Source organism: Mus musculus, chromosome 7 (genome assembly GCF_000001635.26).
Source record: "Mus musculus strain C57BL/6J chromosome 7, GRCm38.p6 C57BL/6J".
Taxonomy (NCBI): domain Eukaryota; kingdom Metazoa; phylum Chordata; class Mammalia; order Rodentia; family Muridae; genus Mus; species Mus musculus.
Genome location: NC_000073.6, coordinates 137362439 through 137433910, shown reverse-complemented (window position 1 = coordinate 137433910; position 71472 = coordinate 137362439). Strand labels below are relative to the sequence as shown.

General features: G+C 45.2%; 1 protein-coding gene and 1 pseudogene across 6 annotated transcripts; one reads left to right on the top strand and one right to left on the bottom strand.

The window, feature by feature from the left end:
- Nucleotides 1-21668: 21668 nt before the first annotated feature.
- On the top strand, nt 21669-58342 carry 9430038I01Rik (RIKEN cDNA 9430038I01 gene). Of its 6 annotated transcripts, none has more exons than XM_006508329.4 (6): nt 21669-23271; nt 44933-44992; nt 46210-46371; nt 46478-46540; nt 56794-56956; nt 57560-58342. In XM_006508329.4, exons 1-6 carry the CDS (start codon nt 23203-23205, stop codon nt 57568-57570), a joined length of 528 nt encoding a protein of 175 aa, XP_006508392.1. In that variant the 5' UTR covers nt 21669-23202; the 3' UTR covers nt 57571-58342. The 6 variants fall into 6 exon arrangements, with proteins under 6 accessions (XP_006508392.1, XP_011240250.1, XP_030098954.1 ...); XM_011241948.3 differs by having other exon boundaries at nt 56794-56978; XM_030243094.1 differs by lacking the exon at nt 44933-44992.
- Gm17841 (predicted gene, 17841) lies at nt 60687-61654 on the bottom strand (annotated as a pseudogene).

Here is a 71472-nt window from a genome sequence, read left to right as displayed (position 1 = left end):
AAATAAATCTTAAAAAAAAAAAAGAAAGAAAGAAAGAAAGCTAATGTGGCCAGGCAGTGGTGGTGGCACACACCTTTAATCCTAGCACTTGAGAGGCAGAGGCAGGCAAATTTCTGAGTTCAAGGCCAGCCTGGTCTACAGAGTGAGTTCCAGGACAGCCGGGGCTATACAGAGAAACCCTGTCTCGAAAAATTAAAAAAAAAAAAGTTCCCATAAAATCAGGCTCTGAGCGAGCCTGTAGAGCATTTTCTTAGTGATTAATGGGGGAGAGTTCAGCCCATTGTGGGTGGTACCATCCCTATGCTGGTGGTCCTGGGTTCTATAAGAAAGCACATTGAAGCTGGGCGTGGTGGCACATGCCTTTAATTCCAGCACTCTGGAGGCAGAGGCAGGAGGATTTCTGAGTTCGAGGCCAGCCTGGTCTACAAAGTGAGCTCCAGGACAGCCAGGGCTATACAGAGAAACTGTGTCTCGAAAAACAAACAAACAAAAAGAAAGCACATTGAGCAAGCCATGTTGAACAAGCCAATAAGCAGCACCCCTCCATGGTCTCTGCATCAGATCCTGCCTCCAGGATCCTGTCTTGTTTGAGTTCCTGTCCTGACTTCCTTCAGGGATGAACAGTGATATAGAACTGAGTTAAACAAACCCTTTCTTCTCCAACTTTGCTTTGGTCATGGTGTTTTATCACAGCAACAGTAACCCCAACTAGAGGTTACTTTTGTAAAGGACACTCGGCTTTTCTCTGTGCAGGTGGAAAAATCAACATAGGAAAGCAAGAGATTGGAGCTGATCTGGGCCTATGTCCCTGGAGAGTTATTCTGGGTACAACACTCACTTTTGCCTGATGCCTTTTTAGGAGCTGGGATTCCTACCTGAGAGAATGTGACACCTGAACCTCCAACCCCCTCTGGTAAGATGCTATCCTGTGCTGTGGGATTTGCCTGGCTAGAAACAGCCCTCCCAGCAAAGCAGCTGCTTCTAACCTGCAGATTAAGACAATGAAGCTGCCCCCAGGAGCACTGTGGCACTGTGAGGTATTTCTGGAGCATAGAAACAAGCAGGACCTGGGATTCCGGCTAGAGAGCTAGAGTCCTTGCCCAGGAGTGAGGAGGCAGCCAGAGAACTCCATCTTGTGTTTGCAATCAACTGTGGTACATATGCATGCGCGCGCGCGCGCGCGTGTGTGTGTGTGTGTGTGTGTGTGTGTGTGTGTGTGTGTGTGTGTGTTTCTGACACAAAGCCTCACTGACCTGGAAATCTCCAAGTGTGCTAGGCTGACTTGAGAGTGAGCCCCAAGGATCTAGATGTATGTCTCCCCATCTCTATCCCCACCACCGGGATTACAAACCGGCCACCACAGCCATCTTTTTTTTTCAAGTGGGTTCTAGGCATCTAGAATTTATGCCCTCAAGCTTACAAGGCAACCTCTGAGCACCTTACCCACTGAGCTGTCACTCAGCCTTCAACTGTGTTGGGGCGGGGGTGGGGTGGGGGTTGGCTGGGCTGGACAGTGACAGCTGGTAATTACTGCTCCTAAACAGCCAGGCTCTTTTTAGTTACTCTTGTTAGTACAGTATTTTAACCACCAGCTTTTAATGATTTGTCATGCATTCCTATGGCCAGATCTTACTCAGCACGCACATGACTGTGAGGCCACAAACAAACCATTCTGCCAAGGACCATACCTGGTCGGCTGAAATGAAGTCTCAAAGTCCAGCTCCCTTCCGTGGATAGAAATCTGTAAACCCTACCTAGAGAATCGAGAATCATAAAGGGATATGGGGGAGTCGGGGGAGGGGAAAGTGTGGCACTGAAAAGGGCTGCCACTCAAGTAAAATGGCCAAGGTTTCCCTTCTTTTAAGAGAGACTCTTAAATTCCAATTACTCCGCCCCCAAAGACCAGTTGAGAATAACCCCAACTGGAGGGAATTAATTTCCTTAGGAATTTCACTGGTGCGAGATTAATGGAGCCCCCCGCTGAGCAGCGGTAAAGCTGTTAGTACAGGATTTGCACCTGAAGGATACATATTTTAATTTCAGTTCTCAAGCTGCGATAACATCTTGTGAGCTACCATAAAAGCATAAATGAGCCCCAATGAGCCCTGCAAGTCTACTGGGGACTTGTGCAACACACAGCTCCCCAGGAGAAGCATGGAGCCCACTTGGCCCAGCAAGGTTTTGTCTCACCACCAACCCCCAGGCCCCAACCCCCATACTGCCCACCAATTTGGGCACACTGAGAGGCAGCCTGAGCTCTTAGGTGGGAAAGACCTGAACAAATCTTCCCCCTTCCAGAGTCCTGGAAAGGTTAGGATCAGGTTGACCCAGCCATGGGCAGAATCCCAAGGTAGGAGTCTCCTAGAGAGGCTATTCTTGTTCCATGCACAGGTATAGCTGTCCATCCCATATGTAACATCTAGCCTGAACTAACGAGGGTGGCCAAAGGCTGAGGGCCTCACATGGCCCCTCCAGAGTCCTATGGGGAATTTTACTCCACAATGGACCTAGGGAGACAGGTTTTACCAAACCATGTAGATACACTGTACATTGACCCGACCCGGAGCCCAGACTCCTTCTCCTTAGCCCACGGCCATTTTGGCAGCCGGACTGCCTGCCTGCCAGCCACCCCATAGACATTTCTGTAGCACAGAAGTAGAAAGTAGCTAAAAGCAGTCTCTGGATCCTCAGGAGAAGGAGCTCTGTCTGGGGACAAGACAGCCAATTTTGTAGCTCCCTTCTTAGCATAGGTACTTTTATTGGAGCGCTCGATGTATGGGTTTGCTATAAAGGTTGTTTATGCTGTCATAGCTAGATGTTTATTGGTTATATTTCTGCTGCACTTGCTTGAAAAATAATTATTTCCAAAGAAAAGAAGAATTACATATCCAGTAAACTAAATAAGACTCAGTGTTTATTAGGGACCTCTGACAGCTCCTCAAACGTGGAAAAAAAAAAAAAAAAGAAGAAGAAGAAGAAAGAAAAAAAAGCAGGTTTCCAAGCCGAGAATGGACAATTTATGTGCAAGTTTATTTGTAAAACAGATTTCAAGCCATTCTTCATCTTGGCTGTGCCAATAAAGTGTGTTCCACTTCCTTTCAGGAGCAGGTGCTGTCTGATGGCTCCACATAATCTGGTTTCCCAGAAGAGGGGAAGCCGGGCTGAATCAGCGGGCGCATCCTCCACCAGGAGCTTGTGTCGCACACTGGGGCTGTTATGGACAGGGGTGAAGATCAGATCCCAAAAGGCCAACTCAGAAGAGTCCATCAGTGAAAATGCGGCTCAGCAAACTTAACCCAGCTGCTCAGTCGCCCCTCCCCCAAAGTCTTCAGTTAAAACCATGTAATGAGCCGGGCGTGGTGGCATACGCCTTTAATCCCTGCACTCAGGAGGCAGAGGCAGGTGGATTTCTGAGTTCGAGGCCAGCCTGGCATACAGAGTGAGTTCCAGGACAGCCAGGGCTATACAGAGAAACCCTGTCTCGAAAAACAAAAACAAAAAACCATGTAACCCCCACCCCCTCGGGTATTTATCATAACAGCAGAGCATGAACTAACACAGCCTGTGGAGCTAGAAGTGATTCCTTACAAAGCTAAGAAGCTCTAGCCAGACAGACTCAGGCTACACAGAGAAACCCTGTCTTGAAAAAAACCAAAAAACCAAAAATCAAGAAACAAAAAAAACAGAAAACAAAAACCAACCATTTAATGGGCCTACAAGTTTTCCATCCCCAGCCTGAATCCCCCTCTCTACCCTGGTCCAGAAGGAGCTGTGTGTGGTGTAGAACCTAAGCTGCTGCCTCCACCCCAGACTGGAGAGCGTCTTTGTTGAATGGATTCCCTAGTCAACCTAGAAGGCCCAGGAAGATTTAACACAAACAGCTCCAAGGCTCTGTTAATGTTTGAGATACCTCCTGCTTTTTCTTGACCTATGAGGTTTTAATACCTTCCCCACCCCTTCTCATCTAGATCGGCTAAGTACTTGAGATCTTACAAATGCCACCGCATCTGGACTGTATATTTGAAAGCATCATCAGCACATCGATGCTCCGGAGAGATGCGAAAAGGAAGAACTCCTGCACAATCACTACACACATTTCTACACGCAGAGCTACTTTCCAGGGGCCCATGCCCAAGGGACCACCCCAGACATAACACTGCATTGGCCTGAGCATGCAAATATGTACCCTGTCTTTTCTGAGCCAAAATGTTTTACATATAACCGGTGCACACAGATGTATTTATTCTCCTAGTCCATTGAGAGTTAGTGTTCTGTTCTTATTTGTAAGTAAATCTTGTTTCTTTCTTTCTTTTTGTAGATAGGATCTCACTATCTAACCCTGACTATCTTGGAACTCACTACATAGATTGGGCTGGCCTCAAATTCACAGAGATCTGCTTGCTTCTGCCTGCCTCTTACTCCGAAGTTCTGGAACTAACAGTGTGTGGCAGCTGTAGTTTTTGCTCCTTAGCTAAGAAGCAAGGACACAGGTGAACCCGCCCTTGTCACAGGCAATATAGCATGTGTAGTGGCTTGAATGAGAAGTTTCCCTCAAGCTCCACTGTTGGAGACTTGTTTGCCTGTTGATGGTCTTTGAAATTTGGCTGGAGTAACCCTTTCATGGAAAGGCAGGGCCCAGAAGTGAGTGTTCAATGGGGATGTGCCCTGAAAAGACATCCCCTATTCCTGGTCCTTCTTTGCCTAGCTCTGCTTCCTGGCTGCCATGACCCCCCCTCCCCCGCACCCCCATGATGCACTCAGCCTCACCAAAGGCCTCACAGCAGCAGCGATGGCCCCAGTGGACCACAAGCTCCAACCTCTGGAACCAAGAGAAAACAACAAATCTTCCCTGCTTGGACTTCCCCCCACCCCCTCGGGTATTTATCATAACAGCAGAGCATGAACTAACACAGCCTGTGGAGCTAGAAGTGATTCCTTACAAAGCTAAGAAGCTCTAGCCAGACAGACTCAGGCTAGTGGCTCAAAGAGGTCACATTTCTGCCAGAACCTTCCAGACATAGGGTCCTGGTCAGCTACTTGAGTACACAGGTGTGATGGTTTGTATGGGCTCCGCCCAGGGAGTGGCACTATCAGAAGGTGTGGCTTGTTAGAGTAGGTGTGTCACTGTGGGTGAGGGCATTAAGACCCTCATCCTAGCTGCCTGGAAGCCAGTGTTCTGCTAGCAGTCTTCAGTTGAAGATGTAGAGCTCTCAGCCCCTCTTGCACCATGCCTGCCTGGATCCTGCCTTGATGATAATGGACTAAACTTCTAAACCTGTAAGGCAGCCCCAGTTAAATGTTGTCCTTTCTAAGACTTGCCTTGGTCATGGTGTCTGTTCACAGCAGTAAAACCCTAACTAAGACAGCAGGCTCCCTGTCCCAAACTCTCACTTGCTGTGTGTGCTTAGAGATGCCATCTCCCCCAATAGATCTCTGGAACAGGCAGAGAAGACTCAACTCCTGCCCCTTCCTGCTAGCAGAAGGATTCAAAGTAGATATTTATGAGGATCACACACAGACACACACACATGCACAGACAGACAGACAGACACACACAGACAGACACACACACAGACAGACAGACAGACACACACACACACACACACACACACACCCCTTTACAATATGGGTACCGTGTAGACAGAGGCCAGTCAATCAGTGATTGACTGATTCTTTATGTAGCAGACACCATCCTAGTATGGAAATCAGATCACTGAGAGTGAACCGAACCCGTGACCTCAGTTATCATTGCTGTATTCCTCAAACATGCACTTACAGTCAAAAGAGCTTCCTCCCTAATAAACAAGAGAGATTTCTCTTGGGTGCAAGAAAAAAAAGACAATGACTTTTTGTTTGGGATTTTTTGTTTGTTTGTTTTGTTTTGTTTTCCCAATCCTAGGGCTGGAATCTAGGGCTTCAGCATCCTAGGCAAACACTCCATGACTAGCTAAAATCCCGCCATTTTACCCTGTGACATAGGCCTTCCCAAATAGCCCAGGGTGGCACTGAACCCTCAATCCTCCTGCCTCTGCCTCTGCCTCCTAGGTACCTGGCATTTTAGGTTTGTGCCACCAGGCCCAAAGAATACTGATTGTTTGCTACTATTAATTACTGTCATCTGAATTTCTATCCATCCTGAGCATCCTAAGAGTAGTGGGCAGAGTGGACAGGAATGTGTGGCCCTTAGCCCTCCTCGTGCAACTCCGTGGCCTCTGCAGCAGGGCAGCATAGACTGAAGGAAGTTTGGAAGCTCAGGGAGCCAGTGTCATCAGATGACCTGGGCAAGCAGGTGTTTGGACCTGCTTCCTTCACAAAACATCCCCATGGGAAGTTCTCCGGACTGGGGCCCCACCCTGGACTTAAACGGCCAGGATGTTTTCTGTGGTTTTGTTCTATAAAACCACACAGAGTTCCTTCTTAGAGGACACACACACAAAAAAAAAAACAAGCGTCAGGCAAGATAGCCCAGGTCTGTGACCACAACCGTCAGGTGGAGACGTGAGGATCAGCAGTTTGAGACCAGGGTGGGTAGCAGGAGGCCTTTCCTCAAAAAACAAAACAAAACAACAACAAAAGAAAACCCAAAACAACAACCATACAGGCTAAGGGCTGGAGAGATAAGGGTGGTTAAGACCTCCTGCTGCTCTTTTAGAGGGTCTGCCTTCATTTCCTGGCTTCATGTGGCAGCTTACAACTGTAAAGTAACTCCAGTTCCAGGATACCTGGTACCTTTTCACCTCCTGGTGTGCCAGGCTCCCACATACCACCCATGCATACATCCAAGCTTGCAAAACACTCACACACACAAAAATACAAATCATTCTTTTTTCTTTTTAATGAGAAGAAAAAGTTGTTTGTGGTATCAAACCCTTATAATCCCACTCATGAGGAAGAGGCAGGAATATCAGGAGTTCAAAGCCAACCTCCATGACTTAGTGAATTTGAAGCCAGCCTAGACTGCAAAAAATGGGGGAAACTCACAGAGTCCAGCAAGAGAGGAAGTAAGGAGATTGGTATTTTAAGAATGCAGAGTTCGGCAGGGGGTGGGGGGTGGCGCACGTCTTTAATTCCAGCACTTGGGAGGCAGAGGATGGTGGATTTCTGAGTTCAAGGCCAGCCTGGTCTACAGAGTGAGTTCTAGGACAGCCAGGGCTACACAGAGAAATCCTGTCTCGAAAAAAGAAAAAAAGAAGAAGAAGAAGAATGCAGAGTTCCTAGAGAGATGGATCAGCAGTTAAAGAGCACTGGCTGCTCTTCCAGAGAACCTCGGTTCAGTTCTCAGCACCCACATCAGGAGACTTAGAACAGCCTGTAACCCCAGCTCCAGGGGGATTGAGCACATCTGGGCGGGGAGGGGCGGGAGAGGGGGTTCAGGAGCCTGCTACTCAGCTCCTCTCTTCCACACCAGAGCCATATCTGGCTTCATCTTCTAAGCTAGTTTTTGTTTTGTTTCATCCTTTAATATAATGCTGGGGATTGAACCCCGGGCCTTGTGTGTGCAAAAGCCAGCACTCCACCACCAAGCGCAGGATACCCTCAATCTTGCAAGTTTGTATCTAGTTTTGAATAGTAAGTTGTTTGGGGGGGGTAATTTTATTTTGTATATGGGTATTTTTCTTGCATGTACTGCCTGTGCTCCATATGTCTGCCTGGTGCCCTCGGAAGACAGAGTCAGATTATCTGGGATTGGAGTTACAGAGGATGGTGAGCCTCTATATGGATGCTGGGAATCAAAACTAGGTCCCCTGGAAGAGTAGCCAGTGCTCTTAATCACTGAGCCAACTCTCCAGCTCATTTTTTTTTTAATTATGTGTATGTGTGTGGGTATGTGCACATGTGTGTGGGTATGTGCACATGTGTGTGGGTATGTGCACATGTGTGTGGGTATGTGCACATGTGTGTGGGTATGTGCCAGAGGCATCAGATTTCCCTGGAGCTGGAATTATAGTCGTCACCCACTTGAAGTAGATACTAGGGACTGAACTTAGGTCCTCTGCAAGAGCAGTATAGGTTCTTAGCAATGAGCCAGCTCTCCAGTCCCCAGTTTTATTCCTATTGTCCCAAATTCTCTGACCATCTTCTTAGACAAGTGGAGATCAAAAGAAACCTTTTCACCAATTTGATGGAAATCTTTATTTTCTGATTTCTCCACACTGTAAATCACTGTACAAGTGACATTACAAATGACCTGAACCCCTCTTGGGGTAGTGAGTCACAGATGTGTCCCTTGTCACCTAGTTTGCTCTCCTTGAGAATTGGGTTATTATACCATCATTCCTTATCCAGAGCCATTATTATTGGGCATAACTGTATTTACCCTACAGAAATATGTTCTTTTACGATGGGATATAAATATTAACTAACAATGTCTGGCATACCTGGTCAACAGCACAGCTGGAAGAGGTGGGAGTCCCAGACAGTCTTGAGGCCCAGCCTTCTACTTAAACGAATGCTCTGTTTTGAAAGATGCTTGTAATCTTTAACATTATTTAACAATCTCTCCAGAAAAGGTTGGTCTCTTAGTTACCAGAGATGTAGAATGTGGCCTTGCATGTCTTTGATTTTGTTTTATAATTTTAAACAGTCAGGAAATACTGCATTCTCCAGCAATCAATTTATTTTGATTGATAAAAAGGGGTTAATAAAAACTCCCTTAGAAATAAAAGGAAGGTGAATAGCAATATATCTTTCATGGTGCCTTCTCTCAGCTGTGCATAAAGAGAGCAAGCTCTTTACTTCTCCTCAATAAGTCTTCTCCCCTTATTTTCTATACCTAGTGAGTCATTTATAATCCTTATTATTTCCAACCCACATACAAACACAGCATCAGTCATATTTTCACATGCTGGAGATTTTCCTTATGTTGAGAGAGCCGAAAGGCAAAAATACCCCATAATTTATATGAAAATGCATGCCCAAAATGGATTATCTGACATAACTAATGTGACTGCATATCCTTGCAAGTGAAAAAAATTTAGGACAAAATATAAAACCTTGTGCTAAAGTTCCCATCTATTCCTGAAACAAAGTATAACCCAGAAAGTGCAGGGGCATGCGGCATTTGACAAATGTCACTCAGTGATTAAAGGCAAGGCTAGGTCAAAATGGAATATAATTAATGTGTTCCACTCAAATATGAAGCCATTGATTTTGGAAGGCACATCTGTGGCTGATTAATACTGTTATATATTGACAGCACCTGTGAAGGTGACAGGCTGCGGAAGGCTTGCCTTCTGTGTGTAGTCAGTGTCTTCTGTGATGTTGTGGAATGGATACAGGAACACTCCTAACACACGTCATACACTTTTATACAGCTCCAGTTTGCACGGGTCATCTATTTTCTCAGATGTTAAATCTGATCTGTTTGGGGGTCACTTTGCCAAGCATATTTACAAAGACAGAAAATATTTTAGGAAGTAGCTAAACTCACAAAGGTCTTCAGGAAAGCAGAAACACCATGGGCTGTTTGGTATCCTGAGGCTGGCCATTGTGAAGTGTCCCTGGTCATAAGGAGTGTGTTTAGAAAGTGTGTGAAGTCTCACCAATAGTGAAAGCAGTTTAAAGACTGTGATGGCTGGCACGGTTTTTGTTAGCTTGACACAAGCTAGAGTCATCTGGGTAGAGGAAACCTTAGCTAAGGAATTTCCTCCATCAGATTGCTAGGCAAATGTATGGGGCGTTTTCTTCATTAAAAGTTGATATGGGAGCACCCAACCCACTGTGAGCAGTGCCACTACTGGTCAGGTGGCCCTATGTTGTCTAACAAAATGGGCTGAGGGAGCCATGGAGAACAAGCCAGGAAGCAATAGTCCACCATAGTCTCTGCTTCTGTTCCTGCGTCTTGTTTCTCTCCTGAGAACCTGCCCCGGCTTCCTAGGGAGTTGTAAGATGAAATGAACTCTTTCCTCCCCAAGTTGTTTTTGCTTATGGTGTTTTATTACAACAGGAAGGCAAACTAGAACAAAAGCCAAGACGGAAGGCTCACAGCTAGAGGTTTAACACTTGAGAGGCTGAGGCAGGAGGATTACCATAAACTGTAGTATGAGACACTATCTTTGAACTAAAATAAACAACAACAACAACAAAAACAAAAACAGTAGCATGACCAAGCCCGCTCAGTCAGTCAACAGGTTTTCCAGAGCGGGAGTGAGGACTAAAAGGAAAAGAGACAGTTAGACAACATTGTAGCATGACCCCTGTCAATTCTGAGACTGAAGGCAAAATTAATTCTCCCAATCTGCTTTTTATACCATTTTAATTACATGCCAGCATTAAGGGCAAACAGGACAATAAGGAAATAACAAGGCAGTAAGCAAAACCCGGGGATTACTGCCATGACAGCTGTTTAAAAGGACTTGTCATAATGACCAAAATATTTGAGCCCACTGCCCAGTCCAAGCCCAAAATCTTGCCTGAAGCCTACTTCTTTTGTTGAACCCTAAGATTAAAATTCCTGCCTTACCCTCCTTCCCTATTATAGCCTAAAGTTAGACTCTTGCTGAAACTTACTTCCTTATCATGCCCTAATGTTAGATTCCTGCCTGAACTTACATCCCAGTCAGGGCCAATGTCAGATTCCTGCCTGAAGCCCATTTCCTTGTCCTTGGCCAATGTCAGACTCCTGCCAAGCGGCACCCCAAAAGTCCCTCCATAGTGGCATAGGAAGAAAGCTGTGCCCTTCCTCAGCACAAGCTTAGAAAGAAGGGCAGTTTCAGATCTAACACTCTTGGATGGCCAGGCGTGGTGACAAACGCCTTTGATCCCAGCACTTGGGAGGCAGAGGCAGGTGGATCTCTGAGTTCGAGACCAGCCTGGTCTACAAAGTGAGTTCCAGGACAGCCAAGGCTACACAGAGAAACCCTGTCTCAAAAACCAAAAAAACCAAAAACAAAACAAACAAACAAACAAAAAACCCCACTCTTGGATGGATTGGCTGTCCTGTCTAAGGGGAGAGAACAAAGCCCAAGAGTAGGCTAGAGGTGAGCACAAAGTATGAGATCACCAGTGTGCATCCCAACCATTAAGATGCGGTGATGAGGCCAGCTCAGGCATGCCAGGTTCTTCTCATGTAATACTCCAGCAGTATCTGAGCCACGTGGATGCTTATGACACAAAGAGCAGGCCACATTGATAGGACCAATGGAGTTAAGTGGAGCCTGACACGAAAAGGGCTCCTGGTCACTGAAGCACTGGCTAGCTCCAGGCTTGTGGGCAAGGGACAGGGAGCAGGGCAGCAAAGACCCACCAGAGTCAGAGATGAAAGCTCTCAGTAGCCACTCCTACCCTGGGATCCTGGCTGGGCTCCAGGGACAAAGGAGGAAAGTGACATTGTTTTAAGTTTTCTCCAATCCACTTGTTTTCAGAAGACCTGCAGCTCAGTCGAGGGACTTCACATCAGACCAGAAGTCCACAGAAAAGCAGAAATGACAAAGGATATAGTTTACAATCAAATGTGTTCCTTGATCCTTTTGCAGGCTTGGGCACCTCTGAGCCTCAACTTCTTTTTTCCTCCGTACTCCTTCTTCCTTTCGTTTAAAGTCTCCTGAATCCCAACAGGCTGGCCTCAGACTCAGGGTGACCTTGGATTGCTGACCCCACCCCCAACCTCCACTTCTGGGAATTACATGCATGGTCACCATGGCTGGTTTTGTTTGTTTGTTTTGTCTTGTTGTTTTGATCTAAACATGAGGATGGTCCTGAAATGTCTTGTGCGAATATAGTGAAGTCAAAGATGGCAAAGTGAGTAACGGAGTGTGCAGTTGGGACAGTCCATTCCTGAGTGCCCACTATATACCTGTCCCTGGCCAATGGGAAACAATCAGTTTGTGAAGTGGTGGGGGATTAAGGACATAGGACCTCAAACAAGTAACAGTGTCAGACTACTGCACAGTAACCAGTGTCAGAGAGGTGACATGGGGTCACACACAGGACCAGGGCTTTAGATCAGGTAGTCAGAGCTCCTCTGAGGAAGGGACCTTCAGTTAAGGACTGGAAAATAAAAGAACCAGGTGCAGTGTAAAGAAGGGAGGTATCCTGAGAGGAGATAATGTCGACACGATATCTTGAACAACTATGAGCTTCAAAGGTAGAGCAGGCTCAGACTGGCATCCGAAGAGCTGAGACCAGGAGGGCAAGAACATTATTAAATACCCACTACAAGCCAGACTCCATGCTGGCAGGTACTGCTGGTGCTATCTGTCATCTCTCGGAGGGAAGGGCTGAAGCCGAAGCTCTTTGTCCAAAAGTCACGGGAACCTGAAGGGTTCCAATAGCTGGGACTATAAGTATGCACCACACACACACACACACACACACACACACACACACACACACACACACAAATCAGCAGGACAGCTCAGTGTTAAAAGTAGTTGCTGTCCAAGTCTGAAACATGAATTGACATGAATGCAATCTCCAGAACCCATGGTTGAAATAGAGAACTGACTAGTGAAAGCTGTCCCTCCCTTGACCTTCACACATGTGTGGAGAAACTTCTTCATTTGCATTCACGCTCACATCACACACATGCACGCACGCGCACACACACACACACACACACTAATAAGTACATAAATAAAAATAAATAGACATCCAAACATAAGATTTACATTACAAACAAAGACCTTGGTATGCTGGCTAATTTTATGTCTACCTGACACAGCTAAAGTCATCTGAGAAGAGGAGTCTCAGAGAATGCATCCTTAAGATCAGGCTAGTCAGGCAGTGGTGGTGCACGACTTTAATCCCAGCACTTGGGGGGGAGGCAGAGGCAGGTGGATTTCTGAGTTCGAGGCCAGTCTGGTCTACAGAGTGAGTTCCAGGACAGCCAGGGCTATACAGAGAAACCCTGTCTCGAAAAAACATAAAGAAAGAAAGAAAGAAAGAAAGAAAGAAAGAAAGGAAGGAAGGAAGGAAGGAAGGAAGGAAGGAAGAAAGGAAGGAAGGAAGAAAGAAAGGAAGAAAGAAAGAAAGAAAGAAATTTAAAAAAAGATCAGGCTATATTTCTAAGTTAGTGATCCAAGAGAAAGGACCCAGCCTATTGTAGGTGGTGCCATCCCTGGGAAGGTGGTCCTGGGTGCTATGAGAAAGCAGGCCGAGCAAGCTTTGATGAACAAGCTAGTAAGCAACATTACTCCATGGTCTCTGCATCACTCCTGCTTCCATGTTCCTGCCCGGTTTCAGTTCCTGTCCTGACTTCCTTCTTTGATGAACAGCAATATAGAAGTATAACTCTAATTTTTTTCAAAACCTAATTTTAATGATTCTTAAACACTTTAATCTCCTTTCCCACCACCCACCAGAGATAATGGAAAAGAAACAATACCTGGGGGTGGGGGGTGGGAGAGTAGGGTATGGGAGTCAGAGGGACGTGGACCTGTTTAGAAAGATTCTTTGAAGCAAGTCCTGTCTGTGTTGTCTGGAAATCAGCAGTTCAGTTCAAAGGTTAGCAGCAGCAGCTCGACCCACTTGCAAACACCTTACAGATAGGATACACCAGCAGTCCAGTTAGAGTTGGTATAGCAAACACGAATCTGTAGCAGTGGCACTACCTACCAGACAACCAGGCCTCAGCCTCTACACAAGTCAGCAGGAGGGACCTGGAAGGACAACAGAAGTTCTTGGCTGTGCTGTTATTCGTCGCGTTCTCACGACCGGCCAGGAAGAACACAACAACCAGAATCTTCTACGGCAAAGCTTTATTGCTTACATCTTATGGGGCCAGAGTGTAAGAAGCAAGAGAGAGAAGCAAGAGAGAGCGAAGCAAGAGAGAGCGAAGCAAGAGAGAGAGAAAAACGAAACCCCTTCTATTTTAAAGAGAACAACCATTGCCTAGGGCGCATCACTCCCTGATTGGCTGCAGCCCATGGCCGAGCTGACGTTCACGGGAAAAACAGAGTACAAGTAGTCGTAAATACCCTTGGCTCATGCGCAGATTATATGTTTACCAACTTAGAACACAGGATGTCAGCGCCATCTTGTGACGGCGAATGTGGGGGCGGCTTCCCACAGTTCCCCCTTTTTCTTTTAATAAGAGCAAATAGGCCACCCATATTAATGAGAGTGGAGATAGAGGTCAAATCCCCAGTGTGTAGGTAAAGGAGCCATGTACAGGATTAGCTCTTAGGCTTACAGGCTTTTACCCAGAACAACCCTGACCTGCTCCCGTGTCGTTTTGCCTGGGGGAAGGGAACTAGGACACTGAACCTTCATGAAAGATGACATGTCTCCCTAGAATAGGCTCATATATGCCGCAGAGCCTTTCCATTGCAGTGCTTAGCCTTGCAACTCTCTCGGGCTGCTGAAGCACACTCACTCTATCCCGTGCAATGAGACTAGCCTCGTGAGATATAAGAGCTGAGTGGCCAGCGACCTATTGCCTAAGCATAGATATATCAGGGGAAGCTCCATGTTCTAGTCCTGCAAGCGCCTGGGCAATAACCACCTTGTCTCTCTTAGTTTGGGCCTTAAGCTTACAGACCAATCAAAGAAGCAACACTAATCCACAGCAAAGTGTATCTCCAAATAATATTAATCCCACCCAATTTTTTAAAGAAAGAAAATGCTGAGGAGATCCAATTGGGTAATCCTTTGGTCAGCGACAGGTCCAAGCGCGTGGAGTTGACCTGAAGTTTCAATTCTCGAAGGATCTGTTCAAATTCAGCCATCCAATTCTGTAACATATACTGAAAAAGACTTTTTGACAAATTAGCTGTCCTAGTAAATTTAACATACTGAATGGAAATAACACACAATCCCGGAAACTTTTGTTCACATCCCTGCTGAGTTATTTGTCATAATACATCTAGTTGTATCTGGACAAGATCTATGAGTTGATTAACCAGCATGAGACCTCTCTGTATCTTGACATTAGCTGAGGCCTGTTCATCTATGACTGTAGTCACTGAGGCTGACAAAGTGTTAATGGTGTCAGTCATCTGGACCTGTCCAGACAGAACCAAGGCTGTCTGAATTAAGGCCAAACCCAGTTCCCAGTTAGTGGTAAAAAAGCAGGAGAATACTTGAGCATTATACATCACCGTCATTGGGAGTGGAAATGTCGACATTATCCCCCAACGCTGCTCTCTCTTTATTATTGACGCCCTGGACATCACCAAGACGAGGGACATTAGTATTCCCTTGGTCAGTCTGGATTTTTCGGGTGAGTCTTTCCGGTACCCAAAATGGGTTGTCTTCATTCTGTGGGAAAACACAGATAGCTCCCCTGGATCTTATCAAGATAGGATCCGGGCCATACCATTTATTATCAAGGACATTTTTCCATTTAACCATCTCATTGGGCCTATCTGGCTCTGAACAATGACGTTCAGCCGCAGTATGGCCATGAGCATCAATATTTAAAAAATTGAGTGTAAAGAGTGCCAAAGACACCGACACTCTTGGTGCTCGGGGTAAAATCTCTTCAAAAGTTCCCCTCTTCTGTTTTATAAGATAGGCTTTGAGGGTGCGATGCGCACGCTCAACAATACCCTGTCCTTGAGGGTTGTATGGAAGTCCAGTCAGGTGGGTTACGTCCATCTGACGGCAGAACTGTTGGAATTTTTGAGACGTATAAGCTGGTCCATTATCAGTCTTAAGGAGTCTGGGTTTCCCCCAAGCACTCCATGCCTCAAGACAATGTTGAATCACATGTGAGGCTTTTTCTCCAGTTAACGGAGAAGCAAACATGATGCCAGAACATGTGTCAATGGACACATGGAGATATTGAAGTTTTCCAAAGGAAGAAACATGTGTAACATCCATTTGCCAGACCTGTAGAGGTCGAATACCGCGTGGGTTAATTCCCACATGAGGAACTGGCAAGAACTCACAGCAGCTTTGACATTGAGTAACAATGTCACGGGCTTCTTTTCTTGTCAAGGAGAAACGACTGCGTAATGTTTCAGCCGTCACATGAAAATTGTTATGAAAATTTCTTGCAGCCTCTACCGGGGATGATAGGGCAGCAGCCACCACTTTAGTGGCCTTATCTGCCAAATCATTTCCCAGAGCCATGGGGCCAGGTAGGCCTGAATGGGCTCTAACATGAGTAATATAAACAGGAGATCTTCTAGATAACAAAACTAATTGTATCTGCTGAAAAATATTGGCAACTCTACTGGAAGGCTTAATCACTCCAGCCACTTCTAAAAGATTTACTGCATTAACCACATAATAGGAATCTGACACAATATTAAGGGGTTTTAAAAAGGTTTTTAAAACTTCTAAGACCACTAAACATTCTACCACTTGAGGTGAATTTTCATTATATTGTTTGGATACCACTTTACCATTAGCCACATAGGCACCTATGCCAGTTTTTGATCCATCAGTATATACCACAATCCCATTTTTAAGTGGGTTTCTTACTGTTATTTGTGGAAACACAACAGATTGATTTTGGGCAAACTGTAAGATTGGATGTTTTGGATAATGGTTATCTATTTTTCCTGAAAAGGAGGTAACTAAAACTGCCCAATCATTAGATGCGGCTGCCAAGGTTTGAACCTGTGCAGCGGTATAAGGTACAATTAAAAGATATGGACTTTGCCCAAAGTGGGTGATTGCTGCTTTTAGGCCTTTAAGGGCAAGCTGTGCAATTGCATCAGGATACCAATCTATTATTTTAGCTGGGGATACGTTTGGATGGATCCACAACAATGGCCCATTCTGCCACAAAACTGCAGTTGGCAATTGTGCTGTCTTAAAGACACACAAACTGAAAGGCTGCGAATCCTCAATACGTTGTAATTGTGCATTCTGTAAGGCTTTTTCCACTTTTTGTAAGGCCTGGTTAGCAGCTAGAGTAAGAGTCCTAGGGGAGGAGATATGAGGATCTCCTTCTAAAATACTAAACAAAGGCCTTAACTCAGCGGAAGGAATCTTTAAAAAAGGTCTGAGCCAATTAATATCTCCCAACAGCTTTTGAAAATCATTTAAGGTATGGAGGTGATCTCTTCTTATCTCTACCTTTTGGGGCACAATCTTATCTGGGGACACCACAGAGCCCAAGAATTGTCCTGTATCAGAAATTTGGACTTTTTCTGTGGCTATCTGTAAACCCCACTGACTTAAAGTTTTAAGTAGAAAAGGATATGCCTTTTGTAGCATGGTAAGGTCTTTATGGCACAGGAGGATGTCATCCATGTAAAGGAGCAAAATTAAAGAGGGGAATTGTTCCCTCATTGGCAAAAGAGCTTTTTGTATATAAAGCTGGCACATTGTAGGACTATTGGACATTCCCTGTGGTAAGATCTTCCATTGATACCTCTTATCAGGTTCAGCAGAATAAGCTCTCTGACCCGTTAACAAGTCAAAAGTCCAATCTCTCTGCTCTGGAGTTAAAGCAGCAGCGTTTGCTCGGGCCTGCGCCTGTGCCGCCTCCTGCCACAGAGCTCGCCATTCCACATATTTGGCCATACTAGGGAGAGCGACTTTTGCAATCATTTGCCAGTCGGCAGGCGTTAGTGCCATACCAGCGAGCCTGTCTAACTGCACCAAGGTGAAATTAGCATTGGTTCCGTATTTACGAACCGACTCGGCAATTTCCTTAATCTGTACGTATTCTACCGGAGCGTGGACACGCCCACCCTCGGCTCCTTCAAAGACTGGAAATGCCTGCTGTATTTTCCTTTGTTCCTCTCGGGGAATGAATGAGTCTGCGCACTGCCTCTCTGCGCACTGCCCCTCTGCGCATTGCTGACGCACTACGGGCTGACGCACTACACAGGGCGGGGACTCCGCATAGGGCGGGAGTGCACCTGGTAGCCGATTGCCCTGAGGCCAATTAGCAAACTGGCCTTCGCCAGCCGCTTTTGGCTTTTTTCTTGACCAATTAGCTGGCTGGTAATGGGCTGCTTCTTCCTCCCAGTCTGTTTCTTCAGAGCACAGGCTCCTTCTCCTAGAGACCTCCGCTAATCGATCTTTTTTCTTCTCCCTTTTTCCTCTTTTTCTTCTAATCTCTCTCCAGGTATTCTTACCTGACCTAAACTTTTCCTCGGGTTCAAGACCCTTGGAAAGGCCTGTATACTTACCGTTTCTCCTTGCTCCTACTCTCTCTCCCCGCTTTACTTCTGATAGACTGCCCTGAATTTCCTCTAGAATTTTCAGCCCTATCTTAATCACTTGATAACATGTGAAAAAGGAACAGAAGGGCTTCTAACACTAGAAAAAATTTAAGGCCAAACATAACTTGTAAAGCCATTTTCCACTTTACTTCTGATAGACTGTCTTGAATTTCCTTAGAAAGTTCAAGATCAGACTTACCTCGTTCCCCAGCTGAAAAGTTCTGAATTCATACAGTTGAATCCTTCTTAACAGTCTGCTTTACGGGAACCTTTATCACCGTCGTTCCCCAGCTGATGAGTTCTGAATTCGGCAGTTGAATCCTTCTCAACAGTCTGTGTTACGGGAACCTTTATAAACGTGATCCGCAGTTCTGGTTCTGAAATGAAGTATCTTCCCTGCGCCAGTCCCGAGTTTTTTTTTTTCTCGTCCCGGAATTCGGCACCAATTGTTATTCGTCGCGTTCTCACGACCGGCCAGGAAGAACACAACAACCAGAATCTTCTACGGCAAAGCTTTATTGCTTACATCTTATGGGGCCAGAGTGTAAGAAGCAAGAGAGAGAAGCAAGAGAGAGCGAAGCAAGAGAGAGCGAAGCAAGAGAGAGAGAAAAACGAAACCCCTTCTATTTTAAAGAGAACAACCATTGCCTAGGGCGCATCACTCCCTGATTGGCTGCAGCCCATGGCCGAGCTGACGTTCACGGGAAAAACAGAGTACAAGTAGTCGTAAATACCCTTGGCTCATGCGCAGATTATATGTTTACCAACTTAGAACACAGGATGTCAGCGCCATCTTGTGACGGCGAATGTGGGGGCGGCTTCCCACACTGTGCCACTCTCAGGGAAGTGAAGATCAACAAAGATGAGAGAGACCCACAAGTGTTGCTCAGCTAGACCTATAAGCAAGCCAAGCTCAGTCCCTATCCCTGTCTGTTGAGTCATAGATAGACCCTCCAAACATCACATATCCGTCGTCACGGGTCTTGCCTCAGCTGACATCACTCTGGCAGTCAGCCCAAGTCTGTGGAAGCAGCAAGAAACTGCAGTCAGGACACCACCAGAAGTGTTTTGTTTTGTTTTGTTTTGGCTTTTTTTGGTGTGTTTTTCTCTATGGAGTCCAGACAAATGCAGCTCAACGATGCACTGTAAGGCGTCCCAATAGATGTGTGTCGTTAGCAAAGAATCCTCATCACGCGTCCTTTCACGTGCTTGCTTTAGCAGAACATCCTCTCTCCCTGTGTCCGCTTCAGCTAAACCTTCCTTCATATGTTTGCCCCAGCCAAACACCAACCATCCAGCCAACTTTCCACAGAACCCTTAAGTTTCCACTTCAGGGTACTTGTCAGCAAGAGTACCGAGCATCAGATGATAAATGAAGAAATGAAACCTTTGTGCTTTGTTGGTGGGAATGTTACAGCTACAGTTGACTTGTGGTTCCAATAGACAGACAGAAAGACAGAGCAGTTACCCGCTAGCCAGCAATTCTTTTTCTAGAAACACACATCAGATACTTGCCAGACACTAGTGACAGATGGATGCATGCACAACGCACGGTTGACCCCCTAGGATGAATGTGGTTCTGCCTCAGGAAGGAGGAAATGTTGACAGTGCTACAGTGCTGATGAACTTGAAGGCGTTTGTATTTAGCAGAACCACTACAAAAATCCAGGTACTCTAACTCAACTCATATCGGGTGTAAAGGCTGGTCAGCTTTACAGACAGCTTGGCACGGTGGTACACAACTAATGTCTATACTCAGTGAGGTAGAGGCAAGAGAATCACTCTGAGTTTGAAGCTAGCCTGGTCTACATAGTCAGGCAGGCAGGCTTCTTTCTCTCTCTCTCTTTCTCTCTCTCTCTCTCTCTTCCTCCTCTTATTCTTTGGTTCTCTATGTAGCCCTGTCTGTCTAGGAACTCATCCTATAGACCAGACTGGCCTTGAACTCAGAGATCCATCTGCTTCTGCCCCCAAGTTCTGAGATTAAAGGTGTGCTCCACCACTGACTGGCATTATCATTTGTTTTTAAGACCCTGCTTCAAACCAAGTGAATAGGCACAACCTTATAAAGGCAGTGGAAAGGAGGGTAGGAACAAGAGTCAGTTTTTACAGGGACATTTTTAGCTGGGGAAGATGAGTTATTTTGGAGATGGGAAGAAGTTATATTTGCCCACACTGTGAGTGTGTTTATCTACTGTGCATCTCAAAATGGCTAAGATGAACCAAGTTTGATGACAAATTCAGCATTATGAGGTGGGTACAGGAAGATCTCTGTGATTTTGTGGCCAGCCTACTCTATACAGAGAATTCCTGGCCAGCTAGAACTATAGAGACTTGGTCTCAAACACCATCAATAACAAAAACTTAAGATAGAGTTATTTAACAGAAATCTGATACACATCTTGCAGTCAGTTCTGAAATGACTAGTGCTTGGGAAATATCATCTGAGCTAAAGTTCATCTTCTACAGCACTGGGGATCTACCCTGGGCTACTACCACTGAGCACTTCTCCAATCCAAACTATACCTTCCTACAAATACCCACTGCTGTACCCAGTTCATGGGCTAAGGATGTGGGGAAATGGTTCTGGAGTTAGCTCAAGCATTTTTTAAAGAAAAAAGAGCAGTCTCAAAATGGAGCTGCTCAGCCGGGCGTGGTGGCACACGCCTTTAATCCTAGCACTTGGGAGGCAGAGGCAGGCGGATTTCTGAGTTCGAGGCCAGCCTGGTCTACAGAGTGAGTTCCAGGACAGCCAGGGCTACACATAGAAACCCTGTCTCGAAAAACCTAAAAAAAAAAAAAAAAAATTGGAGCTGCTCCTGAAACAGTCCAGGATTCCAGACACTTAAGTAACTTATCTGTAGATCCGACCCTCTGAGAGATCAGCAGAAAGTCAAACTGCAGTGAGCTGACAAGATTTACAGCCTACAGGAAAGGGATCTTGATCAACTTGGTATTCTCTCATGCTGTTTTTCTTATTTTTTTTATAGAAAGATATATTTTAACTCCAAATTTTTGAGGGGCATGTATGTGAGTGCCAGCCCAAGATGTTGAATCCCCTGGAGTTTTAGGCAATTGTGAGTCAGATGGCATAGGTTGGGGAAACTGAACACATGCACTCTGCAAGAGCAATAGATGCTGGTAATCAATAAACCATCTCTCCAGGCCATGGTTTTTGTTTGTTTATTTTGTTTTGAAACAATGTCTTTCTACGTAACCCTGGTTGGCTAGAACTCTCTATGCAGACCAAGCTGGCCTGGAACTCACAGAGATCTGCCTGTCTCTGCATCCCAAATGCTGGAATTAAAGGTGTACACCAACAAACCAAGCCCTGTTTTGTTCTGTTTTAAAGATTTATTTATGTTTATTTATACAAGTACACTGCAGCTGTCTTTAGACACACACCAGAAGAGTGCATTGGACTCCATTACAGATGGTTGTGAGCTACCATGTGGTTGCTGGGAATTGAACTCAGTTCCTCTATAAGAGCAGTCAGTGCTCTTAACTGCTGAGCCATATCTCCAGGCCCCTGTTTTGTTTTTAAGACAGTTTCTAGTAGCCCAGACTAACCTCCACCTCACTATGATGATGACTTTTGAATTTCTTTTTTTTAAAGATTTATTTATTTATTTTATGTATATGAGTACATGTACAGCTGGCTGTGAGCCTCCATATGGTGGTTGGGAATTGAATTTTTAGGACCTCTGCTTGCTCTGGTTGCCCCACTTGCTCAGGTCAACTCTGCTTGCTCAGTCCCTGCTTGCTCTGGCCCAAAGATTTATTCATTTTATTAAGTACCACTGTAGCTGTCTTCAGACGCACCAGAAGAGGGTGTCGGCTCTCATTATGAGATCTCATTTTGGGTAGTTGTGAGCCACCATGTGGTTGCTGGGATTTGAACTCAGGACCTTTGGAAGAACAGTCAGTGCTCTTACCCGCTGAGCCATTTCACAAGCCTCTGACTTTTGAATTTCTGATCCTCCTTCCTCCATCTACCTTCCTGTCTTTAAGACCCTGTTTGGTTCCTCTAGACAACACCCAGTTAACACACTAGGGAAGCACTCCAACACCAAGACACACTGCCAAGCCTTTTAAAAAATTCAATAGATTCATAATTCCAAAGATACACCAGGTAGGAAGGGTGTGTGACACGAGATTGCGACAATCCATCTCGTGTTAAACTTCACTTCCCACTAGCATTGCCACTAGCTGTCCTCGTGATGTGAAGGCTGCCATCGTCCCAGGAAGCTAACACTACACTGGAACTGGAAAAGGGGATCTTACGGTCTCTGCTCCAAGCAGCTTCTCTACTTCCCACTGGTTCAAACCAGTTCACAGGCCCACTGCTAGACAATCACTGCCAAAGAACTGGCTCTAATTTAATTCGTCAATAAAGCATGGGGGTCTGGGAGCTTTGGTAGAGAACAGTTCAGAACTTTGCGGTGGGCCCTGGAGGGAGGGAGGAGAGGGAGAGCCTATTCAAGCTGCAGCAGGAACCCTGGCATAGCTTCTGAGAAGTCAAGTGTGTAGTTTTCCGTAAAGCCAGGCCGAGAGCCACTCCGTATCCCCGACGCCTGTGGCTGTCCCTGCCCCAGGTCACGGTGTTCCTGTGTATGCTCTCGACCCGCCAGCAAAATCACAGCAGGACTCTGCCCACTAGGCCAGGTTGAGAATTCGAGTTCTCTTGTACCATAGAGCAAAACTGATAGCTGTCAGACTGCAACTCCCAAAGACAACGCCCAGCGCAGCCTCAGGCGTGCCGATTGGTCCGTGGATCTACTTATCAGGACTCAGTAACCAATCACAAGGAAGGAGAGGAGGGCGTGCCTCCCGCGGACCAAGGGTTGCCGAAGGGTGGCAAATCCTAAACAAACGCCCTTTGGGACTGACTTTGTGAACCGAGAATCGACAAGCCACTCACGGCTTGGGCTTGCGAGGCATCGACCTGTGGCTGCTGGAAGAATTACCCGCACTTCAGGCCGTAGGAGATTCGGGTTTCGGCTACTCCTGCCTGCAGCCCCTCTGCGAGGGCAGTCAGTGGAGTCTAGGCTACGCCCCACGCCTCCTCATTGGCTTCTCCAGACACGTGGTCGAGTGGTTCCCGCCTCCGAGTGGCCTGAGAGGCGGTACGTGAAGCCGCATGGACAGCCTGGCGTCGGGCCGCTGGAGACGGCGGAGGACGGAGGAGCTGCCAGCGGCAGGGGACGCGGTAAGCTCCGGGCAGGGCGTGGGCAGAGGGAGGTGGCGTCCTAGCTGGCGCGCGGGCGCCCGGGGCGAGGTCCTTCCGGATGACCGGCGGGCTGGACGTCGTAAGCCTGCTGCCGAGGCGGGGCCAGGGGCGGGGCCTGGGTGGAGCTAGGCAGAGGACAGTCCCGCCCCTCCCGCTGCGCTTGCGCAAAGATGAGGAGCTATGTGCTCCCTTGACTTAAGCTGTAGTATTCTGAGTGTTATGGAGTTCATGGATCACAACTTGCGCCACAAGTCCGCTCTGGCGATCTATCCTCATAAACAAACTGAAAGAGCCAAGTTAAAATTGGAAAGCGGGAAAAGATTTAAAACACCTAGTCGAAGAGGAACAAAGCGATTGAGGAAATCACTCCTAGTCTGACTCAGGAGTCCCGAAGTGAGACTAAAATTGAAATAGAGAGCCAAGAATATCTAAGAAGTCCGTGTCAAAAGTATAGTCTGAGCCGGGAGTGGTGGCGCACGCCTTTAATCCCAGCACTCGGGAGGCAGAGGCAGGCGGATTTCTGAGTTCGAGGCCAACCTGGTCTACAAAGTGAGTTCCAGGTCATCCAGGGCTACACAGAGAAACCCTGTCTCGAAAAACCAAAAAAAAAAAAAAAAAAAAAAAAAGTATAGTCTGGCTAGCATTGTCTAGGCTTCAGTGTCCTTTTTTTTGGGGGGGGGGGGGGCGGGGAGTGTCTTTCTCCGTGTAGCCCTGGCTGTCTTGGAATTCACTCTGTAGACCAGCCTGGCCTCAAACTCAGAAATTCACCTGCTTCTGCCTCCCAAGTGCTGGGATTAAAGGCGTGAGCCACCACTCCCACACCTTCAGTGTCATCTTGTGAAGGGGTCTGACAGAACTGTGTGAAATCTTTCTTTGAGACAAGTTACCCCCCCCCCCTCGAAGCCGCCGCTCTGGGACGCTGGCGTGAGATTCCTGGAGAAATTACCATTTCTTTGGAATCCATTGTTTGAATAGTCTGATAGTTGGTTAAGAGACAGGTCTCTGTAGACCGGTTCCATATCTGCCAAGCCTATAAATGGAGCACTATGAAAGCCCAGGTGCTTAGTCTGTAGAAGACACCTAACTTCCTGCCCCAAACCTGGGGAGAAGGCAAGGGGAAGTTAAGCATTCCTTTAAGGGAAGGTGGAAGTCTTTGGGTAGGCTAAGCTGGCTGTGCCAAGTGCTGCCCAGGAGCTGAGCCTGCAAGGCATCTGACATTGCAACAACCTCTAGAGTTCTCACTAGGTACCTGCACAGTTGAGTTACAAAAAAAAAATTACCAATAAAACAAAACAAAAGAACCCTCAATTGTTGCAGGATATTTGATCACACTCTTCAACCCTCAGATTCTGTTATTTACTGGGAAAACAGCCCTAGCACACACCTTTAAATGCAAACGTTTTTAGCTTGACTGTTGTAAACAGGATAAAACAAAGTCAGCCATGGTCAATAGGCAGAACAAGCAACAGGTGACAGGAAGTGAACATAGAAGTATTAAAACGTCATAGAGAGTAAGGAGGAAGGCAGGAAGATGGACAGAGAGATACACAGGAAGTAGAAGGACACGCAGTTAAAGGGGTTCTTTGATGAAGGTGTGGGAGAATGGCTTTTGGGGGGCATGGCTTTTGGGACATCGACTGAGGAGGAAGGCCAGCTGGGTGTTTTCTCTGTCTCTGAACAAGGAGACTTTTTGTGCCAGCATCTGGCTCCCGAGTCTTCATTGGTAAAATGTAAGGATTGATTTCCTTGCATAAACTTAAATGTACTTACACCGTAAACTTACTTCAAACTGCACTCAATGTTTTACGTAAGTTTATGGTTCTTTGTTGAGACTTAGGCATGGAAGAGGTTAGGAGTAGGCAGTTTGTTAGCAGAATGGTGCTATCTCTTCTCCTTGCATATTGACCAGTTTATACTCGGTTTTCCCCTCATTTACTACCTCTTAGTAGTTTTTTGAGACTGAGTCTTCTCTAGTTGAGGCTGTCCTCAAATTCTGTTACATAACCCAGAATGACCTGCTGCCTCCTCCCAGAGCTGAGATGACAGGTATGCAGCATTTCATTTTCCTTGCTGCTACAAGGCTGTAGACATAATGCATGCTGCTACATCTTTCCAGTCAGCACAACAAAGTGTTACTTTTATTTTAGGTTCCACTTTTGGAGACAGGATCTTTCTACCTATCCCACAGTGGCTTGAAACTTCTCCCCTTTGTAGCCCAGGCTGGTTTGGAACTCTCAATTGTTCCTATTTTAGCCTCCCCAGTGCTGGGATTACAGACATAGCCACTATTCCACCAGCAGGCAACTTTGAGGTTTTTGTTTTGTTTTGTTTCCTTTTGTTTTTTTAAAAAAGATTTATTTATTACTATACATAAGAAGACTGTAGCTGACTTCAGACGCACCAGAAGAGGGCATCAGATCTTATTACGGATGGTTGTGAGCCACCATGTGGTTGCTGGGATTTGAACTCAGGACCTTCAGAAGAGCAGTCAGTGCTCTTACCTGCTGAGCCAACTCACCAGCCCTTTTGTTTTTTTACCATAAGACTAGGGTAGGCGTGGCTTAGTGGCAAAGTAGGTACTTAATATGCACAAGGCCCTGGGTTCAATCTCCAGCAGCACCCACAAGAGAAAAAAGATGGAGCTGGGGAGATTAGCCAATGAAATTCTTTCTTGTGGTGCAAGTGAGTTCAATCCCCAGAGATCAAATGAAAAAGCCACATTTGTAACCGCAAATGTCTCTGGGGAGTCAGAGACAGGCAGATCCCTGGGGCTAGTTGATCAGAGCAGCCTAGTTTACTTGGTTAGCTGTAGGCCAGTGAGAGACTTTGTCTCAAAAAACAAGATGGATGGTGCCTGATAAATGATACCCAAGGTGGTCCCCTGGCTGCTTCTTAGCCTTTTATCTAATAATCCAGAGTGGCTTAGTTATGTAGCTTCTTGTGCAGAGGCTTTCTGTCCTCCCCCTCCCTCACCTCTGGTGCTCACATGCAAATGCATTTGTTTGGTTCCTTGTAGAGCTGAGAATAGTTTCCAGCTTCTGCCCACAGCTCTGTGCACTGTGTACTTCTGCACTTTGTACAGCTGTGCTGGCTAGTATTATGTCAACTTGATAAAAGCTAAAGTCATCTGAAAGGATGGAATCTCAACTGAGAAAATGCCTTCATAAGACCAGGCTGTAGGCAAGCCTGTAGGGCAATTTTCTTGATTAGTGATTGAAGGGGGAGGGCCTGGCCTATTGTAGGTGATGCCATTTCTGTGCTGGTGGTCCTACATTTTTATAAGAAAGTAGACTGAACAAGCCATGGGGAGCAAGTCAGTAAGCACACCCCTTCATGGCCTCTGCATCGGCTCCCACATCTAGGTTCCTGCCCTGTTTGAGTTCCTATACTGACTTCCTTTAATGATGAACTGTTAGGTAGAAATGTAAGCTGAATAAATCCACTCCTCTGCAACTTGCTTTGGTCATGATATTTTATCATAGCAATGGTAACCCTAACTAAGACAATAGCCACCAGCAGAGCTGAGAAAACACTTTGGCCAGAATCAGCATTTGCCAGTGGTTCTTAGGCAGGGCAGAGCCAGGTGGATACCAACTTCTCATAGTACTCAGTATCCTGGCCTTGTAACAGAAGTTTCTAGCACTGAGAATAGCTACAGGGGTAGCAAGTGTGGCAAATGGATAGCCACAGTGTCCCTCTGTTCCACTGGGCACCTGCTATATTCCATGCATTGCTATGGGCATTGGTGATGTGACAGCCTTGGTTAGGTGCGCCCTAGGTTCGGTTAGGTTTCCTCTACAGAAACCCTGTGCCGTTGGCACAGCATTGTAATTATTTTTCTATTGCTGTGAAGAGATACCATGATTAAGGCAACTTATAAAAGAAAGCATTTAATTGGGGGCTTGCTTGCAGCTTTGAAGAGTAAGTCCATGACTGCCATAGTAGGGAGCCCGAGAGGAATGGCACTGGAGCAGTAGCTGAGAGTGTACATGATGAGATGACAACCACCAGACAAAGAGAGACAGAGACTGGAAAATGGTATGGGCTCTTGAAACCTCAAAGCCTGCCCCCCAGTGACACACCTCCTCCCAAGGCTACACACCTCCTAATCCTTCCCAAACAGCTCCATCAACTCATTCAAATATGTGAGTTTATGGGGCCATTCTCATTTAAACCACCACACTCAGTCACAGGGATTAAGCTGGTCTGGCTGCTCACCTGTTGAGGCAGGAGAGACAATTTAGGAGAGTCTGGCCCTATGGAAAGGAAGGAGTCACAGAGGTCTTTACTTGGGTTAGAAATGTGCAGGGCTTCCGTAGGGAAGAAAGGGGGCAGTAGGGCGGCGAGGCACCAGGGGTGTCTTCTCTTTCTCTGGACTGAAGTTTACTAAGGAGCGGTGTTGCGAAGGCCATGTCAAGTTGTGTGTGTGCGCGACTCTGAAAGATTTAGCAGTTCACATCAGACCATTTGGGGTTGAGTGCGGAGGAAGGGTTACAGGAATGACAGCAGCCTTGCAGAGTTCTGTTAAAGACAATCGCTTGAAGAGCTGCTCTGTGACAGACAGCACCACACAGGTTTATTAGTCACATTGCCTGCCCACAGCATATGAATGTGCTTGCCACCAAGTCTTCCGTCCCTGAGTCCTCTCAAGACAGCTCAGTTCTGGGCAAGACAGTGGGGCAGAGCCAAACCTGTGATGCCCTAGTGAACCAATACATGCTTCTCTAGCTCGTGAGTTCCAGGGAGAAATGACTGCTTCCTCTTGTAATTTTTCCATTTGTTCTTTAGAAACAGACTCGAAGAATATGTTGACTTCATAGTCTTCTGCTTCTCACTTATACTTTTTTTAAATTTAGTTTTAAATATATGATTAAATTATTATCAGCATGTGACCAACTCACATTAGGAAGGCCTAGCTAGGTTTTGTGCCCCCCACAAATGCTAAGTACAAATAGGAATGCACGTGTTTTTCCTTCCTTCTGGATGTAGGATGAAATTGAGATTTCTAGGTGCTAGGTAAATATTTGCTTAGTCATCTAAAGAGCTTCCAGATTCCAACACCAAATGGTTGTAGCACTGTCCGTCCCCCCAGCTGGGAGCTAGCTCCCAAGTCCTCCTCACCACTGTCCTTTTGAGGAGAGCCTCCTAGCTTGGTGCGGAGTGTGATCTCATTGCTTTTAATATGCATTTCCTGGGCAGTGACCTGCTGTCTCCATGTACTTCCTGGTCATTTGTCTGTCTTTTTAAGGACTTCCTCTGCCCAAACCTTGGTCCTCTGCAAGAGCAGCAGATACTCTGAACCACTGGTCTGTCTGTCTATCCACCACCATTCCTCTTTTTTATATATGCTTATAGAAGTTCCTTACCAGATTCGTGGTTTGCAGAAACCCTCTCCCACCTTGAACCTTTGTGTTTTCTTGTAAGAAAGTTAGTTTTGACTCCTTCATTTAGATCTGTGTTCCATATCCACCAGCATGGCACAGAGCAGGCTCAAAACAACTGGGTTGTGTTGCACTCAGTACTAGGTTCTCAGCACCCCTTGTAGACCAGCTTATTTTCCTCCTCCCGGAATCACCTTGGCAGCCCTGTTGGAAATCAGTTCTTTGTAGATGGGAGAGTTTTTCGTGGACTTTCAGTTGCTGCGTGCATTCATCTTTATGTTCGGACAGTACAGGCTTAGGCCGTACAGCATGAAAGGGAGTTCCCTGAAAAGACCACGCCCATGCTAAAGCTTCCCCACATTGATTGAACTTCTGTGACTGGGGAGAAGTACAGTGTTGCAGACTGACAGCTAAGATTCTCTTCCGCTGTCCTGAGTACCTTGTAGCCATTTATCACCTACGTCTTTATCCGATGTGACACTCTTGCTCTCAGATTAATGGGTTAATTTGGGAGACCGTTAGCTTCCATGAGCCCTCAGAACTCTAGAGACTTCTTTACCTGACTGCAGCATGCCTACCTGATACACCAGCGTGTTTAGTAAAAGCCTTGAGCTATGACTGTCTCTGCTTCCACGATGGACACATCATTCAGAGTCCATGGAGTCACCCGGAATAAACCATCTTTTCCCTCTGAAGTCAAAGTTGTGTTTTGCAGATCCTTTACGTAAAGTCAGTGTTGAGATCTGTAAACTGCAATTTTATTTTCACTTTGTTCTTTTTGTAGACTATGTCTGCTATTCTGGGCGCCTTGAATTCCCATATGAATTTTAGGGTCAGCCTTTTAATGCCTGCAGACAAGCTAGCCAGTGTTCTGCTGTGCTGAGGAGTGAGCTCAGGGCCTTGGTATGCTAGGTAGGTGGTCTGTAATCATGGTCAGCTTGGAATTCACTATGGGGAACAGGTTGGCCTCAAACTTGTAGAGCTCTTCCTGGCTTTGCCAGGGATTTTTTGTTGTGGTGGCTTGCTTTTTAAGGCAGGATCTCATAAGGTTTAGGCTGCCCTTGAATTCAGGATCTAGTCAAGGATGACCTTGGGTTTCTAATGCCACCCCACTGCTTCTGCTGAGCTGGGGTTACAGGCATGTGGTCTACTGTTTGTTTTCCATTTAGACATTCTTTGCTTATTTTTCCTGTTTTCCTCCTTTGTTTAATGGACCATTTTTGTTTGATTGTGTGCTAATTCCCTCACTGGTTGGTTAGTTGTGGTTTTGCCGGTTGCTTGTGATCTTGTGTGCATCTTCAGTTTACACCACCATTGTAGGCGTCATCGAATCACCTCATGGGGAAGAAGTTTCCATATCTTTCCTCTTCTGTCTTTTCTTCTCAGTTATAGTCCTACGTTTTACACTGACCTACACTCTCTGTGCTGTTCCTGTTTTACTCACCCTGGTCTTAATCCAATTGGACCCTGTTATCTGTCTGGATGAGAAGAGCTCTGCTTATTGAAGGTGCCAGTTCATAGACTTCGGTTCAAGCCACTATACTTTAAAGAGGTTTCCATGGCAAGAACCAAGAGACCATAGATTTACTCACAAAATTCCATCATAGTTGAATTCTTCTTTTAGTCCATATTTCCTTCGGGATGTTTCGGGTCAGGGCTTGTTTTGCATGTTTGTGTTGGTGATTGGACCCTCACATCCTTGAATGGGTGATTGTATCCTTGGTACTCTAATACTGAGCAGAAATATGGAATCCATTTCCTCCTGATTATCTTTTTGTCTGTGTTAGGAAATCAAACACTAGGTCTTGTACCTGTTAGACAAGAACTCTACACTGACTTTCATCCCTGGATTACTTTGAAAACTTCTAGAGGACAGTTGATAGGGACCATATACCAGGCCTCATGGGTGGCAGACAAAAGTTCTACTGCTAAGCTACATCGCCAGCTTTCTTTTTGAGACAGGGCCTCACTACTTTACCCAGACTGACCTTTAATCTGTCTGTAGCCAAAGCAGGCTTTGAACTTGTAATGTTCCTGCATAGCTTCCCAAGTAGCTAGGGTTAGAGGCCCATACCATACCATCAGGCATAGCTTGGTGTCTCAAACTTGATGGCATCTATAACCCTAGAGGCCAGCGAATCTCAATAATTCCAAGCATGGACATCATGAAGAAAAATGGTGGCAGAGACAGCTAGTGAGGAAATTGCTCAAAGGTACTGATAGAAAAATGTAGAAGTAGCCAGAGACAAAAAGACACACTGTGTACTGAGACACAAACGTACAGCTGCAGCTTCACACTGGAAATGCTCCTGCAGGACAGTAGAGTCTCATCAATGACAGAAAAAAAAAATCCTGCTATTTAGAATTCTGTACCCAGGGGAAGTTATCTTTTGTGTTCAGTTTCTGAACTTCTATTGCTGTTTTTAAAGCTCACCAACCTTTTCTTTGAAAGTGTCTAATTTGTCACTAATTGCACATAGTGCATTTTTCATCCCAGGAATTATAACTTTTGATTCGGATCATGTACACACACATAACTCATGTCTAACGTTTTGAGCATATGCAGCTATAGGAACCCTTTGAGTGTTCTCTGTGGGTAGAGAGGAGGGGACTGAGGGTGAGATGAAGGCTTTAAGGCATACCTCATGACTTACTGTCAGCCCATGCATCCTGTTAGCTCATCAGGCCGTGATTCCACTGATGAGGTTAATACCCTCACTGTCCATCTCTTGGAACATGGTCCAAGTACATAGTCGTGTGAGGAGAATTCTTAGTGCTTGTGAGAAAACAAGACAAGAGTCTTGTGACTTCAGTGTCTAAAAAATGTGGACTTATTCTTGGAATGTGTTTTCAGGCTCCTCCCAGGTATAGCAATAGGCGTGAGTTTACTTCAGATTACTCGTTATTGCTTGCTGCTGTTAATCCTTTTATGCCTCTGTGGAAAAACATGTTTTTGCCACGTCCAGATTGTCCTTGTGATTCTATACCACTGGAACTCAAGAGAACTTAGGCTATTTTTAACCCTCAGAGTATAAATTGTCTGATGCTCTGGATAAAGTTGGCTATTGCATGGGACTTTAGTCTGCCTCATTTATGGGCTCCATTCTTCCAGGTCCCACCACTGCTACAGTGGTAAACACCCACCACTCCTGGGATCCCATCTCAGAATACTGCTGCACTGGGATCAAGCCCTCAGTTCATGAGACCCTGGGGACACCTAATAACCAAACCATTACAAATTATTATACCTAGTAATTTTTTATTAGTCATATGTTGCCAATTAGAGATGTGGTGGTTTGAATAAGAATGGTTCCCCCATAGGCTTACATGTCTCAACGCTTAGTTATCTGGGACAGGCACTATTTGAAAGGATTAGAAGGATTAGGAGGTATGGCCTTGTTGAAGGAAGTTTGTCACTGGGGTGGGTTTTGACATTTTAAAAGCCCATGCCAAGCCCAGTGTCTTTTGTTATCTCTGCTGTGGATCAGGATATAGCTTTCAGGTACTGGACTAATCCCCTGATCCAATTAATGCTTTTTTAAAATAAGAATTGGTCGTTGTGTCTCTTCACAGCACTATAACAATGACTAGGACAAGAAACATGGGTAACATCTGCATTAGATAAAGCTCACCCCAGCCTGGTAGTGACTCTTGAAAGCTGCATTCCTGGAGCTCCCTGGACAGTAAGCAGGCAGTCCACAGAGCCTCTTGTTCCCAGCAATTATTTGCTGCTTTATATAAACTCAGGGAGGGGCCTCGTGTATCTTGTAACTTTCTGAGCTTCCCAAGTCTTATAAAATTGAGCTTCCTGTTTTCTTAGGCTTCTTTTTTTTTTTTTTAAAGATTTATTTATTTATTATATGTAAGTACACTGTAGCTGTCTTCAGACACTCCAGAAGAGATTTCGTTACAGATGGTTGTGAGCCACCATGTGGTTGCTGGGATTTGAACTCAGGACCTTCAGAAGAGCAGTCAGCCCTCTTAACTGCTGAGTCATCTCACCAACCCCTTCCTTAGGTTTCTAAGAAGAGCTTCTCTCCAGGAGATAGATTTCAATTCATAGGAAATGGCTATACCACACAGTTGTATCCAGTAAAGTTTATTCTGAAGGACTTTTTAAAAGTTTGAGCTGGACTGGAGAGAGATGGCACACAATGGTTAGGTTAGAGCACTGGCTGCTCTTTCAGAAGATTCCCAGCACCCATGTATCAGTTCCTAACTGTAACTTCAGTTCCAGAGTATCTAATGCCTTCTTCTGGCCTCAGTGGCCACCAGGGGCAAGCAAATGGCGCATAGACACATATGCCGGCAAAAACACCCATATATGTGAGTGAATGAATGAATGAATGAATAACATTCAAGAGCGCTTAGCCCTAGAGTTTGCTTCTTCAGAACCCTTGAACCATGGGGTCCAGGTGGATGAAGCAGCCAATATGTGGGTTGAAGTGCAAAGATGAAAGATAAAGTGTAGGTCTGAGTCTGCTATGTGTACCCATGGAAGCTGAAAGAGCAGATATAAGGGATGCTGGGGCCAGGAACCATGTTGCAAGGTTTTAGGCTACATGCTGCTGTCAATAGCTTGTCATCAGTAAATCTGGAACTTTTGTCACCATCTGATCACCAAGACCAAGATCACCAACATCTGCCTAGTTCATGACCAGAGCAGCCCCTACCCACCTTTGTGCTGAATCCATAGCCTTCTAGCCACCTCTATTCTCAGGTATGCTTAAATGTAACATAGATAAAAGAAATCACCTCTTCTGCTAAAAGCACAAAGGCTGGAGGCTGCCAATTTTAAATCATTTCTACTTTTTTTGACTGGAAATATTTTAAAGATTGTCTTAGAAGTTCAGCTGCAGGTACTTCACAGCTGGCTAAAAGCACCAGGAGCCTGACTTGCTCCCCATCTGGCCCGGTCAGCCTAGTGACGCTTTACCCTTGCTGTGGTCTCCTCTCTGAATTCTCCCGTGGGCAAGAGCAGCAGCGCGGAGAGCAGAATTGCCTCTCCTTTCATCTGCATCCCTAGCTAGGCAGGCCAGGGTGTTGGTCCAGAGATCCCAGACTTCAGGATCCTGAGAGGTCAGATAATTTTCAGTTCCAACCTGGAGGACTTTTAATGCAGGTCACAGACTGATGTGAATGAACTGGAAGGCTTCAGTCTGCCGTGTTGTTCACCGATTCTTACCGTCTTGGACTGGTTTTAAAAGGCTGGGAAGGGGGAGTAGGTGGGTGAGAGGGTGGGGCTGGTTTTTCTTTTCTTTTCTTTCCTTTCCTTTTCTTTTCTTTTCTTTTCTTTTCTTTTTCTTTCTTTTTATCCATTCATTCAATCTGTGGGTGACTTCAGGACCTACCTTTGCTAACACTTGGGAAATTATCCAATAAAGCCAGTAGTCCTTGTCAGCAAAACCACTTAAACGTATTGATGGCTTGAACACCATCCGAGAAACCCTAAGGGGTCTAACTTAAAAGTGCGAAGATGGAGAGCTGAATCTGCCCGTTTCACTCCGTAGGATGCAGATTTGATAGCTCATCTGCTGAGAGCCGTCCCCAGTGGAAGCCTAATGAGCACTCGCTGATGAGGCCGAGCCCCTCCAGCAGAACCCTTGCTTTGCCCTTTGGTGGTTATTAAGACTTTCTTTCTCGGTCATTATAGCCCACTCCTCAAGAAACAAGCTAGTGAGCCGCCAGCCTGCTCCTTTCTCTTAGAAAGAATCTGCTGAGCTGAGGGCCATGCCTTACTGGGTTTAGTTTTGTTTGGCCGTGCTTCTCCTTGGTGCAAGAAATGGGTCAGTGGTTCATCTTTGATTGTGACCTAAGTTAACACTTAACTGATGTAGGTTGTGTGTTCTCCTGCAGAGAACAGAGTTCTCTACAGTTACAGCGTGTCAGTACTTACTAGGTGGAGACAGATGTTGTTATAGATGCACAGAAAAGCAGAGGGGAGCTAAGGGCCCACAGGAAGACAGCTTTCCCCTCCCTGCTAGGGCACCTCCTGCATGGGCGCTGTGTTCAGCAGCCACCCTGGAAGGAATGTGTGTTGGCTTCTTGAGCAGGTACTCAGCGTCAAGAGAGGTATGTAGTAGGTGTTCTGGGAATACCACTTGTTTGCATGACTTGGGAGGACACATGCATTTAACAGAAAAGAAATGGAGGAGGCGTAGGTTGATGTGTCAAGTTGCTGATATTTTCAAAACATCATCTACTTAGAAAAAACTAGAATTCAGGTGTGTGATAATGAAATGCAGTATCTTGTACACTTAATGCACACTAGTGAAAAAGACAAAAAGCAGCCCGTGATTCCAGCAGTTGGGAGACCAAGGCAGAAGGATTACTATGAGTTCAAGGCTAGCCTGTGCTACGTAGTGAGTTCAGGTCAGTCAACACAAACAAAAGACTGTCAGTGTTGGGTATGTGCTTTCCTATCTGGACTGTAGATTGCGTCTTAGAGTTTTCAAGACCATGATGTTAGATGAGCATCTCTTCTATCTCTTCTCTTCTCTTCTCTTCTCTTCTCTTCTCTTCTCTTCCCCTCCCCTCCCCTCCCCTCCCCTCTCCTCTCCTTTCCTTCCCCTTTCCTTCCCCTTTCCTTTCCTTCCCCTTTCCTTTCCTTCCCCTTTCCTTTCCTTCCCCTTTCCTTTCCTTTCCTTTCCTTTCCTTTCCTTTCCTTTCCTTTCCTTTCCTTTCCTTTCCTTTCCTTTCCTTTCCTTTTTTAGGGCTGTGGCCCCAATAAGCTGCCTCTTCCCCTTCCAGAAGCTATCACATGTCCTCAAGTAGCATTAGGGCTGCACGAACCCCTTCCTCTCCCATGCTAAAGCATTGACTGGCTGGACCTTCTGTAGCAATTCTGTGAATTCATGAGTACAATGGACCTGTCATGTCCAGAAGACACGGTTTCACTCTGCTCTTCCTGGACCTTTGGCTCTTACATCCATTCTGCTTTTTTCCCACAGTGACCCTTAAGCCTTGGCGAGAGGGTGTGTCCCATCTGTGGCTGAGCTTTGACCATATGCGAGTCACCCAGAATCCACTGCACAAAGACAGTTCTCTGCTGAAGCTTGAGAGCATACAGATGTAGGAATGTTAGGAATAAGAATTTAGAGAAATTGGACATTCATGTCCTCGTTTCTTTTTTCCCCCATAACATCCTATTTAAGTTATTAAAAAAATAACTTACCTAAAAATATATTTTTATTTTATATTCATGATTATTTTACTGAATGTATGTCTGGTATCTGCTGAGGTCAGAAGAAGATATTGGATCCCCTGAAACTGGAGTTAACAGCTAGTTATGAGCCTCTATGTAGGTGCTGGGAATCAAACCTAGTGTCTTAGTCAATGTCCTATTGTGAAGAGACACCATGAAACTGGCCGTGCTCTTTTGTTTTTGAGACAGGGTTTCTCTGTGCAGCTCTGGCTGCTCTGGTACTTGCATTGTAGACCAGGCTGGCCTCTGAACTCAGAGATTCCCCTGCCTCTGCCTCCTGAGTGCTGAGATTAAAGGCACGCCCTACCACACCCTGCCTACAGCCTCACAGCAACTCTTCTAAAGGGAAGTATCGGCTGGGGCTGGCTCACAGTTTCACTGGTTTAGGTCACTGTCACCATGGTGAGTAACATGTTGGCACGCAGGCAGATGGCCACTAGGCCTGGCTTGCACCCTTGAAACCTCAAAGCTCATCTCCAGTGAACAGTGACACACTTTCTGCAACAAGGCCATACCTACTCCAACAAGGCCACACCTCCTAATAGTGGCACTCCCTGATGATTCAGCATTCAAATACATGAGCCAGTGGGGGCCATACTTATTTAAACCACCACATGCAGACGCGCTTGACGAGCGCTCTAGAAGAGTCTTTTGAATAATGCTCTTGACAAGTGCTTTCAACTTCTGATTGTTACCAGTGCATGCCACAAATACCTGGCTTTACTATTAATTCTTATATGTGTAGGGTCTTATCTATATTGGGTTAGTTTCTGTGTGTGTCAACTACCCAGTCCTCAGTCTATCTTTTCACATTTGAGAGTGAATCCTCTTAGAGTTCTTTTCTCCTAAAGATGGTCACCCCAGGAATTTTCTTGACTCCGATGTCAAACATCACCTGGTTGTAATGATTTTAATGTCACGTGATAAACGTGAATGCCTATTTCCCAGCTCTCAGTATCCTTCCATTGATGGCATGCTTGCCCTTAGACCAGTATCCTTGACAGGGATAATTGTATGTTAAGGTTCTCTTAGGCTTTGCTATCTCCCCAATACAGTGTTTTGTCTTTTAGGGCTCTGACAGTTGTATTTTTCAGTTCTGTCTCCAGCTAGTTTAAAAACACAGGGACAGCCTAGGTTTGTCAATTCAGAACCTCAGCCTTCAGACAAGTCAGTCAAGGCCTTTGTGCTTTATTTTCTCATTCCAAGACACAAGTGGACTTCTTACCCTCCTCAGTGGTGTGAGGATGAAATGAAGTCTCCTTTTCTTTAAGTACAGAATGTTTATTAGGTTCTGCTTGCTGTCTGTAGATATAGATTATTGCTTTCCTTAAGATCTTTAGAGTTGGGGCTGGAGATGTACTCAGTAGTAGAGCGTCCTATCCCTAACACTGGGAAAGTGATCTTTAATGTCTTAATCCAAAGTGACTTAGGCTTCTTGTGTGCTGGGTAAACTCACAAACGCCTAAATCCAATCATCAACAAGTCTGTGGGGTATACCTGTCCTTCCTGCTCCTACCTTCAGCTTTCTATCGCACATGTGTCAAAAGAGGGCTGATTTGTGCCTGAGTCCTCCTGACTCCTCAGGCCCTTCATTTGTTTCTGATGTCCTTTCAGCCCTGGGCAGCAGTGGCAGGGTTGCAGGATCTCCCTCCAGTGCTGCTCAGCTGTTGGACCGGGCCCCAAAAGATCCAAATTTATAACAGCACTTTAATGAGTACTCCAATGTTGCCCTTGGTGATGGTCACCTCATTACCCATGCAGCTAAAGGCATAATAATTTAGGCAAGCTCAGAGATGGCTGCCAAGCATGGGAATAGTCATTGCAGGAAAGGAGAAAGGACCTCTCCTCAGTGTATTCTCAGTCCCTACAAGGATGGACCTTGGCAGCTGAAGGCCCGAGTCCTTCCTTTTTGTGGAAGGCCTCAAACTTACGATGGTCCTCCTGTCTCTGTCTATCCTCTTTTCAAAAAAAAAAAAAGAAATTAATTATTTTTAATTATGTGTAGGTATATGTGTCTACATGTGGGTATGTGCATATGTGTTTAGTTCCTGGGAGGTCAGAGACTTTGGATCCTTTGGAGTGGCTGGTGTGGGTCCTCTGAAGAGCAGCAAGTGCTCTTAATTGCTGGGCCATCTCTCCAGTCCCCTCTCCACATCTTTTTATTAGAAGCCAAGGAATAGATTTTTCCTTTACTCTTCTCTATTGCTTCCTCAGGGTATCCATGTATCCTAGTGTTGGTTGGCCTGCGATTTTAACCGTGGCTTGCTGATGCTGTAACTCACTCTCTCTTTGGCAAGCTGGAGTCGGTTGGGAAGTACTGGAAGATCTTGCCTGTTCAGTTGAGAGTCTTTTGAATAACACTCATGGCTGAATGGGGCTGCAGCATTAAGATGTCTCAGTCTATTTGGCAAGAGCCCTTAATTCCTTGTAAGGTAGAGGCCAAGAGTGAGAGAGAGTAAGAGGCCTAACCTCCAGCCCTTTTCTGCTTGACATTCAGCCAGATTCAATGTGCTGGAGGAAGCAAACCTCTCAAGAGTGCAAGGTCATTTTCCAAATGAAAATGTCATCATGAAGGAGTCTTTGCTTGATGGAAACCATGCTTTCGCTCTAAATGGCAATCTGTGGGGCCTTATTAATCTCGATTCCCCAGCAGTCCCTGCTCCCTGTGCAGACTGATGGCCATCCAACTGCAGCACAAAGAAACTTCTTTATTATAGCAGACAGAATGGAGTGAAGCAGGGGGAAACCTTCAGCTATGTTTCCTGTAGCAGGATGCGAGCGATGGTGTACGCTCAGGGTGTGTACCAACTCCAGGATAAGGCCTTTAGAAAAGCTTCTCAAAATACCTTCATAGTGAAGGATTAGATCAGCGTTCCTACTGTTTTTATTATCAGTATTCTTTTCATAACATATCACTGTGTGGCTCAGGTTGGTCTCTGACTTGCAATCTTCCTGCTTTCCCTTCCCAAGTGCTGGGATCACATGGGTACATCCCCATGCCTAGAAAATTAGTTTATTTCTTTTATGTTCATTTTTATATAAAATATGTTTTCTTGTGTACTTGGCATCAGTGCATAACTGATCTCTAGTGACTCTTCCTGGTTTGCTAATTTTCTAACTTTAATTTTTTTTTTTGAGACTGCCTCGCTTATGTAGACCAAGCTGGCCTTGAACTCACAGAAGCCCACCTGCCTCTGCCTCTGAGGTGCTAGGATTAAAGGTGTGTGCCACTATGCCTGGCTTGGTTTTCTGATTTATGCTATGCACAGATCACTTAGGCTGAGTCAGGTTAACACAGGCACTGTAAGGGCCCCACTTGGAGCGGGGTTGATACGCCATCTCGTGGCTCTGCCGACTCTGGAGACTGGGCAGTGCTTTCCTGTTTCAGTTTATATGTACTCCGCTCTTATTAGCAATGGTTCTCAACAGAGCTGTGACCCTTTAGTACAGTCCCTCATATTGTGCTGACCCCAACCATACAATTATTTTCATCACTACTTCATAACTGTAATTTTGCTACTATTCAGAATCATAAAGTAAATGTCTGACATGCAGGATGGTCTTTGGTGACCTCTGTGAAAGGAGTCCTGACCCACTGATTGAGAGCCTCTGCTGTAGAGTTTAGAGTAGTAGGAAAGGAGGATGGACTTTGGAAGGTGCCTTAGAATCCAGAGCCATCCCCACAGCGGAGCTGCTGTTTGTCTCCTGGATATTCAGTCCCCTGTGTATTTACAGGGGTATCAGGGCCAGGCATGTCCTGCCTGGTTTCTGGAAGGGCTCATCTTGTCAGCAAAGGAGCTATTATGCCTTTGAATCTCATTCCTGGCAAATTGCTAAGTCTTAACCCCCTCCTCCCTCTGGACTCTTCATTCATCAAGGTCATTTGGGTCCATCACTTCCAATAAAGGAAGCATCCACATCAACAAAGAGGTGACCTCCTTCCTCCTCAGGGAGGGCAGCCCGACATTCTGAAGCCTGTCCCAACTTTGTCCCATCACTGACGAAGCAGTGGATTTCTGAGTTCCAGGACAGCCTGGTCTACAAAGTGAGTTCCAGGACAGCCTGGGCTACACAGAGAAAACCAAAACCAAAACCAAAAACAACTTTCCCTGTACTGTGGTTACGGAGCAAGCAAGCCACTCTGACTTTTTTTCTTCTTCCCTAGCGACTGTACAATTCTTCACACTTGACTTTTTTTATATTTACATCTCTGATCCATTTGATTTTTAATTTTTAAACATTTATATATGTAGTGTATATCGGGATTTTGCCTGCGTGTATGAATACAGACCATGTGCATATCTGATACAGAGATCAGAAGAAGGTATAGGGTCCCCTGGAGCTGCAGATGGTTGTGAGCTGCCTTCTGAGTGCTGGGAATTGACTTGGGTCCTCTAGAAGAACAGCCAGTGCTCTTATCCAGTGATCTATCTCTCTAGCTCCATTGGTTTACTTTTAAATATGATATCAAAGCCAGGTATGGTAGTTATATACCTTTAATCTCAGCACTTGTAAGGCAGAGACTGGTGGATCTATGCGAGTTGAAGGCTAGCCTGCTTTACATAATGAGTTCCAGGATAGCCAGAGGTACATAGTGAGACTCTGTCTCAAACAAACAAACAATAAACAAACAAATAAATGGCATCAGATAAAGCTTTAGTTGTTTTGTTTGCTTCTTTGTTTTTTGTTTCCTTTTTCCAAATGGTTGCCCAGTTATCCAAATAAATTATACTGTATTTAAAAGTCAACCAGGTATAAGAGGCTAAAGCAGGAGGATTGCTATGAGTTAAGGCCAGCTTAGGATGCATAGCAAAACCTTGTCCTTAAGAAGAAGGGGTGGCTGGAGAGGTAGCTCAGTGGTTGAGGTATTTGTTTTTGCAGAGGACCCAGATTCAGTTCCCATCACCCACATGACAGCTCACAAGCACCGTAACTCTAGTTCCAGGCGATCTGAAGACCCCTTCTGAACTCTACAGGCAGTGGTGACACAAATAGTGCAGATGCACGCATCTAGGCAAATCAGGCATTTTCATAAAATAAATGAAAAATTTTAAAGCCTTTATTTATTTATTTATTTATTTATTTATTTATGGCACAAGTCCCCACACCTGATATTATACAGTCATGGTGTGTTTTAATGTCCAGAGTGCTTTTCTCCGGGTGCTTCTGGCTCTGCCCTTCTGCCTTCTGGCTGTGTGCTTCTTCCTGTGCCCTTTACTGTCTATTTGTGTTACTCATGAAATATTTATAGCTTGTTGGTACTTTTGCTGGGATTATGCAGAATTTTCGAGTTAACTTGAGAGAATTCTCATTTTTGTAGTCTCAGGTCATTCTATCTAAGAATAGGAGACTTTCAAAATTAGTTCTTATGTACTTTGTGCTTTGAAAAGTGTTTTAAGCTGGGATGGGGACTTACCTGTATTCTCAGCACTGCTGAGGCACGGGCAGGGAGATCAGTTCAAAGGAACCCGTGGCTACATAGCAAGTTCAAGGCTATCCACATAAGCCTTTATTTTAAAAAACAAACAAACAACACTCCCCCAAGAGTGTTAAATTCTCTAAGCCAGGTTTGATAGTGGATGCCTATAAGCCCATCCCTCAGGAGCTTCAGCTACCTGTGACTCTAGCTTCAGGGGATCTCCTGGCACCTGCATGCATGTGGGTGCCATATAAACTCACACAGGCACACAATTACAGACACATAAATAAGAAATAAATTAAAATTGAAAGAAGACCTCAAAGCATGTACATCCTTGCTTCCTGTTTTAGCTTAGGTTTTTCTTTATTTTTTAATTTTTTATTTATTCATCTCTCATATATTGCATACTGAGTTTCCCCTCCCTCCTCCCCTCCCCTTTCCTCTCCCTCCCTCTCCTCACCAACCACTTCTTCCCCTTTCTCTTCTAAAAAGAGATTGCAGGCCTCCCATGGATATCAACAAATCAAGTGTCAGTAAGACTAGGCACCTCCCTTTGTATTAAGGCTGGAGGAGGCAACCCAGTAGGAGGAAAAGGGTCCCAAAAGCAGGCAACAGAGTCAGAGACAGCTCTGGCTCCTACTTTTATGATTCCCACAAGGCCAAGCTACACAACTCTTTTAATATATGGGCTGTCATCCACTGTCCCACCAGCTTCCCTCAGGTGTCAGAGGCCTCAGTGCCAAACCAGACCAACGAAGGTGAGGCAGAGCCAGGGACAAATAAGTTCCACCGGGTTCTGGTCTGGCTGGGAGTGCAGGGAGTGAAGAGGGGAGGTTTGGGTGGCCTGTGGGCCAGGCAGCCAGGGTACAAGGTCTCTCATCAGCTACCAGGGAGGCAACAGCCAGGTGGGTCCAAAATCCAGCAATGAAGGCTTTGGGAAATAGAACTTTTCCCAAGTGTTACTTGGGAAATAGCCACTCTCAAATGGTCTTTGATGAAATGACTTGTGTGTTTTATTCAGTATGGACAGGGACTGTATAAACCTTGAGGAGTAGGGTGGGGTGTAGGGGGGTAGGTGTTTCCCATTGGCTGAGTTTGAGATGTTAGTGATAAGACTCCAGGTGTGACTTTCCAGCGGCTGTCTATCTGCCCAGGGTCCTCTCAGTGGGCTGTTGTGGTTACTTGTTCCGGAGCAGGTATAGAGACAGTTAGGGAGCAGCTTCACTCCTGTCAGTCTCAGACCACTGAGATTCCTGGGGTCTGGGCTCACTCAACCTTGCCAGTTCTTAGGTCTGTCTGGTAGCATGACCCACTTGCCCTAAGGAGGGCAGTCTCATGTAGACTGAACCCCCATGAACCCAGGTTATTGATTCTGCAGGTTTTCTCGTGGTGTCCTTTATGCCTGTGGCTCCACAATCCTTCCTTCCTCTCTTCCACAGGATTTCCTGGCTTTGCCTAAAGTTTGGCTGTGGGTCTCGGCCCCTGTTTTCCATCAGTTGCTGGGTGAAGCCTCTCTGATGACAGTTGGGCTACGCATCAATCTATGAGTACAGCAGAATATCATTAGGAATCATCTCATTGACTTTTTTTTTTTTTTTTTTTTTTTGCCAGTCGTGTTTGGTTCTATCCTAGGTCTCTGGGCTGTCTAGCCTCTGGGTCCTGACCTTCCAGGCAGTGTCAAGAGTGGGCTCCCTCTCATGGCCTGGGCCTCAAGCTGGACCAGTCATTAGTTGACCATTCCCATAATTTCTATGCCACCTTTACTCTAGTGCATCTTTTTTTTTTTTTTTTTTTTTTTTGGTTTTTCGAGACAGGGTTTCTCTGTATGTAGCCCTGGCTGACCTTGAACTCAGAAATCCGCTTGCCTCTGCCTCCGGAGTACTGGGATTAAAGGCATGCGCCACCACGCCCGGTTTACCCTAGTGCATCCTGTAGGCAGGAGAAATTGTACGATGAAGCTTTTGGGGCTGGGTTGGTGTGTGATACTGGGTTTCAACAAGTGTGTGTTTTTGTTTTTTCATAAATGGGGCTTAGTTTCAGATGATGTTTAGTATCTCTGGAGATAATTGTGTCATTGTTTTTTTTCCTCACAAAGACTAACATATGAATGGTGTTCATGGATCTCCTAGTATTGAGCCTGTCTTTCATTTCTAGAAGTCCTTCCTGGTCATAGTGTGTGCCTTCCTTAATGTGATCTATCCTCAGATTTTACTTTTTGTCTTGGTATTTGTGATGGTTAGTATTGATTGTCAACTTGACAGAGTCTGGAATCAGACAAACCTCTAGGTACACCTGTAAGGGATTATTTAGATTAGGCTAGCTTCTGGGTAAGCCTGTGGTAAATCTAATAGTCAATCCTATGTACCCATGGTGAAATGTCTCCTCCAACTCTCTGATAGGACTATTGGCAGTTGATGGTGGCTGTTGGGGTAGAGGGAGAAGTGTCATGTTTATCGGTGGTGTGCCCACTGACAAGTAGTCTATGCCCCAGTAATAACTTCCTATTCATGCTCATGCAAACAACACTAATTAAACCCAATCAAAATGTACACAGTACACACCTCAAAGACTTGGACATTGGAAGGGGACTTCTTTCCAAAGAATGATGATATCAGTAGAAGAAGTGGTATGGGGTGAGAGATGGTGTGGTGCTGCAGGGTCTAAGCCATCTAAGCCATATGACATTGTACACAAAACCACAGCATTTGGAGTTTACGCTGCTGGGTTCCCATCCTGCTTTCATCCAGGAGTTCCTCACTGTGTCCACAGTCCTCCCTTTTGGAATGGTAATTTATATTCTGGGTCATTGTATGCTGGAAGTATGTAATTTGCTTTTTAATTTTACAGGGAATTATGATTAAGACATTGTTTTGAGTCTCAGAAGGGACACTGGACTTTTAAACAGGGTTGAACTGAAAGGCTGCGGGGACTTTTGAAGTTGCATTAAATGCTTTTTGCAATATCATGTGGCCACAAGCCCTTGGTGGCCATGAATTGGAATGTGGTGGTTCAAATGAGAAATGTTCCCCATAGGCTTATATGTTTGAATACCTGGTCCCCAGCTGGTGGAACTCTCTGGGAAGGGTTGGAAGGTGTGGCCTTGGAGGAGGTGTGGTCCTGGCTCAGGCTTTGAGAGTTACACCATTCCAAGTTTCATGCTTGTGGTAAAGAATATAAAAGCTGGGTATGGTAACACACACCATTTTTTTTCTTTTTTCTTAGATAGTTTATTTACATTTTAAATGTTTTCCCCTTTCCAGGTCTCCCCTTCAGAAACCCCCTATCCCATCACCCCTCCCCCTGCCTCTATGAGGGTGCTCAGCCACCCACCCACCCCCTCCCGTCTTCCCACCCTGGCATTCCCCTATATTGGGGCATCAAACACCCTCAGGCCCAAGGGCTGCTCCTCCCACTGATGTCCAACATGGCCATCCTCTGCCACAGATGGGGCCAGAGCCATGGGTCCCTCCATATGTACTCTTGGGTTGGTGGTCCAGTCCCTGGGAGCTCCAGGGGGTCTGGCCATTTGACACAGTGGTAGCACACACCTTTAATCCCAGCATTGTAAGTTTGAGATTAGACCCTGTCTTGAAAAAAAGAAACAAACAAACAAAAAAAAGCAATTTGCCCTTTCAGCTTCCTGCTCCCAACGCCATCCATTTGCTGCACCATCATGATCTCGAAACCTCTGCAACTGTAAGCCCAAATAAATGCTTTCTTCTCTGAGTTGCCTGAGCCATGGTGTTTTATCATAGCAAAAATAGAAATATAGAAAATGTATTATTTTATTTTATTTTTATATTTTTGATATTTTTTTATTACGTATTTGGAACGCCAGGGCCAAAAAATGGGAATGGGTGGGTAGAGAAATGGCGGGGAGGGTATGGGGGACTTTTGGGAGAGCATTGGAAGTGTAATTGAGGAAAATACGTAATAAAAAAATATTAAAAAAATATTTTATTATTTTAGCATAGCAAAAATAACTAATATATACTGATGATAATGACTAAGACTCACTATATATTTGAAACTTTCAATGAATAAATAAAATATAAAAGCCACTGGGAATTATTAAATAAATAATACCTTAGATAATAAACACAGTTGGGGAAACTCATTCTTGGCAGGGACGGTGGTTTACAACTGAGTATAGGCGCTGGTGAGCAGCAGACCAGAGTAGGAAATGTTTCCTGACTTGGGAGGTGGCCAGGAATAGGCCTTTCTGGGTGGCTACAAGGGGGGCATGTTGGCCCTGGGCTGAGGTTAGGTTGGTGGGTGTTTACAGGATCCTTCTGACTGTCTCCCAGGGCATGATGACTCTAGGGATGTATCTTGGGGTGTTAAGACGTGATACTTCTGAAGTATTGAAGGACCAACTACCTTTGTTATTAACCTTCTTTACTTGGTTTGGATGCAAAAACCAAATGTTACCTTTCCCCAAAATTACCTGGTTACGGGCTTTGTGTGCAGACTCTGAGATCAATAAAAGTAATTTGTTCTTCCCTGCCAGTAAGAGGATTACTCACAAGTGAGCCATGTGTACCGTGTTAAGAACGAATGCAGCTCGATGCTAAGCAAGATGTGTTGAAGCATATACGTAGTTTCTTGAACAGAATTTATAGGTTTGGTACATTTCCAATAAACCAGTCACAATAGTTTATTACCAGAATTTCAGCCAAAATTGTTTAAAATGACTATTTTAAATCTATCAAGGCAGGTAACTACAGACAGTGCTTGAACCAACAAGGTTAAGCTAAGTGATGGCTGCTAGCCCTGAAAGGCACCCCATACATGGTCTATAAAGTTTCCCACCTTCTCAGGGCTCTGGTTTTGGAGCTGAAGTTTTCCGAAAGTAAATTCAGTCAGTGCTCTATGTAGCCTGAGGTCATCTGAAGTGAAACCTTGTTTTTCAGAAACGGGCGTGCAGGAGGTCAGAACCAGGTGGATATGAGTGCAGCGGCCACATGCTAACCACCTGTGCCCTGCTGTCCTGGAGCACAGAGGACCAGGAGCCCAGGCCACGAGGCCTGCCTGCATCACAACCAGACTGTAGCCAGGAGAGGCTGAGCTCAATGGTATGTCCCTCTTGCCAGCAAACCTGCTGTGAGCCCATAGAGTTTATTTAGTAAAACTGTGACTCTCTCTGGGCTGATGCACATATGCCTGTGATTCGTTTCCTAGGTTCTGCAGAACGGTGGAAGGAGTTCGGCCCAGCCTTGCCTGAGGTGTATCTCGGGGGAGTCTGTAAGTGTGGCCTCACTGAGACCTAAGTGATAGAGCTCTTAAACTTCAGATCTGGAAAGCAATCACTAAAGTCTGCACATACATACAGAAGGAGAGAGAGATGTAAATGAAACTGATGGTTGGTTTGAGCTAGTCTTCGTATTCTGCTGAGGTTAAAAAAAAGTTCTAGCTTCATATCCCAAAGTAGAAATTATAAATACTTTTAAGATTCCTACGAAAAAGCACCATTCGTGTAGTGTGCGTGTGTGAAGGTACTGATGACCAGAAGGCAGCCTTGAGGAAAAGAAGTTGACTCTGCTAGGCTGAAATACAGACCTCGAAGGTCATCTTGGAGAAGAGGCGTGACCTTATTTAAATGATCTCAGTGGCAATCAGCATTGGGTTTTCCCTCTTCTGCTTAAACTTTTCCAGTGTGTTTCCATAAACTTTGCATAAGCTGTAGATTTCTGAAGGGAGCATAGCGTTCACACCATCAGTTCAAAGTAAAGGGAGGCCAAAGACCGCCAGTCAGTTCTCAGCCTCTGCTGTAGGGCGGAATATCATAAAGTATATATTAGCATAATAATGCCTTTGTTATTAATATTGAACTCACTCTAAGAACAAGTTAATATGTTTTTGATAACCTCTGTAATTCTTGGGTTTTTTATTTTAAATTTGAAATCTCAATATTGCAATAAAATAGAACTGTATTTAAATTCCACATAGAAACCAGGAGAGTGAGCTTGCGTCTGGGTCTGAGTATCAGAGATTGCCCCCTAAAGATCTTCAGAGAAGTGAATTGCTGTTTCTGATGAGCAAAAGATTGAGTCCGTAACTTACAAGCGTCTTCAGCTGACTGGCTGCTGGGTTTTACAGTGACAGGCGCTGATTTTTGCACTAGACAGACCTGGCACCCTGGTAGCTGCCATTCGCGGGAATCTGAGTAGCTGAAGACATCAGAGCCGATGCAGAAGCACACTTGAGCGCTGCGCTTTCTCTATGGAGGTGTGCTTTGCTACTCTGTTGTCCGTTGGCAGAGCATCGTGTCGCATGCGTGCTGTAGTTCTGATCGGGATGCAGTAATTTGAATTTAGTATATTTAGGTAGGTTCCCATGGCTGCCAAATACACCCTAGGATGCAGATAGGCCGTACTTTTCTTGAGACTTGCCCCCCTCTGTGGTTAAATCAGTTGCGACTGGCTGGTTCTGTTTCTTGCCCCTAACCTCATATCCATGGGATATAGCTTTCAACTCCTCCTGTCTGTCAGAGGCACATTTGGAATTCGTGTGAATTCCTAACACTCATAGAGCTTGTGTTCTGGAATGAATGGCTTAAAGGAGAAAAAAATTAGCTCAGGCTCCTGATTGGATCATTTTGGCTAATATTCTGTTTGAACAACAGTACCTGTTTGCCTAGGGTTTTCTGTTCCTTTCTAATTCCCCAAGCTCGCCTCCTTTAGTTTCATAGGAAATGAATCTATGAGCAGAAAACCTACATTGATATGTAAATATCATTTTTTTTTTGGTTAATGCTCAATATTCTTTTCATCTAAATTTCAGAATCTGACTTTAAAAAATCAGTTTCCTTTTATTTGTAGTTACTCTCAATAAAATTTGACTCAGGCTCAGGCAGTTTAATATTTACACCCACTGTTTCTAAAAGTCTTATGTAAATAAAGACTGAAATGTGAATTTGGAAAGTCACACCTCCTGCTATTTGAACAGACTGCTCTGCCTATATCTTCTTTCTCTCATAATACGGCTAGTTGCTCTCCTAAGCTTTTAAAATAATAAGACACTTACTATTCTTATATTCTAAAACATCAAAAGGTTCAGTGTTAAATAAAAAGCAAATAGTATTTTTAGAGAGGCAGGATCCCAGGGAGCAGTACTTAGGAGCAAATCACTGGTGGGCAGCAACTGCAAACTTCAGAGGACTTTATTAAACTCAGGCTCATTCATAGCCACTTGCCCGCATGCACAGGACTGCTTCCCTGCCTGCTCACCATTCCCAGCCTGACTCAGGATGGGGACAGAGGCTACGTCAGTTTAGTTCAGTGGAATCCCTAACAGCAGTCTCACGTGTCCCTCTCAGCTTGTTTGGTGGCTTTGCCCTAAAGCCGCTGTGTGACCTGAGCCTCTTTCTGTGTTTCTGTAGTGTGCGGATCCAACTGACACTTCCTGCTCTGAATCCTAGGCAGAGCAGAGCGGTCTCTGTAGGACCCGAGCTCCTTGCTCTTCAGCTGCCTTATATCTGTTTATTTGCATGCGTATATATTTATGTGTGTTGTGTGCTCTCGTGAGTATGGACATAAATATGTGTTTGAACATGTGTGGAAGCCCAAACTTGACATTGAGTGCTTTCCATGGTCACTTTCTGCTTGTTGAGCTCCCGCTGGAACGGGAGCTCACTAATTCTGGCTAGTCCAGCTGGCCGGTTTGCCCCAGGGATTCCCCATCTCTGCCTCCCATGTACTGGGATCACCAGTGGACTTCCAGGACTGCCTGTCTTTTTCATGGATTCCTGGGATTAGAATTGAAGTCCTCATGCATGCACACATGCAAGTGGTTTTTTCTGTCAAGCTATCTTTTAGTCCTCTGTCATGGTTTTTGGTTTTCTGAGACAGGGTTTCTTGATAAACTCTTGGCTGTCCTGGAACTAACTCTGTAGACCAGGCTGGCCTCAAACTCATAGAGATCCACCTGCCTCTGCCTCCCAAGGGCTGGGGTCTAAGGTGTGCGCCACCATTGCCCAGCCTCTGTCGGCTTTTAATTACTGAGTTGTTTCTCATGAAGGCATGGACCATTTCTCTATATATCTTGAGTCTCACTCTCTACATTTGCACTTAATCTTTCCATGAATGATCTAAGTCATTCATACGGTGCCTTCTGTTCCAGTAACTGCTGACTGAGTTCTTTTGTTTGCTTGCTTGTTTGATTGACAAAGTCTCATTGCATAGCTGTAGGCTGGCCTTGACCTTATCATGTGGCCTGGACTGACCTAGATTAGTTGTAATCCTCCTGCCTCAGCCTCTGAGTGCTAAGATTATAGACAGGAGCAATTGCTGACACTTTTCTCTGTAATTGTCCCTGTTCAGCTTGTGTTATATGTCATCACTCAGGCCATCTCCCCTTAGCCCCATATCACCTGCTCCTGAGGATTTAAATGCGTATGGGAACAGTGTGGATGTGGGACACTTAAGAGTCTGTCCCCACAGCTGCACGATGGGTGAGGACTGTTACCAGCAGATTCCCTTCCCACAAATGACCGGGTGCTGACTTCTCTGTAGTCAGCTTGGCTATGGGGACACTGCTGCTTCTTGTAAGTTCAGACCAGTTAAGTGAGGTGTGATGCTGCTGCCAGGGGGCTACAAAATAAACACAAGAGGATCTGTGAGGGGATGGGGCTTATAATGTAGACGAGAAGAAGAGTGGAGGATTATAAGCAAGACCCATGAAATGTGGAGAGCAGAGGAAGCCCTCTCACGAGTCCTCAGAGAGTTAGAAGGAAATGAAGTCCTGAGCGAATGAGTATTAGTGACAGGGACACAGGAATGTCACGGATCCTAGAACCTTAGACCCATGGAGAAAATGGCAGAATCTCCCAGGGAGTGAGGCTCAGAGGGCAGATGGCAAAAGCCTTCCTTTTGGTCCATGTGTGGATGTTGATAGTGAGTGCAGAAGATATCCACTATAGCTTTCTCCCCAGTCAGATATTTAGGGCCTGAACACTGCTCCTACCAAGATCAGCTAAACCTGCCTTCTCGATCCAGCTGTATACTATAAATAAATCCAGTTTCTTCCTTTGTACTAATCTAACATCTTTGTCGAGTTGTATGCAATAACCCCACCTCCATGGTCAACTCTATATAATAAACATGCTGTACTTTTGGGGTGCTGTGGTTTCTCTATTAGAGAGTGCAGACCATCCAACCCCAGTTTTCTGTCCGTTTGCCTGTTTGTCATTCTCTATTCTCTCTGCTCCAGTCAAGTCCAAGTCCCTGGTGCTGTGATTGGACATGGCAATGGGGATGAAGAGTTAGGGTCATATTCTATCCAAGAAGGTAGGGGAGTTACAGTGGACATCTGTGACAGGTGAGATTTGTACAGGAGACTCATGAAGAGTGGGACTTATAAGAGACATCTGTGAAGGTGGTTTTAAGAGAGAATCACAACGGGGAGGTTATAAGGGAAAGTGTCATGATATGTGAGGAGGTCTATAAGGGAGAGGCATTACAAGTGGGGGTTATAAAGGAGATCCATGAAGGGTCAGAGAGTTATAAAGGAGAAAACTATGAGAAGAAAGCCCTTTATAGGAGAGGAAGGGAGAGGGAGAGGGGGGAAGGAAAAGAAAGAAAAAAGAAAAGAACAGAAAAGGAAAAGAAAAAAGAAAAGAGAAGAAAACAAAAGAAAAAAGAAAAGAAAAAAACTGGTGACTTAATTAAGCTCGCCATGAGCAGAGTTTTTCCTGCTAAAAGTTGAACACAGTACTTCCTGGAAGTGTTTCCATTGTCTAGGAGGAAGAACAGGACACTTGCTGTGGCTGTTTATGCTCTGTGTTCTAGAGTTTCCAACTGGCACAGTAAGACAAGAACAAAGAAGCAATGAGTAGAAGAAGTGACAAGGACAACCAGAAACTTTTAAGTTTTTGTTTCCAGATTGTATAGCCATCTACATAAAATACTCAGGAAAGCCTGCAGGCCAACCACTAAGCCAGATGGCAGAGCAAACAGATAAGCAGAACCATAGTCTTATTCACTAACAGTCCAGAGAAGAAGCCCCACCAGTGGCTTCCCACTCACACAGGTGCTTGCTGTCAACTGTCCTTTGTGAATTTCAGCATTTCAGTAGGCCCACCGCAGGGGCTTTCTATGTTTGTCTAAGAATGTCTTAATTTCTAAGTCACTTTTGAAAGACAGGTTTGTTGGAAATAGAATTCTTGATTGGTAGGTTTGGTCCTGAAGAAGGACTAGGAAGCAGTGTGCACATCTGGAAACCACTGGACATGAAGAGTCCATTTCCATCCCAGCAGTAGAAGCAATAAGAACCGGAGGCCCATGGTTCAGCAGGGAAAGGTGTTTGCTGTTGGTCCCGAGGACCTGAATTCCATCCCCAAGGTCCCCAAAAGCTGTCCTCTGATTTCCACATATATCATGCACATACATGCAAAATAAATATTATCTTGGTTAGTGAGGCCATATTCTCCACTGTTGCTTTATTTTCCCTGTGTAAGTCTTACCAACAGAAGCAGGCTTTCTATTTGTCTGTGGTAAGATGCACTGCCAAGACACAGCAAGCTTTGCTCTTTACCCTTAACTTCACCAAAGCTTAGCTCTGGTGAGCAGACCAGCCCTGTCAGACATGCTTCTGGTGTTGGGTGTATGTTATCTTTGAATCCCAACATCTCAGGGCTTCAGCCCCTTCACACCCTAGCCTGTCCTGTGTAGATCAGGCTTCTCTGTATGTCACTGTGGGCCTTGTGGCCTGAAAGGCACTAACAAACTGGAACAAGTATGGAAGACTCAGGAGCCAAAACTGGCCATGGTAACATATGCCTGTAATTGTATCTCTTTGGATATGGAGGGAGGAGGTCTAGGAGTTTAAGACTAGCTTTGGCTACTCGTGGAGTTGGAAAACAGACTGGTTTACATGAAACCTTGTGTCAAAAAACAAAAATATTTAAAAGAGGGAAAAAGAAATCAGGAGTAAGTTGGTGGTGAGTGGAGATTTAGGGATGGTGTGAGGGAAGTCTAAATGATCGGCTTCTGAAGACTGCAGGTCACTGCTCGTGTTGATGTGACCTATCTTGGAGCTTGAGTCTATATGATCTGCTTTCCATCTGTCTTCTAAGTGGGTGCAGAAGGGAAATAAATGTCTCAGTGAGTACTTTTTTCATAAAAGGGAAAAACAATTTGCTTTTCAAGCTTTGTGGAAGTGATGGCATGATTGGAACTGAATTGATTAAGAAGTATTCATCCAATTCCATCCCCAGATCCTGGACTTTCCTGTAGGGGAGGCCCCCACACTCTGCAGTAACTTCCCAAACTTCCCTGACCTAATCCCATAGCACACAGGAGCCCCAAGGAAGAAGAGTCCTGTGGCGAAATTGGGGGCTGCACACTGCATTCTCTTTCTGGAGAGCTGGTGTCCTGGACCCTGGAAGACCTTAAGGACCACAGTAGGGACTTCATTTCTAAAGGGGTACCTGTCCTGTATGTCATTCTTCTAGCATGTGGGCGCATGACCTGTGTGTCCTTTATAATCTTTTATGTTCTCATATGATGATCTTCTATGATCCTGGAAGTTCTTATACGATATTTTTCTATGGTCTTGTATGCATTTATGTGATCTTAGATATTCTATGATCTTGTATGTTTTTATATAACATTCTTAGATTCTATGATTTCATGTTTTGTGTATGTTCTTACATGTTTATCAGTGATCTTGTATATGCTTATATGATCGTGTGTATTCTTTTTTTGATTAAAAAAATTTTTATTAGATATTTTCTTTAATTACATTTCAAATGTTATCCCCTTTCCTAGTTTCCCCTCCGAAAACCCCCTATCCTCTCTCCCCTCCCCCTGCTCCCCAACTCACCCACTCCCATTCCTGGTCCTGGCATTTCCCTATACTGGGGCATAGAACTTTCACAGGACCAAGGGCCTCTCCTCCCATTGATGGCTGACTAGGCCATCCTCTGCTACATATATAGCTAGAGCCACAAGTTCCACCATGTGTTTTCTTTTATTGGTGGTATAGTTCCAAGGAGCTCTGGGGGTACTGGTTAGTTCATATTGATGGTCCTTCCATGGGGCTTCAATCCCCTTCAGCTCCCTGAGTATTTCTCTGGCTCCTTCATTGGGGACCTTGTGCTCTGTCCAATGGATGACTGTGAGCATCCACTTCTGTATTTGCCAGGCACTGGCAGAGCCTCGCAGGAGACAGCTATATCAGTCTCCTGTCAGCAGGATCTTGTTGGCATCTGCCTAGTGTCTGGGTTTGGTGGTTGTTTATGGGGTGGATCCCCAAGTGGGGCAGTCTCTGGATGGTCGTTTCTTCAGGCTCTGCTCCAAACTTTGTCTCTGTAACTCCTTCCATGGGTATTTTGCTCCCCATTCTAAGAAGGAATGAAGTATCCACACTTTGGTCTTCCTTCTTCTTGAGTTTCACGTGTGTGTTCTTCTTATATGATGTTCTTTTATGATCTTACATGAAGTTGTCTATGATCTTATATTCTGTGCTCTTCTGACTTTTATATGATCCTTATATTGTGTGATGTTCTGAGATGTTTTTCTATGATCTTATATGTTCTCATGTGAGTTTATATGAATATCTTCTATGATGATGTATGTTCTTATATAATATTCTTAGATGGATCTTCTTGTGTGGTTTTTGGATTTACTTATGATCTATGTTCTTATATGATATTCTTAGATGTTCTTCTATGATCTTTTATGTTGTATGTCCTTAAACGATGATCTTCTGTGATCTTGTATGTTATATGTTTATGCATGTTCTTTGGTTGGTTGGTTGGTTGGTTGGTTGGTTGCTTTTTGAGACAGGGTTTCTCTGCATAACCCTGGCTGTCCCAGAACTTGCTTTGTAGACCAGGCTGGCCTTGAACTCACAGAGTTCTCTCTGCCTCCCAAGTGCTGAGATTAAAGGCATGCACCACTCCACCTAGCTATATATATTCTTTAGACCATGTGTAAGTTTTCACATGTCCTCATACATGTGCTCACATGTTCTTGAGAAACACTCCACCATTCTCTATCATGGTATGTGGTGTCCTCTTGACCTCAATGAGCTTGAGCTTCCAGACGGATACTCTAATCCTGCCTGTGTACCACATGCATACCAAGCTTCTGTTGTTACTGGTTCTAGAACATTCTGACCTTAACGTTGTCGTCTTCATTTCCTAAAACGCCTCTGCCTAATAAGGTAGACACACATGTGCCTTTCCTGGCTTTGATAGCATTTTCTCTCATGGTCCAGGTGTGAAGTGGATTTGGCCTAATGTTGTGTGTATTATAATGTTAATTTTAGTCTCTTAAACTGTTTACATGAGTGCATTGGTACAGAATTTATAGATTGATACAGATTTAAGTTTTTCTTTGATATAAATTGCTACATTGATACAAAATTTAAAATTAATATTGTTACTCTTAAATAGACATTGTGCCTATACAACTCATTTAAAAATACAAGGCTTAGACCCAGTCTTTCTAATAGCTGCTATTACAAACTATTTAGGATGATTAAATAACACAAGTTAAGGGCCAGATAGTAAACTTATGGTTATACTAGATTCTGATTTAATTATAATAAGGTGTTTTCAATTTACTCAAATAAAAATATTAAGAATAGTTAAGTTTTAACAGTTCAGATATTATATATATATATATATATGTGCATACATACATACATAAATATGTAGTCTTCAAAGACATCAGAAATCCACAAAATCTGACATTTAATCATTTAATTATTATTTGAAATTTGACTAGAGACTTGTCTGCTCCTGATAATACCCCCGTCATGGTTCAAAGAAGAAATTAAACATCAAAACCTCCACATACAGTTACTCCAATAATGACAAGGTAGCCACTAGACAAAAATTGCCCTATTCATCTATAGACAAAATACTGTCTAAAGAAGACAAACAGATGTGGGATAGTTGACTACTAAGCTCTCCCAAGACAGGGTAAGCTAGTCCTTCATGTTCCTGCTTCACTTAAGATCTGTCAGATGGTTCTGGGCCAGAGGGCTGAAGACAGATGCTCCAACATTGGGACAACATCCAGCAAATTAGGGGCTGTCCAGGGAGTCAGTTGTCTCTCTAACTTTTTTTTTTAAGTTTTAGAAGCTGTGTTTTTGTGCTTCCTATATATTCAGGTTATATTTTTTTCATTCTTGGGTTTCTGACAGGATTGAAGACTAGTTATAGTCTCATAATCAAACTCAAGTTGTTTAGCATTGAGAGAGATGATATAGATTTAAAAGAATGGTTTTCAGATGGTAATGCAAGCTAAAATCAAAACATAATTCAAATATAACATTATAAGCTCATTAAGTTAAGATAGATAATAAAATACTTTAACTAATTGACAAATATAATAAACTAGATATTAATTATATGTAATATTTTATAATTTACATAATTGTTATGGTTGTACTCAATTTATGTCTGAGAGAAAAAGGCCTTTTTCATTGGACAAGATTGGAGAAATGAAGTGGGTTTGGCTTAATGCTGCTTGTGTTATAATGTTAATTTTTGTCCCCAAACTGCTTACAGAAGTGTCTACACATAAGACACTGAGGGACCCTGACCCCAGTTGATTCCAATTGGTAAATAAAGGTGCTAACAGCCAATGGCTGGGCAGACAGACAGAGGTGGGACTTTTAGGATTCCCGGGCTTGGAGAGAAAAGAGAGGAAGAAAAGAATCACTCTGAGAGGGCTGTAGGACAGACCAGCCATGTAAGAATTTAGGTAAATGACTCTAATGGCCACTTCCCTGATTGGGTCTGGAGTAACAGAGATGAGATATAGATTTTAAAGATATTACCTCCGGAATACCAGAGGGGAGTGGTTACAGGAAGAATTAGAGGTGCCCAGCCTTTGAGCTACATATATGTCTGTCTTTCTTTTTCTTCCTTCCTTCTCTCTTTCTTTCCTTCCTTTCTTACTTACTTTCTTTCTTTCTTTCTTTCTTCCTTCCTTTCTTTCGTTCTTTCTTTTTTTCTTTTTTTTGAGACAGGATTTCTCTGTATAGCCCTGGCTGTCCTAGAACTCACTCTATAGACCAGGCTGGCCTCAAACTCAGAAATCCACCTGCCTCTGCCTCCCGAGTACTAGGATTAAGGTGTGTGCCACCCCTGCCCGGCTATATATGTATGTCTTTCATTCACAGTCCAAATAACTCTTGGGCGGGTGTGCACATGCGACCCGTCAGGAACATAGAGCAGGCTAACCAAATACCACTACACAGGTGAACCACAGAGCCATTGGCATAAAATGGATACATGGCCACCTGCCAGTCTTCTCCAGGCAAGGCCTGAGTCTCTTCCCCTTGGCAGCACCTCCTTTCTGGAGAGTGGATGAGACCTTTGGCTGGATGTTCATCTCCTCATTTCCTGGTCACCCAAACATTTCTGGATCTTAGCCCTCTCAGGAAATCAATTAGTGTCTCAGGATAGGCCTTGTAGGCTGGGACGCCAGCCTTCTTTTGCCTGGAGCCCAAAGTTCCTTTGATGGGACTTCTCGTTGCAGGTAGTGCAGTGCCTGGCCAGCCGTCATCCTCAGGCAGCTGGTTCTCCCAGTTACTGCCGAGCGGCCCTGAGAGGCCTTCAGAAGCATGGAGAGGGCCCCTGGTGGGAACCGCTACGATCCTGGGGTGCTTCCAGACATCCACAGGACCATCAAGCCACACTGCGTGTGTTTCGAATCCTGATTTGGTATTCTGACAGCATGTTTAAAATTTTTATTTTATGACAGGCTGAGTGATATTTTCATTCTTTTTCTGCAAGTAATAGAGGATGCACCATGTGTTTAGACTGTTCTTTGTGGGAGTAGGGATACTTTAATACCTTAGCTACAGTGTAGGGATATTAATAAATATATAAGTTATGACTTAGAAGCCATTCTTTATAAGCACAAGCCAGGCCTGTACAGAAGTATCATTTCTGTAACCCCAGTACTCCAGAGGTGGTATACAGCAGCTAGCCTGTTTACTATGTGTATGTGTGTGTGTGTCTCTCCCCCTCCCCTGATAATATAGTAGTGATTACTATTATCTTATTTTTGAGACAGGGTCTCACTGTGAAGGCCAGGTTGGCCTGGAACTTACTCTGTAGCACAGGCTGGCTATGCTCTTGTGTGTGGATGCTTCACATGTGTGGGGATTATAAGCCTATGTCATCACACCCAAGCTAGCCCAGTTATTATAGTGTTCTCTGTGTTGGTGAATATCTAACTGAAGCCTGTTATTGAATGTAGAGTGAATTAATGCTCACAGTGTGTTCTTTTACCATTGCAGGGCCATTTTAATCATACCGACAATCATTAGAAGATGCAAATGGGGCTGGTGAGATGGCTCAGCGGTTAAGAGCGCAGACTGTTCTTCCTAAGGTCCTGAGTTCAAATACCAGCAACCACATGGAGGCTCACAACCATCTGTAATGAGATCTGACACCCTCTTCTGGAGTGCCTGGAGACAGCTACAATGTACTTACGTACAATAAATAGATAAATATTAAAAATAAAATAAAATAAAAAAATAAAAAAGAAGATGCAAATGGGACGAAGGAGGATGCCAGTTGAATTTGAATCCTCACTTGATGGCCAGTGCATATCCCTTACAGCTTGCCTGGGTGCCCACCTGTCCAAATGACAGTCAGGGCTCCCTGCAGAGGTTTTCTGCCTCTTAGGTAATCCCACTGTCCTCTGCAGAAGGCCAGGGACATCCTGAGTGGGATGGCTCATTGCAGCCTCTTTTGTAATGTCTTCTGCTGGACAGGAAATTATCTAGAAGTCAGAACGTTCTGTACCAAACTGCCTGGAGGTTCTGGATCCTCGCAGCTCTCGTAGTCATTGGGCGCAGCCGGAGATCTCCCTGCCTGTGGACTATGGGTTGCTTCTGGACGTTGCTGGGCTGCTCAGTGCTCTTTTTAATTAAAAGACTTATTTTTGTATTTTAAATGCTTTATGATCTTGATGTGAATTTTATTAAATGTTGATGTCCAATCAAGCTATGTAATTCTCCAGCTGAAGTTATCAGGGACAGAACCCCATTTATATTAAAATGGAAATTGTGGACAGCTGTCTGGCTTGGTGTGTTGTGTAACTCTGGAGACTGGCCTTGTTTTCCCCGGATCAGGAAGCTTCCAGAGTGGAGGTCCTACAGAAATGACTGGATTATAGAACTGATTTCATCGTCTTTAACTGGAAACTGGAAGTGGGCCCCAGCCCTGTCTTCCATGTGTCCATAATGTTCTTTACAGGGCTGTGGTCCCTGCCAGGAACACATGGAAGAACCCAGTCTATACTAACCCAGATGTGTGGTCATGATGAGGCCCACACTGCAGAACTGAGACAGGGGAAACCAAGCTGCTGGAACTAGTGTGATGCTGTGTGTGAGGGAGACGCTCCGACATCACAGGACATAGCCGTTAAACCATGGAAGAAGCTAGCACTGCAGCCGACTTAGACACGACAGCCATGCCCAAGCAGCCAAGACAGAGCCAGGCTGTGGTTTGTGGCCTTAAAATAGTGGGCGAAGGTGGTGGTTGTTTAGTTTTTCTCAAAAATGACACTAATTTTTTTTTTAATCACACAGCACTTTATACAGGTATTGTAAGCAGTAGGCATTCACATCTCCACGTGAACAATGGCCCGGGAAGCATGGCCCACCAGGCCCATGTCCCCGGTGAGTGTTCCCAAGGCTCTGCTGCCCTGGTGGCCCTGGCACAGCACAGGTGACACTAATTTTTATAAACAAATGGAAACCTCCTAAGCTCCCATTTATTTCCATCTGTAAACTCTGCCTCCATATTCATTAAAAGGGATGTTCATATTTTTGTGCTAGACGTTTTTGTGCTTCCAGAAGCACACAGATCACCCAGGCTGTGAACCTAGCAGTCCCTCTGACCATCATCTAGCCCATGAGACACATTGCTGCTCCATGCTAGAACCCAGCAGAATCTGATTCTGTCTTCTGTCTACTGAAAGTGCCATGAGTGACCTTAAAACTTTAAAAAAAATTAAATTCAGTGTGTGTGTGTGTGCATGTTTGTGTGTCTGCGTGTATATGCGTATGTGTGTCCCCAGAATATGTGTGGAAGTCAGAAGACAACTTGCTGGAGCCAGTTCTCTCTTTTCACCATGTGGGACCTGGAGATCAAACTCCAGGCTTGGCAGCAAGCACCGTCACCCACTGACTCATCTCTCCAGCCCAAGAAGTTCTTTAAGCCTCTTTCTTCTCATCTGTGTTGGATGGTGGTGGCACATGGGATTTTCCATCAGCATGGAAAGCAGCATGTTCAGTCGGCCTGGGGAATCTCCTGTGAGAGCCATTTTCCCTGCTGCATGTCCCTCTATATCCCTTTTCTTCTATGAAGCCAAGCCAGGGGAGATTATCAAGAGAAAAGAGCCAGAGGGTGGGTGAGGTGGGCCAGCTTGTGTTTCATCTGAGATGCCTGGAATTCTAGACTGCATGGAGCAAGAACACTGAAGAGGTGGCACTGGGCAACACATGGGCTCTCCTGGCTTCTTCCCTTTAGAAACAAGCGGGGCTGTGACATCCCAGACTTTCTGCCTTCCCTGTTGACAGCAGGAATCCACCTGTAGCTGTACTAGCCTCGGGGAGTAGCAGAGCTTGGCATTGCTTCTTCCACTGGCTCTGCCACCTTCACCATCCTCGCCCTCACCTCGACCCCACTTGCCCAGTTCTATAAGTATCTCTTCATGACTGGGACCACTGGTCCTTGGACCCAACCTCTCTCTTATAGACCATGCCGCTGTGAGGGTGTAGGGATAGAGAGCATTTGGGTAATATCTTGTTTTAAAAAAGTCTCTGTATGAGTATAAAACAATTCGTGGCAGAGGGACAGGGAGATCACGGGTGTCAGTGGCCTGAAGCAGCTTGGGGTCTAACAAAATGTCACCTAAGTGTCGTTCATATCATCAGAATTATCATTTTTTTTGTAGGGAAAAGATGTTTTGATACATGGGATGAAACTATAAATTTAGAACATACAGATCACAGTTAGCTCTATAACTCATCTTTAAAAAGTTAAAAGGCTGGGTGGCACATGCCTTTAATTCCAACATACAGAAGGCAGAGGCAGGTTGGTCTCTGAGTTAGGGGCCAGCCTGGTCTTTAGATTGGGTTCCTGGACAGTTCAACCCTGTTTTGAACAAATCACAAAACATTTTATGAATATCCAGTCAAAGCCAACGGTGTTTCTCTTGAGATGTTATCTATATAGATTCCAAGTTAGAATACACAGTTGTGTCCTTACTGTCTTGGAATATCCTCACAAGGCTCTGTCATTGAACAGGAAACAGCAAACACCCCCAGAGTTCTTTCTTTCAAATGAAGAAAGGAAGATGAGAATAGAAGTAATTTTTAAAATTTGTCTTCTGGTTTTGTGGCTTGAGTTCTGTCGTCTGGCACCTCCAAAGCCTCCCTGGCCTTTGCCACCAAGTTCACTTCCTCCTCTGTCCCCATCTCAGCCACTTTTACCTGTAGGCTTGAACTAGCCTAAGGTAACTTTCTTCCCATCACTTTTACCGTCTTCCATGGCCTTATTGGCAACGTTGGCATCTTTCCCACTGTTGAAGTCTACAAAACCAAACCCTCTGGAAGACCTCATCGTGACTATTCTTGCACAAATGGAGCCCTCTAATGATTCTTTTAAGGTCTCTTCAGGGGTTTCCTCAGACAGACCTTTGCCAGAGTTTTGGATGGCTGACTTCTTGTATTAGGCGATCCCCTGGGTCCTTATAACTTCAGCCTGATTGTTCTGCCCTCAATCTCCATTTTCCTACAGAAGCTTAAAGCTTCAACATCTTCAAATGAAGCAAATTCTATAGACGCATGCCCTTTAGATTTGCCATTTGGATCCTGGGGCAATTTGATAAAAGTTCCTTTCTGAAATACTTCCTGAAGTTTCTTGGGTTGTACTGTAGGAAAGTTACTTTAAGCCGAAGCTCTTGCTCCTCCAGTCTGACCACTTTCCCAGCTCTCTCTTGCCTTGCCCTTTCTCTGCCCATCCGGCTCTGCCCCCTGCTTTTCTTAGACTTTTTCTCTGGGTTGACTTCTGCCTTGAACTCATGAGCAATCAATCCCACCCTTGCGGACCAATCTGACCTCTGTGGCATCTTCATCACGTCATCCTCACTAGTGTTGAAAGACGATTTCTTACTGTCCTTTTCTCTTCTCTTCTCTTCTCTTCTCTTCTCTTCTCTTCTCTTCTCTTCTCTTCTCTTCTCTTCTTTTCTTTTCTTTTCTTTTCTGTTTTCTACTTTAATTGTATTGCCAAACATTTGTCAAGCCAGTGAGTTCTAAGGCCTTTGCTAGGTTTTTAGCAGACTTAAAATTCACATATCCAAAGTTTGTAACTGTCTTAATTATCTAATATTTATACCAATAAAGACATGGGAGGTGATATAAACTGAAGTAAAAATCTGCTAGCTCAGGGAGGTAACTTTATTTTCTAAAGTATATATAAAATATCTATTTACAAGCCTTAATCTGCAACTAAACTGCTAGCTCTTGAGAAGTCTGTGTCATTCCACCCAGCTAGTCTACCTTTCTCTTGAGCTCCTCCAAACCCATGAGGGCTCCTTAGCTCGGTTTAAGCCTCTTCCTAGCCAAAAGAGAAAGCTCTATCAAAGGTCCAATTGCTTATAAACAAGTCTCTAGCTCCTCCCCTAAACGCTTGGCAGGCTGAACTGTACACTTACATTTTTCAAAATCTACTTTAATAACGGTTTTTAACCCTTCAGTCTCCCTTCTAGCCCATCTACCAGAGGTAGGGGGAAAGAAAGGTTAATAGGAAACGAGATGTGGACCTGTTTAGAAGCTGACTTTGCCTCAGGTCAAGGAACACAAGACCTTTCCTAAGCAACTTGCCTTCAAATAGGCAGGGACTTGGCATTCTTTAGCATTCTTATCTATGGAGGATTTAGAGGCACACCCCAACTGTTTTGCTAACAGTTATGTTTTCTATGTACAATCATCAGATATTCTGTAACAAAATTTTCTATTTGTCCCAGTTCTGACAGCAAGATCAGTTGTAGTAAAAGGTCTCTGGGCAGTGTTTACCTCGGCGGCAGCAGACTTGTTTCCCGTGAACAGGGCTTGTTCTGAGCATCCCACTTTCTGTGTCTTGGCATCAGGCGCTTCTTTCTATTTGGTCATTTCTTTTGTTTTCCAGGTGCTGCTATAACAGGCTGCTCTTCTTTGTCCTCCTCTTCATCATCATCTTCATCTTCCTCATGGCCACACTCTTGGCTTTCACGGGAACAACTTTTACAGGAGCACTCTCCCATTTGGCCAGTATGATCTTTATAGAGTCTTCTTCAGAGTCATCTTCCTCCTCACCTCCCTCCTCCTCCACCTTCCTCCTTCTCACCTCCCTCCTCCTCCTCATCTCCTTCGTCCTCCATCCTCTGAAGCAGAGATAGCAGCTGCTGCTTTCACTGCTTTCACAAGTGTCAGCTCAAAGGCCTCCTCCTCCTCATCTTCATCTTAATCCCCACCATCCCATCTTCATCCTCATCACTGTCTTCCTCCTTAGCATCCTTACTGTACTTAGTCCCCTTCAGCTGGAGTGGCAGCCTTCCTTTTTTAATAGAGGTTGCCACCAATGCTTTTACGTGTGTGGCCACTTTAACCTTTCTTGTCTGTGAAGTGATTGCCTTCCTTACTTGTTTTTCCTTTGCCTGTTTTCTGAGGGATGACTTCATCATCTTCACTGTCTTCCACCTTTCGGGGAGGAGCCATTTTCTTGGAGTCACTGTGATTTTTGACTGGCCTTTGTGAGTTTCATAATGATGGCAGGTTATGGCAACAGCATGTACAGCGAGAGGGCAGCACAGAAGAGCCTCGGGAAGGTCAGGCAGCTCCTATGGCAAACTCAGTTGAGGACAGTGAGGACACTGGGGCACATGCAACTGAATGCCAGCTACAGCTAGCACCTGAGGCAAAAGGTGCCAATGTCATCTTAAAAGGCATCAGAAAGTTCCGTCTTAACCAGGCCTCACTTGGCCAGTCCTATGCTGCGTAGCTCCGGGTGTGTCCTGTTACCAGTGGGTATATGTGGAGTCAGCAAAGAGACGTGCTGATAGATGCTTCTTCAGCTGGGGTGGGGCATGTAGCCTGCTGGGGGTGTCCAGGTCATCTGTCCTTACACAGTTTGCTCTCCCTGCCTGGCCCTTTGTCAGCACCACAGGTACTAAGCACAGCCCATTAGCCAATAGGCAGAACTTGCACAGACTTCACTAAACTGGCTTTCCAGCCACCCCATGTGGAGCGTGAAATGGGATTACCCCTTCCCAGTGCTTCCTTGTCTCTCTGTCAAGAAGAGGAGAGAGACATTTCCTTCCAGCCATGGAAACACTGGGCATTCTATGTGTGTGTCATTAGATAAGTTCTCATTTGTCCCTTTAATTTGCCACTGTTGGGTTTTTATATTAGGGTAAAAGTATGAAAGTGTACAAACCTTTAAGGATGCCTGAAAATAAATTGATGGCAACTTCTAAACCAACAACTTGAAAACATTCACCTCAGAACGTTTGAGCATGTTACATCCCTAACAGAGAAGGACGTGTGAACACCATTCAAGCTGCTTCACCTGAAACACAAATGTTCCCACCTCTTTTATGTGTACCTGTGTGTACATGCTTGCCCATGGTGACTGGAGGTCAAGTTCAGGTGTCATTCCTCAGGAGGCCACTGAACCTGGAGCTTGCTGTGTTAGCTGGCCTGGCTGGACAAAGAGCCCCCGAGATCCATCTGTCCTCACTCCCCACACACTAGGTTACAGATACGTGCTGCCAACCCAACTTTTACATAGACACTGGGCATAGGAACTCAGGTCTTCACGCCTGCTCAGTGTGGTAGTAGTTTGAATAGTAATGGCCCCATAGGTTCATGTGTGACTGCTTGGCTCATAGGAGTGGCACTATTAGGAGGCAAGGCCTTGTTGGAAGAGGTGTGTCACTGTGGAGGAGGGCTTTGAGGTCTTATAAGCTTAAGTCTGGCCGGTGTGAAGCAGTCTCCTCCGGCTGCCTGCAGATCAAGATGGAGAACTCTCAGCTCCTTCTCCAGCACCATGTCTGCCTGCACGCTGCCATGCTTCCTGCCATGATGACGTTGGACTAAAACTGCAACTGTAAGCTAGTCCCAGTGTTGCTGTGGTCATGCTGTCTCTTTGCAGCAATAAAACCCAAAATAAGACATGGCACACTGAGCCATTTCCCCAGTTCCAACATGATCATTTTCAAAGACTCAAGTTGATGATTCTGTTAATTTCTCGATAAACTTTTTCATAATGATTGTGAATTAGCAGAAAAAATCTAATCTCAAGGATTAGGAATGTCTCCTCAAATCCCCAAAAGTTAATGATGACCATTGATGGCCCATGGCATTTAAAGACATCTGGGGAATTCGCTATTTAAGCCTTTCAAGCTTGTGTGTGTGTGTGTGTGTGTGTGTGTGTGTGTGTGTGTGTGTGTGTGTGCGTGCGCGAGCGCACACATGGATGGCATGTATATGAAGGTCAGAGGATGGTTTTGGGGGCCTTCTTCTTCTTTTACATTTCCATGGCTCCCGAGACTGAGCTTGGGTTCTTAGGCTTGCTCAGCAAGACCTTTTGCCCTTCTAAGCCATCTTGCAGGTCCCATTTATTTTTAGTCAGGCTGTTGTGTTTTGGGCATTCAGTTCTATGGATTTCTTGCTTATTCTGGGCAGTAATCCTGCCTCACGTCTGTTAGCAATAGTGTCTCTTCATCTGGGTGTCCTCTGCACTCCTTGTTGCTGTGACTAGTGGATACTTTTCTCTTGTCTGATTTGCTCTTGTTGCCTGTGCTTCTTGTTGCCTGTGCTTCAAGGCTTCATGTGTCTCTGCTGTCATTGCCAGGAGTAATGTCCAGAATTCAGAGCCCCTTTTGTGCAGAGGGAAGTTCGGGTCCTTCATTTAAATCTGCAAGCAGTCTCAGCCCATTTTTTTCTTTCTCTTTCTTTCTTTTTTTTTCTTTAGAGGTATCATAAAGATTCAGTTGTTTCTTTTACTATGTGTGCATCCAGTTTTCCTGATTTCATTTCTTGGTGTGATGGTTTGAATATGCTTGGCTGGTGGGAATGTCACTATTAGGAGATATGGCCTTGTTGGAGTAGGTGCAGCCTTATTAGAGGAAGTATGTCACTGTGTGGGCGGGCTTTGAGGTCTCCTAGTGCTCAAGCTCTGCCCAGTGTGGAAGAGGAGCCCAAGATGTAGAACTCTCAGCAACTTCCCTAGCACCATATCAGCCTGGACACTGCCAGGCTTCCTGCCGTGATGATAGTGGACTTCATCTCTGAACCTGTAAGCCAGCTTCAATTAAGTACTATCCTTATAAAAGTTGCCCTGGTCATGGTGTCTCTTCACAGCAATGAAACCCTAACTAAGACAGCTGGCCTTTCTACATTTTAAAAATATGTTTTCTTTGTTTGTTCTGCTGTTTCAACAATGTGGGTAAACCTGGGTAACATTATTCTAAGTGAAAGAAGTCACTCTCTGGCAAATGCTACATGTTCTCAGGCACATGTAGAATCTAAAAAGGTTGAGTTCAGAGAGGCAGGGTGTAGAATGAGGGCTGCCACTGGCTGGGGCTGTGTGGGATGGTGGTTCAAGTACATAGTTTCCATTATGGAAGATGAGTGAAGTCTAATGTTCTGGTGGGCAGCACCCTGCCCGTGGGTAACAAATCATATCACATGGGGAGCAACCTGAGCAGAGGGTAGATGTCCAGACAAGTGCTCTCATAATGGAGTAAGTACTGTCTGGCAAGCACAGGAACCTTGCTTCCATCCTGAATATGGAAACGCAAGGGAAAGAGGGAGTACTTCAACAAAGGATCCTCAGATGCAGGAGATCTGGCCTTCTCAGGGGCACCCTGGCCTGCAGCACACCAAGCTGGCCTCACCGTGGATGGATGGCTGGTACTGCCTGGCTGGCGTGCTTGCTCTGAGATGAGTAAGTAAGTTGTGTTGGTTTTAGCAGGTCTCGTCATCTGGGGTACATCATCCATTTCTACCAGCAATATACACCACTGCTGTTCCCCCATACACACACCCCAGGATCACAGAGGGGCTGCCACACAGCCCTCGCTGCTTCAAAGTGCCTGTCTCTCCAGACCTCCTTACTGGATTATTTAACTGTGGGTTGGGACCAGATATGTGACATCCACTATTTAACTCTGGGCACACTACACCTGGCATTGCGAAGTGAAGCCACAGGCATAGGCTGGAGTTTGATCCACCCTGGCCTTGCCCCGAGTGATACTTCTGGGACATCCAGTCCTTGGAATTCAGAAGTCTCCGAGGCCATCTGTGGCCTTGCACATTCCTTCTCAGAAATGGGGTAGGCTAAGGTCATTCTTTAGAGCTGTTTCTTCCTCTCTGGAGCTTTAAAGCTGGGTTGGGACTATAGGGCTAGGGAAATGGCCTTTGGAAACAGAAAACGGCCAAGATCTCTATGAAATTTTGCCTCCCTAGGCCCTTGTGAGTCTGAACTTTGTCTGATTTAAGGATTTGCATTGCTGGCTGGCTGTTCCGGCCAGAGCAACTGAGAGGGGCCATGTTTTCCCGACTAAAGACCAAGATAATTACAGGGGTGTTAGGGTGCCCAAGGGTGCTGGCTCTGGGAGCAGGGTCATCTGTTTCCACGCCATTTGCCTACCCCACCAGTAGGGGGAGGCAGGAGGTGCTGAGGCCATGCTGAAGGTGGAGACAACTAGAAGACTCAGGCTGACAGACTGAACACTCCATTTGTCTCCGGGTAGCTTTGACAGAGCCACTCTGCCAACTCTGGCCTGCAGAAGAGAAGCACACTTGCTCTCTGGGAAGTACCATGTGCCTTTCCTGGTCCTGAGCTGTGGGTGGTGGTGTTCATAGCATCTTTATATAAAAGACATGGATGGGGGCCATGCCATCCTTGGCATCCTGTCAAATGCTCAGCCCTCCCTATAGGCTCTGTGATGCCCCACTCAGATGCCAGATTGAGAGGGTGAGAGCATGGACCGCTTTTCTTCTTAGCAACAACATAAATTGAAGGGTACATGCTAACACTTGTCCCTGGGGCCAGCACTTCCACTCCTCCCCGTCATGAACTTTCTTCCTCCTCATCACAGTATTGTGGGGGCTCTTGCCAGTCCCAACCCTGCTTCATTGATGATAGCAGGAAGGCCCGAGAAGTTGAAGGATGCACACCTTGCCCTCTAAGGTCACATTTGTGTAAGTAATATGAGTGTCAGCCTCCAGGATCCACATGAGTATCAGGAGGAGACTAGGTGAAGCTCAGAACCATGGTATGACAGCTAGGTGACATGGTTGATAGAAGACATCAGCTCTGTGCAGGGACCTGGATAAAAAGAGTACACACTTTTTTTTCCTTGCAATGTTTAGAACATACAATAACACAAAGTGACTCTGCTGGTGTGCCCACACACACCTGAGAGGGATCAAGACATTCCCCTGGCTAGTAAGGTAAGGGGTCCTCTCTGGGGCACGTGATAGGCACTTTGTAGTTAGGTCGCTCTGCACAGGTGCATTGATCTATGTGAAACAGGTGAGGGACCACAGCAGGTGCAGCCTGGGGTACGGGGGTGTCACTCTTCACAGACTGTGAGCTCAGCGGCAGTGTGGGGTGGCGGCAGAGGCATCCTCGCCTGCCCTCGTGACTCACAGGGAGATGGCAGCTTTACATATTTAAGAGGAGCATGGCCGGTTTCTTATCTGAAGTATGCTTCCCCGGAGAGACCACCACCATTTGATCTATTTTTGATTAAAATGTAAAAATTAAAAATTAAATCAAATGGTGGTATAAGTCCTTGGGGAGAACACACTTCAGTTATGAAGTGTTCCCCGTAGCAACCTTGGCCCTCTCACGGCAACATTGTCTCATCTGTAGGTGGTCTTTTTATGTCACACGTAATTAAAATGAATTGCAATGAGATCCACCGACAACTGCCTTCCGTGTGACGACCTGCGGCTGGTACTTCCCAAGCAGGTCCCCAGGGGTGTAGCCTCTTAGGTGAGCTTTGTGGTAGTGGCGATGAATTCAAGGGTTCCAGGCTTGAGAGAGGAAGGGATAGCCTCAGCACAACCTAGTATCTTCACTTGTAACCAGTCTGCCAGAGATGGTATGGTCAGATCTAGGATATGCGCTACCAGAATCCAATCCGTAGCTGCTCTATGTCTAAACACTTGGTTGCCTCAGTATAGGGAAAGGATGAGGGGCTTGGGGGTAGGGCTACAGCTCCACCCCAGGACTGCATTTGTGTTGGTGTCACACCTAACCGACTAGGTAGGTCCAAATATGGTTCCCGAGCCACATGCGCAGTTGTGTGGTTGGTCATGCTGCGGCCACCCGACACCTTCTTGGCTGCTTTTGTGTTTGGAAATCAGCTTTGCATGAGCTGCCAGAGAATCAGTTACTTCTGGGACACAAACCCTTGCTCGCTCCACCTCTACATACTGGTACATATCACTAAGGCATTTCTTTATTAAAAAAAAAAGTGTGTGTGTGTGTGTGCATGTGTGAGTGATATGCCTGTGCGTGGATGTGTGTGTGCCACAGCGAGTGTGTTGAGATCAGAGGACAACTTTGTGGAGTCAGTTCTTTCTTTCTCTCTATGTGGGATCTGGGGATTGAACTCGGGTCATGAGGCATCCATTGTAAGCACGTTTACCCATTGATCTCGCTTGCTGAGGACCGCTAAGGCACTTCTGTTGGCCACATTTGCACGTACAAGCCATTCCTGGAATGTGAAGCTGACCAAGACACAGCCTCCAGGAGAGCATGTGATTTTTGAGGCAGATTTGTTGGCAGAAGGGCTAGATCTGACCTGCTTGTCTGCTTTAGGACCCTGCGGTCTGTCTGGCAGCAAGGATGTGTCCTTCCGTTCAGAGCCAAATTGGATTTTTAGAAGCCAAAGAATTCACATCCCTGCATTTGTGACTCTGCAGCTGGGTACAATTTGAAGCCCTGAGCAAGGCTTTGCCCAGAATTAGCAGGAGCCCATCATGCAGCTGAGCTCAGGGAAGCCCCTCCCTTCCTCTGTGTTGAGCTCCATCTTTAGGACCTGGCCCATCTACCTGGCAGGTAGAAGGGAAAGAGAGGAAAGAGGAGGGGGAGAGGAAGTGGGGATCCCTCCATGTCAGATGGGGTTGTCATGGCAGGTTCCAGCCTTCACTCCAGTTCTGGAGATCACTGTGCCATTTCTCCAGTCTCGGTGGCAATCTTGCCCTCCTGTAATGGGTGGCCTGGCTCCCAGCCCATGACAGCTCAGTCACTCCACCTGGGATGGCCCACCTGCTCTCTCGGCCTCCTCCTGCTGTAATCCCTGTGGCTAATTCTCAGTCATGTCCTCTGTCAAGGTGCCATGTAGGCCAGATGTTGGCTCTGTCTCAGGCCGGTGTACTCCCTGTTTCTCGGTCTCTCCATGACCCCAGCTTCCGCATCTTTCCTGTCTCCACATTGCTTTTCTGTCTCTACATTGCTCCCCTCTGCTTTTCCCTCTCTCTGCCTCTCTCACTGACACAGACTGCCAAAACTTGTGGGTTCTGTCAAGGTCATATAGAAATTAGAAAGACCCCTTTGTTCTGCAAAGATGAGTTATGAACACCCCAAGGACATATGTGTGGAGACATGGTGACTTCTGGAAGACTAAGCCATGTTCAGGTTTTGGGCTTCAGGGGCCTCCCTAACACAGGCCATGTAATGGTGTGTAGGAGTGCAACTGTGGGAACACCCCATCCTTTTTCTTTTCTTTCCTTTCCTTTCCTTTCCTTTCCTTTCCTTTCCTTTCCTTTCCTTTCCTTTCCTTTCCTTTCCTTTCCTTTCCTTTCCTTTCCCTTTCCTTTCCTTCCTCTCCTCTTTTCTTTTCTTTTCTTTTCTTTTCTTTTCTTTTCTTTTTTCCTTCTTTTTCTCTTACTTTCTTTCTCTCTCTCTCTTTCTTTCTTTCTTTCTTTCTTTCTTTCTTTCTTTCTCTCTCTCTTTTTTTGGTTTTTCGAGACAGGGTTTCTCTGTGTAGTCCTGGCTGTCCTGGAACTTACTCTGTAGACCAGGCTGGCCTCAAACTCAGAAATCTGCCTGCCTCAGCCTCCCAAGTGCTGAGATTAAAGGCATGTGTCACCACCGCCCGACTCCATCCTTTTTCTTGATCTAGGTATGTGCTGGGTTTGGGATGAAAGAATGGGGTCCTAAGTCAACAGGACTGTTAGGAGAGACTTTCTGATTCTTGTCTTAGTGTAGCACTGAGGAGCCTCAAAGCAGAGCTGTATAAATGATAGGGTTTCCAGTGCCTCCTAGGAGGCACACCAGTTTTAGTAGAGGGGGTATTAGAAGGTTCTCAATTTGGGTGGCTTATGGATGGTCTTGGGAGGAGTTTTAGGGTTGATATGTTTCCTATTTGATAACTCCTTCAATTTAGCTGTAAGATTTTAACAATTTTCTTAGACTTTCTAAAACTATCAGTGTATTATGAATGTCAATAATCTGTTTTAACTATCTCAATGCCTAAACATCACTATTTTGAAAAAAAAATATTCACAATCAGTAGATGCTTTGAAAATCCAAACACACTCAAAACCAGGGTCCAGGGAGATGGCTTAGTAAGAAAAAGAATTTGCAGCCTGAGTGTCAGTCTCAGAACGTACATGGTAGGAGAGAAGCAACTCCTGCGAGCTGTCCTTTGACCTCCATACACATACCGTGGTGTGCAGCTATCTGCTCTTCTCACCCTTCATTCCCAAAAGAAAGAAAGAAAGAAAGAAAGAAAGAGAGAGAGAGAGAGAGAGAGAGAGAGAGAGAGAGAGAAAGAGAGAGAGAGAAAGAAAGAAAGAGAGAGAGAGAGAGAGAGAGAGAGAAAGAGAGAGAGAGAGAAAGAAAGAGAGAGAGAGAGAAAGAGAATTTGTGTGTGTGTGTGTGTGTGTGTGGTGTTAAGCAACTAAGAAAATGAGTTCTCTCTCTCTCTCTCTCTCTCTCTCTCATGTGTGAGTGTGTGTGTGTGTGTGTGTGTGCATTTGTGGTATGTTAAGCAACTAAGAAAGTGAGTCATGGCCACCTTGCCAGGCTTCCTGTGATCCTTCTGCTGGCCTGTTCCCTTTCCTTGCTAGATTTTTTCCTGGACTGTGCCAGGACAATAGTTTTGATCCATTCTAAAAGACTTTAGTATGTATCT

Excerpts from the sequence above, each read along its gene's own strand:
- 9430038I01Rik (XM_011241948.3), top strand. The coding sequence starts at position 23,203 with ATGGACAGCCTGGCGTCGGGCCGCTGGAGACGGCGGAGGACGGAGGAG. Across the intron at positions 46,372-46,477 it reads AGGAGAGGCTGAGCTCAATG|GTTCTGCAGAACGGTGGAAG; the intron begins GTATGTCCCTCT and ends TTCGTTTCCTAG. Across the intron at positions 56,979-57,559 it reads GTGTTTCGAATCCTGATTTG|GGCCATTTTAATCATACCGA; the intron begins GTATTCTGACAG and ends TTACCATTGCAG.